This window comes from Haematobia irritans, chromosome 3 (assembly GCF_050003625.1).
Source record: "Haematobia irritans isolate KBUSLIRL chromosome 3, ASM5000362v1, whole genome shotgun sequence".
NCBI lineage: Eukaryota > Metazoa > Arthropoda > Insecta > Diptera > Muscidae > Haematobia > Haematobia irritans.
Window position 1 is genome coordinate 166209936 of NC_134399.1, and position 60948 is coordinate 166270883.

General features: G+C 33.0%; 2 protein-coding genes across 7 annotated transcripts in view; both read right to left on the reverse strand.

Annotated features, from left to right (window-relative positions):
- The window catches only part of LOC142230296 (5,10-methylenetetrahydrofolate reductase), a 13905-nt gene extending 2542 nt beyond the window's left edge, over nt 1-11363 (reverse strand). The window contains exons 1-2 of the mRNA XM_075300948.1: nt 10629-11363; nt 3977-4065 (exon numbers count right to left, since the gene is read on the reverse strand). Coding sequence (XP_075157063.1) covers nt 3977-4065; nt 10629-11328 — 789 coding nt within the window. The 5' untranslated portion in view covers nt 11329-11363. The remainder of the gene's footprint in view (nt 1-3976; nt 4066-10628) is intronic.
- Nucleotides 11364-19567: 8204 nt separating this feature from the next.
- Nucleotides 19568-60582, reverse strand: Arl5 (ADP-ribosylation factor-like 5). Of its 6 annotated transcripts, none has more exons than XM_075298885.1 (6): nt 60452-60582; nt 58789-59020; nt 25112-25320; nt 24921-25046; nt 24555-24664; nt 19568-20288 (listed from the first exon to the last, which is right to left on the reverse strand). In XM_075298885.1, exons 2-6 carry the CDS (start codon nt 58832-58834, stop codon nt 20240-20242), a joined length of 540 nt encoding a protein of 179 aa, XP_075155000.1. In that variant the 5' UTR covers nt 58835-59020; nt 60452-60582; the 3' UTR covers nt 19568-20239. The 6 variants fall into 6 exon arrangements, with proteins under 6 accessions (XP_075155000.1, XP_075155001.1, XP_075154999.1 ...); XM_075298886.1 differs by lacking the exon at nt 60452-60582 and adding an exon at nt 60418-60434; XM_075298884.1 differs by lacking the exon at nt 60452-60582 and adding an exon at nt 59355-59595.
- Between the last annotated feature and the right edge of the window lie 366 nt (nt 60583-60948).

Below are 60948 nucleotides of genomic sequence, written 5' to 3' on the forward strand. Positions count from 1 at the left end.
TGATATCCATTTTTAAATCAAATCACTTAATTATAAGGACAATACGACTTCATTGAAAAGTTTATCGACCTTTGATCAAGGAAAAAAACTTTATACTAGAGAAATGCGTCTTCTATGCTAAGCAAAATTTGTATTCGTATTTTAAAGACATGAAATCTTTGACCTCACGACAATATTTTTTTCAGTGTAGGCATGGTTGTTAACGGCCATATACTAGCACAATGTACCAAATTTCAACTGACTCGGATGAAATTTGCTCCTCCCAGTCGCTCCAAAACCAAATCTCGGGATCGGTTTATATGGGGGCTATACATGATTATGGACTGATATGGACCACTTTTGACATGGTTATTAAATATCATGTACTACCATCGCGTACCAAATTTCAACCAGATCGGATGAATTTTGCTTCTCCAAAAGGCACCCGAGATCAAATCTGGGGATCGGTTTATATGGAGGCTATATAACATATGATTATGGACTGATATGAACCAGTTCCTGCATGGTTGTTGGATACCATATACTAATATCACGTACCAAATTTCAACCGAATCGGTTGAATTTTGCTCTTCCAAGGGGCTCCGGAGGTCAAAATCTGGGAATTGGTTTATATAGGGGCTATATATATTTATGGACCGATTTCGACCAATTTTTGCATGGGTGTTTGAGGCCATATATTAACACCACGTTCCAAATTTCAACTGAATCAGATGAATTTTGGTCGTCCAAGAGGCTCCGAAGATCAAATCTGGTGATCGGTTTATATGGGGGCTATATATAATTATGGACCGATGTGGACCATTTTTTTGCTTCTCCTAGAGGCTCCGCAAGCCAAATCGGGGGATCGGTTTATATGGGGGCTATATATAATTATGGACCGATGTGGACCAATTTTTGCATAGTTTTTAGAGACCATATACTTACACCATGTACCAAATTTCAGCCCTATCGGATGAAATTTGCTTCTCTTATAGGCTCCGCAAGTCATATCGGGGGATCGGTTTATATGGCGGATATATATAATTATGGACCGATGTGAACCAATTTTTGCATGGTTGTTAGAGACCATATACTAACACCATGTGCCAGATTTCAGCCGGATCGGATGAAATTTGCTTCTCTTAGAGGATCCCCAAGCCCAATTTTGGGGTCCGTTTATATGGGAGCTATACGTAAAAGTGGACCGATATGGCCCATTTGCAATACCATCCGACCTACATCAATAATAACTACTTGTGCCAAGTTTCAAGTCGATAGCTTGTTTCGTTCGGAAGTTAGCGTGATTTCAACAGACGGACGGAAAATTGACTCAAATGAACTTCCTGTGCAGTTAAAATAAAGAACATCTTTGGGAGGGCATTTTGAGATGGGATATTAAATATATTTATTAAGAATCAACAACATTGACTGGCCTTGAAATATTAGTTAATTATTCCACTATTTCCAATTTCCATGTAATGTTATCAACTGTGAAACGTATTTTTGTCTTCTTCTTGTACCTTCAATTTCAATACCTACCCAGCAAAAAATTGGAAGTGCTTCTAAAGGCACAACTTTAAAAGCACTTCCAAAAATGTTCTCCCAAAGATGTTCTTTATTTTAACTACTAGGAAGTTCTTTTTATTCAATTTTTGTAACTCGCTATTTTCATAGTTTTGAAAGGAAATTTTAACTGTTTTGTTTCAAATAGGTTAAAAACGGAATAAGGATTAATAAAATGGTAGAAGTGAAGTCAGTCTATATGGAGGCATTACCAAATGGACCGATAAAAACTTAATCCGATACGCGTTTTTGTGAGCCTAAAATACCAGAATATTTACAATTTCAGGCAAATCAGATAAAAACTACGGTTTCTAGAAACCCAAGGAGTTAAATCGGGAGAACGTTCTTATGGGGGCTATACTAAAATACGGACCGATACGCACCGTTTTTGGCAAACCTCTTTATGGCCCGAAAATACCTCTAGATTTCCAATTTCAGGCAAATAGGATAAAAACTTCGGATTCTAGAAGCCCAAGAAGTAAAATCGGGAAATCGGTCTATATGGGGGCTGTACCAAAACATGGACCGATACTCACCATTTTTGGCACACCTCTTTATGGTCATAAAATACCTCTAGATTTCAAATTTCAGGCAAATTGGATAAAAACTACGATTTCTATAAGCCCAAGACCCCAAATCGGGAGGTCGGTTGCTTCATTATTGAAGACTGTAGCGTGATTACAACAGACAGACAGACAGACGGACATCGTTATATCGTCTTAGAATTTCTCCCTGATCAAGAATATATATATACTTTATATAGTCGGAAATCGATATTTCGATGTGTTACAAACGGAATGACAAACTTATTATACCCCCGTCACCATTCTATGGTGGTGGGTATAAAAATATCGAAAAAAAATGCTAAAACCATTCTAGAAAAATTGTAAATTTTTTAAAAATATTTTATGTTAAATGTTTCAGATAAGCGGTACATGCTTTAAAAATCATAAAAAAATATTTATTTGGCAAATTATTGCAAAATTTGTTAATTTACATCCAAAACACTGAATTTGGATCACACCTTAAGACGTGCTGCAAATTCAGTGCAACGGCATTTAAAAAGGTGGACATCCACCCATGACAAGCCCATATTAAATTTATCGCTTCTGCGCCAATTTTGCACCACTTCCGCATCCAAAAAGAACATTTTCACTACTTTTTTGGCGACGCTTCTTATGCAGGGTATAAATATAAAAATGCATAAACCAATTTTTTTACAAAAAGTTAGCGTCACTGAATGTTACCTCATAATTGAAGATTCCAAAATGAAGGCGTTGTTATTCTGTTGGTGTTGTTCAATAATTTTCACAAAAAAAAAAACGAAAAATGTTCTCACTAATTTAAAATAACATATATTTTATATATTATATATGTTGTTTATTATACTATTTAACAATATTATTTTTTAACAATCTCTCCGTATATCATAACAACAAGATTCCAACTAAAAAGACAACCCACGCGCAATCCTGTCGATTACATCGATGATAGGTATCAATTACATGCAGATATATATGTTACATGCAGATATATATGTTAGAATATAGGAAAATTTCCTATATTCTAACAAGTGTGTTTCCTTAACTTTTGAAAGGATTGAATACTTTTTAGTACGAATGAACTAAAATATTTTTTATGCCAAGTGTTATACGTATGTATGATAAGCTTTCTACTTTCTTTGTTATCAGTGAATAAAATTTTCTTGTTCAGTAGTAAATTCTTATACCCAGCGAAGAAAACAGTATTAGTAAAATTCCATGCCTTATTCTAGTTAATGAACTATTCCTAACTGCTTTCAGTTTTGGATTTTTTTTTTACTGAAACAAGTAAATTTTATTATTTCACACAAAAATTTTACTTAATGGAAATAAAATGGCTAAACTAAATTGATAAACATTTTTTCCTTTAGTTTCGAAGACACTTTTTTCTGTATGTAATAAACTGTAGAAGTAATCTAAATATGTCCACATTTTGCCTTGACTATTGCTCTGAGTAGGTTAAAAACACGAGTTTGCTACTCGCAAATTTAGTTTATTACCATGGACTGAATTTTTTCAGCGCATCCGTACTAGTATATTTTGTAGACCTGTCCTTGCTACATTGAATTGTCGTCTGGTATTTTAGAAGTTTACAAAGTGGATAATTTGGATTCTTGGACTTGGCTGAAATTGGGTCTTCATTCGTCGAACCAATTGAAGTATGGACATACCCCCATATTCATAAAAGTTAACGTAAACTTTAAATCTATTACCATACAAATTCCTTACTATCAGTAAATTTTTATGAATATAAGAAGCAGTTTTTTCACCATTATTCTACTTATTCTTAAATGATTTTAAAACATGCATGTTTGTTACTTTATCCTAGGTGGTAGTAATTCTCGAGACATGTCATAAAACGCATAAAACTTATAGTGAATTTTTGTACAAACCTTTTTAACCATGTTGTCCATATCCTCATCCAACGATTTGCTTTCTGGATGTCCCTCTGGATAGCCTGCTACAGCTATGGTTATTGAATCTAAATCAAAAAAAAATAATAATAATAATAAAATTATTTATAACAAATAATGTTTGGCAGAGTCGAAGCTGATAATCCATCTACTAGGGTCTTAGGCTCTTCTCTAATAATCTTAATTAATCTAAATATCATATCAAACGTTAAATCCTATAACATTTCAGTTTAGTACACCCTAAACTTACGAACATTCAATGGGGAGTCCAAAAACATTGCAACAAAAAATCAGACCCATTCGTTATAACATAAAAGTATGGCAAACTTTTTATTGCTACCTATCCTAATTTAGGAGGTGGAGGGTGGGGGAGGTGAAAAAATGAATTAGGTTATCTGATACAAAATATTCACTGAATATGAAATCATCTAATAATCATTATAATTTTCATTTTAAAATTCTTATCAGATGCGTTTAAACGTTAAAACAATAGACTATAATGATGTGAATCGTCATAAGCAGTGAGGCAAATGGTGTTCTTAACAGCATTCATACACTGAAACAAGTATTTTCTCTTCTGAATAACGATATTTTATACAAACGATGTTTCCATTAATTTATTTCTTTGATTTTATTTCCTTGTTCTTATTGGAGTCCTCTATCCCTTTTTGCTGTATGAATTAAGTCAACCTGATTTATTTCGATTTTCTTCAACGTTTCGTTGGTTTTTCCAATTTCATCAAATAAAAGGTTTAGATGATCCTAAAGAAAATGCCTTTTGAACATCTGACCATCGTAATTTTTATCTGATTTGTCAGAAATTGGAAATCTGGAAGCATTGTAGGTGTGTCGAATATGGTGTGTATCGGTACATACTTTGGTATAGCCACCATATAGACCGATCTCCTCATTTGATTTGTTGGCTACACTCAAAAAAAGTTTATACAGAAAAAAATTTCCGTAGTTAAACTTGCGCTAAATTTAACTTATTTTTATTGGAAAGAATTTATATGCTTGTAGTTAAATGTTATTATTTTCATCGAAATTTTCCACAGCTTAATGAAATCTTACTTTTTTAAGTATGTCTCAAAAATTTTATGAACTAAACATGAGTTCAATGACCGTACACATAAGTTCAATAAGAACTAAAGCAAAAGAAGATTTTCGTACGATTCCCAAAAATAGTAGAAATGAACTACTGTATGGTTAAAATGGTCATGATTTGGCGCCAATGATTTTCTGCTTTACTTTTAGTTAATTTTTTCTTCTGAGATGCTGTAATTTCGTGAACTGCAGTTAAAAAGTACAACAGGGCATTAAAATTTCCTGGTTTTAACAACGCTTTGTGGAAATCTCAAAATGTGGAGTAAAATTTAGTTAAATTTTCGTGCGAGGTAGTTTATTCTTCCTATAAAACAATTCACATTTTTTCGGTGTATCCAAAGATTTTGACCGTCCTTTAAGGATTTTGGTATTGATTCCGAGCGGGTTCTTTAAAATAAGGAATTTTTTTTGCGACCTATCTAGCTTAAAATCTAGGATACAATTAAAATTAGGATACAGGTCTCATTTATTGAATTTTCACTCCATTTATCATTCTCTTTTTCCTATTTTCAAATACCAAAAATAAAATCCAAATTATGACGGATACTTCGAAGTAAAAAATATTTTCTTAATTCCAAAAAAAACTTTAAACCAAAGTGCTAAATCCTCAAAATAAGTCATAGCCTATATTTGAAGCGTTTTTATACCCTTCATCATAGGATGGGGGTATATTAACTTTGTCATTCCGTTTGTAACACATCGAAATATTGCTCTAAGACCCCATAAAGTATATATATTCTGGGTCGTGGTGAAATTCTGAGTCGATCTAAGCATGTCCGTCCGTCCGTCCGTCCGTCCGTCCGTCTGTTGAAATCACGCTAACTTCCGAACGAAACAAGCTATCGACTTGAAACTTGGCACAAGTAGTTGTTATCGATGTAGGTCGGATGGTATTGAAAATGGGCCATATCGGTCCACTTTTACGTATAGCCCCCATATAAAGGGACCCTCAGATTTGGCTTGTGGAGCCTCTAACAGAAGCATATTTCATCCGATCCGGCTGAAATTTGGTACATGGTGTTGGTATATGGTCTCTAACAACCATGCACAAATTGGTTCACATCGGTCCATAATTATATATAGCCCCTATATAAACCGATCCCCAGATTTGGCTTGCGGAGCCTCAAAGAAAAGAAAATTTCATACGATCCGGCTGAAATTTGGTACATGATGTTGGTATATGGTCTCTAACAACCATGCAAAAATTGGTCCATATAGGTCCTTAATTATATTTAGCCCCCATATAAACCGATCCCCAGATTTGGCTTGTGGAGCCTCTAAGAGAAGCATATTTCATCCGATCCAGCTGAAATTTGGTACATGGTATTGGTATATGGTCTCTAACAACCGTGCAAAAATTGGTCCAAATCGGTCCATAATTATATATAGCGCCCATATAAACCGATCCCCAGATTTGGCTTGCGAAGCCTCAAAGAGGAGCAAATTGCATCCGATCCGGCTGAAATTTGGTACATGGTATTGGTATATGGTCTCTAACAACCGTCCAAAAATTGGTCCACATCGGTCCATAATTATATATAGCGCCCATATAAACCGATCCCCAGATTTGGGTTGCGGAGTCTCAAAGAGAAGCAAATTTCATCCGATCCCCCTGAAATTTGGTACATGATATCGGTATATGGTCTCTAACAACCAATCAAAAATTGGTCCACATCGGTTCATAATTATATATAGCCCCCATATAAACCGATCCCCAGATTTGGCTTGCGAAGTCTCCAAGAGAAGCAAATTTCATCCAATCCGGTTGTAATTAGGAACATGGTGTTAGTATATGATCTGTAACAACCGTGCCAGAATTGGTCCATATCGGTCCATAATTATATATAGCCCTCATATAAAACATTCTGCAGATTTGACCTCCGGAGACTCTTGGAGGAGCAAAATTCATCCGATCCGGTTCAAATTAGGAACGTGGTGTTAGTATATGGTCGCTAACAACCATACCAAAATTGGTCCAATCACACAAAAATTGGTCCATATCTGTTAATAATCACTGTTGCCACTAGAGCCAAAAATAATTTACCAAAATTTTATTTCTATAGAAAATTTGGTCAAAATATTATTTCTATAGAAAGTTTTGTCAAAATTTTAGTTCTAGAGAAAATTTTGTTAAAATTTTATTCGGTTCATAATAAAATTTTCATCATTGTCAAAATTTTATTTCTATAGAAAATTTTGTCAAAAGTTTATTTCTATAGAAAATTTTGTTAAAATTTTATTTCTGTAGAAATTTTTGTCAAAATTTTCTTTCTATAGAAAATTTTGTAAAAATTTTTATTTCTATAGAAAATTTTGTGAAAATTTTATTTCTATAGAAAATTTTGTTAAAATTTTATTTCTGTAGAAAATTTTGTCAAAATTTTATGTCTACTTTGTCAAACTGAATTATATACGTATTGGATCGATCTTTCTTGATTTAATATATACCACGTATGGACTTACATACAATTCAGAAGATGGTGTTAGGATGTTTTAGGATACCTTGCCAAGCGTTACCGTAACTTAAGTAATTCGATTGTGGATGGCAGTGTTTAGATGAAGTTTCTAGGCAATCCATGATGGAGGGTACATAAGCTTCGGCCTGGCCGAACTTACGGCCGTATATACTTGTTTTATCTTAAATCTAAAGATTCAATATTTCAGTTAATTTAAGGACGATTTCTTTAAATCAAAAATGTGTTTCATTACTTTAAGGACAATTTGCCTTAGTTTAAAGAAGGGCTGTGGAGTTGCATTGTCATTAGAGACCATATATTAACACTATGTACCAAATTTCAGCCGGATCGGATGAAATTTGCTTCTCCTAGATGCTCCGCAAGCCATATCGGCCGAAGCCGATTATTTTCCTCAAATTTATAATTGAAGAAATTTGGTGTGTTTTAGTTCAATATTAGAATATTTTTTCAACAAACGCATAAATACAACAATAAAAGTTAATTCAGTCCAGTAGTTTGATATTATAATGACGAAAAAGGATTTTTATATTTTTTACGTTGTATTTGTACTGTGTGTTTTGACTGAGACAAATTCAACATTTGAACAATTCAATATCAAATAATTTATTCAAAAAAGGCCGAAGACCGATTCGTGGCCGATTATCGATTTTTGGCCGAATGCCGAAGCCGATGCTTCGTTCAAGCTCTAATGGATATATCGACTCAGGGACCCACCCTGAGCATTATTGCCAAAGACACCCTATGTCTATCTCGTCTCCTTCTGGGTGCTACAAACATATACACTAACTTATAACACCCTGTTCCAGTGTGGCACACGGTGTACAAATAGTAAAGAAAACAACTGGGATTTCATCATGATAACAAACCACCTCACACCTGTAACCAACTCTGAAAAAATATTGACCTAATATGAAAGATTATGCAAATTAATTTTTAGGACACGACATTTGCAGAATATTAAGGGCAAATTTCTTTCAAATAATGAAATTTTAATAAAAAGAAAGTTTATAATCTTTGCTTCAAAAATTTTGTTCATTAAATTAATTTTAATTTAGAACACGAATTTTGGACATTTGTGTCCCTCTGTTAAAGTCGTATGTCTTTGAACTAAGGAACTTTGTCCTTAAAGTAACAAAAAACATTTTTGATTTAAAATAACTGAGATACTTAATCTTCTACTATAGACTAAGACTTTTTTGAGGATGTTTGTATCTTTGGTTTAAAGTTTATTTGATATAAAGATTTTTTTTACTTTGAGATATCTGTTATAAACTGGCAGTTGTTTGTACGTGAATAACAGGTTGGCTGATAAATCCCCGGTCTAACAAAGAAAAACACATTTTTTTTTTCAAAATTCGTTTTTATTATTCAACATAGTGACCTTCAAGAGCGATACAACGATTATAACGACCTTCCAATTTTTTGATACCATTTTGGTAGTACTCCTTCGGTTTTGCCTCAAACTAGGCCTCAGTTTCGGCGATCACCTTTTCATTGCAGCTAAATTTTTTCCCTGCGAGCATCCTTTTGAGGTATGAGAACAAGCAAAAGTCGCTGGGGGCCAGATCTGGAGAATAGGGGTAGGGAAGCAATTCGAAGCCCAATTCATGAATTTTTGCCATCGTTCTCAATGACTTGTGGCACGGTGCGTTGTCTTGGTGGAACAACACTTTTTTCTTCTTCATATGGGGCCGTTTTGCCGCGATTTCGACCTTCAAACGCTCCAATAACGCCATATAATAGTCACTGTTGATGGTTTTTCCCTTCTCAAGATAATCGATAAAAATTATTCCATGCGCATCCCAAAAACACAGAGGCCATTACTTTGCCAGCGGACTTTTGAGTCTTTCGACGCTTCGGAGACAGTTCGCCGGTCGCTGTCCACTCAGCCGACTGTTGATTGGACTCAGGAGTGTAGTGATGGAGCCATAGTTCATCCATTGTCACATATTGACGGAAAAACTTGGGTGTATTACGAGTTAACAGCTGCAAACACCGCTCAGAATCATCAACACGTTGTTGTTTATGGGCAAATGTGAGCTCGCGCGGCACCTATTTGGCACAGAGCTTCCGCATATCCAAAAATTGATGAATGATATGACCAACACGTTCCTTTGATATCTTTAAGACCTCTGCTATCTCGATCAACTTAATATTACGGTCATTCAAAATCATTTTGTGGATTTTTTTGATGTTTTCGTGTGTAACCACCTCATTCGGGCGTCCACTACGTTCACCGTCCTCCGTGCTCATTTCATCACGCTTGAATTGTGCATACCGATCAATTATTGTTGATTTTCCTGGGGCAGAGTCCGGAAACTTCCTCCGTATTTTTTCGCATCAGAAACAGTATTTTATCAAAACACGAAATTCCTTTTTTTTCCATTTTTTTCGCAATAACAAAAGTTGCTTCACAAAAACGCTCTATCTCACAAACTAATTGGCTTACAGACGTCAAATTTAGACACGAATCATTTGAAGGTTGGTACTATATAAAAATAATATGCATTTAATACTAGCGACGCCATCTATGTGTCAGACCGGGGACTTATCAGCCAACCTGTTATATGTTAATATATCGCAAAAAGAAATGAGATCTGCATTCTAATTTTAATTTTATTGATCCTATATTTAAAGCCAGATAGAAAATAAATGTCTTTATTCTAATGAAGCTGCATCTCTGTCTCGGAATCAATGTCAAAATCTTTAATGGAAGGTCAAAATCTTTGAATCCTAATAAACTTTTTTTTGAGAAAAATTAAAAATGAAAACCAAATAATTTTCATGAACTAATATAAAGTTAAGTCGGCTATCAAAAAAGTTTGTTAACATTTATTTGGTTATTTAAAACATTTATTGCTCATAAGAGGCTTCATAGATTACATCTTATTATGATGGTTTCTAATCTTTAATTTGTCTTCAAACTAAAAACTAAATTTCTTTGAAAATAAAATAAAGACCAAAACATTATATGCCCGACGAAAATTATGTGCTCTCAAAGAAAATATAAAATAATAATGTTGCCAGGATAAAACATACTAAACACATACCTCCTCTGATACTCCGTATAGTAGCTACCAACTCTGAAGAATGTTTATAGGTTTGATCTGCGTCATAGTAATCGCCTCTTATACTGAGAACATTAGAAAAATTTAAATTCAGGAAATCTCGAAGTCTATCCTCAGTCAAGCGATAACAGGAAAAATGTGGCATTATCCTCATATGAGGATCCAATTTTCGAGCAACATTTATAGCACCAATATCTTCAAGATTCTCTACATTCCAATAATCAAGACCAAGCCATACAATAGAGGTAAACAATGGAAGAAAAGCATCCAGATTTTTATAATCTAAAACAACATTAGGTTGATATGTTCGGGCCATTATTTCAAGGCCATAGAAAAATTGCTTATTTTTCACTTTATCATTAATCACATTCCTAAGTTGTCCCCATCCGGCTGTAGATTCGGCATCTGTTGTTTGCTGTACTCTCTCGGGAAGATGAATATTTAATTGATATTGCTCCCTGGGTTTATTTGGTATTGTTTGTGTTGGCGGGGGCAAAACATGTGCTCCCAAAGCACCTGTTGTTGTCGTTAACGATGATGATGATGCTAAAATGAGATTATCACCCATTCTATATGTGTAAGAAAATAGTTTCTTAAAACCGAAATTCTCTGTGATATTAAAAGATCTTGCGACAAGCGGTTTATATGAAGTACAATGAGCCCACTTCCACTTCACTTGCATGCTCCGTACTCACTAAATACAAAAGGTGATATTACCAGCATTCATATACACATGAATATCTGACGACGCATAACACACATGCTAACATTTAGCTTCGCCGTTGCGTTGCAATTTTAAGAAAAGCTTTTATGCATTGATAAGAATGTTTGAGAATTTGAGGGGCTTTTTTCGATTGGACAAGTAGTCTGTTACAAAAAATGTTATTGTCTGGACCTGTTAGGAACAACAAAATGCTGAATCATTTATTTACATTTTTCAAAAACAAAAAAAATTAATATAAATATTCATTAAATAAATCTGACCAATTATATTGAATAGATTAAATATAATTGCTGATTAATGCTTTTAATTGATTTTTTCTTCCAGTTTGTTGTCGAAACTTCCTTGTAAGTGAGATTTCCTCATACAAATTAAAAAAAAAATTAAACATCATACGGCAAAAATTCTAGAAATTATATAGTAAAAATATTTAATTTTTATAGTATATTATTTTATGGTAAAAGGCTTTTACAGGATCTTAAAAATAAAATATATACTACCTCAACAAAAGACTTTCTTTTAATTTTCCGGCCAATTTTATACTTACTTTCTCAAAATGTATTTATCATCACTTTCTCCTCTGTAATGTAGAAGCATATATCATGATTTCATAAAATATTATTAAATTTTAATTTTTTTCTCGAACGGAGAATCGAACCACAAACCATTCGTTCTGTAAGCCAATACACCATCAACTGGACCATGTACAGTATCGGACAAAACATTTGCAACTATCATAAACATTTCAATATCACTGAAAAACAAGTATATACGGCCATAAGTTCGGCCAGGCCGAAGCTTATGTACCCTCCACCATGGATTGCTTAGAAACTTCTTCTAAACACTGCCATCCACAATTTCTACAGAAATAAAATTTTAACAAAATTTTCTGTAGAAATAAATTTTTTACAAAATTTTCTATAGAAATAAAATTTTGACAATGATAAAAATTTGATTATGAACCGAATAAAATTTTAACAAAATTTTCTATGGAAAAATTTTCTATAGAAATAAAATTTTGGTAATTATTTTTGGCTCGAGTGGCAACCATGATTATGAACCGATATGGACCAATTTTTGTGTGATTGGAGATCGGCTATATATAACTATAGACCGATATGGACCAATTTTGGTATGGTTGTTAGCACCACGTTCCAAATTTGAACCGGATCGGATGAATTTTGCTCCTCCAAGAGCAAAATTAGAAATGTTTAGAAGAAGTTTCTACGGAGGTCAAATCTGGAGAACGTTTTATATGGGGACTATATATAATTATGGACCGACATGGACCAATTCTGGCACGGTTGTTAAGGATCATATACTAACACGATGTTCCAAATTACAACCGGATTGGATGAAATTTGCTTCTCTTGGAGACTTCGCAAGCCAAATCTGGGGATCGGTTTATATGGGGGCTATATATAATTATGAACCGATGTGGACCAATTTTTGCATGGTTGTTAGAGACCATATACCAACATCATGTACCAAATTTCAGGCGGATCTGCTGAAATTTGCTTCTCTTGGAGGCTCCGCAACCGCAAATCTGGGGATCGGTTTATATAGGAGCTATATATAATTAAGGACCGATGTGGACCAATTTTTGCATGGTTGTTAGAAACCATATACCAACATCATGTACCAAATTTCAGCCGGATCGGATGATATATGCTTCTCTTTGAGGCTCCGCAAGCCAAATCTGGGGATCGGTTTGAATGGGGGCTATATATAATTAAGGACCGATGTGGACCAATTTTTGCATGGTTGTTAGAGACCATATACCAACGCCATGTACCAAATTTCAGTTAGATCGGATGAAATATGCTTCTGTTAGAGGCTCCACAAGCCAAATCTGAGGGTCCCTTTATATGGGGGCTATACGAAAAAGTGGACCGATATGGCCCATTTTCAATACCATCCGACCTACATCAATAACAACTACTTGTGCCAAGTTTCAAGTCGATAGCTTGTTTCGTTCGGAAGTTAGCGTGATTTCAACAGACGGACGGACGGACATGCTTAGATCGACTCAGAATTTCACCACGACCCAGAATATATATACTTTATGGGGTCTTGGAGCAATATTTCGATGTGTTACAAACGGAATGACAAAGTTAATATATCCCCATCTTATGTATGTATGTATTGATTCCGAGCCAAAGAAGCGGAGAATACAAGTAAGGATACTTTTAAGACACAATTCTATTTTAAATTTGGGGTTTGTGTACTTGCTTCTAGCTAACAAATATTAATTTTCGCTTTTTCAGCTTTGTTTTTTCATATGCTATCAAAGTCCTTTAGAAACGAGTTAACGACAACTTTCCTGGAAATTGCTATTTTTTCGCTCCCGCTTTCCCGGGAATGAAGAGCGAGAATTCCCGAGAAATTATCTTTACAATATTTTATGTATAAATAATAGAAGGGTTTATATGGCAAATGACAGTTGAAATCTAGTTAAAGTGGTTTTTTGGAAGTGTAATGTGAATAACTATAGTACCAAGACGTAGTAGTTGCCTTGTGGAACATACATAGTCGTGGCTTCTAATCCAGATTCCAACGGGTTCCCAATTGTTAAAAAGAAGTTTGCACTTCCTTATTTATGATTGTCATATTTCTGTAACCCGACATTCCGATAGACTGGTAGACTGACTAAATCCACGTTCGCAATTGCATAATTTCATAATTATTGCAAGGATGTTTTTTATGAAATAAGAAAAGTTACTTTAATTTCAAATATATACCTTATACACATTAGGCCGCTTTCCCGGAAATGCAAAAAGTCCGGGAAAAAGAAAACCCTAGTCAAGATGCAAAAAGACAAAAAATTTAAAATCAGTTTCATTAAATTTAAAGAATTTTATTAATATTAAAGTCAATTTGACCTTAGCCCAAACATTTTTTCTTTCGTGTTATGATACCCATTTTTAAGTGAAATCACTTAATTATAAGGACAATACGACTTCATTGAAAAGTTTATCGACTTTTGGACAAGGAAAAAACTTTATATTAGAGAAATGCGTCTTTTATGCTAAGCAAAATTTGCATTCGTATTTTAAAGACATGAACTCTTTGACCACACGACAATATTTTTTCAGTGATTATACCATAAAAAAGGAGTGTTACAATATTACGATTTTTTAATTTATTTATATTTTGTACACTCTAACTAATATATCAGAAAAAAATAAACTTATTTAGTTAATATTTAACATTTTATGAAACTAAATAGATGCAAAGTACCAAAATGGATAAGTAAAAACAATTACAACTCATAACATCTCGTATTCTAAGGCTCAATATTTTTGAATGTTTTTTTTTTTTAATTCACATCCAAAACACTGAATTCGGATCACATCTTAAGAAGTGATACAAATTCAGTGCAACGGCTGTTGAAATGGAGGACATCCGTCCAAATAAACTATAATATGAACGGCATAATTTCGCGACCTGACTGCAAAGTCGCACACCATTAATTTAACTCTTTCGAAATTCTGCGAACAATTTTGGAATATATTGCAAAATTACATTACATTTCCGATTTTGTTCTATCCAAAAGTTGTCTAGCGAGCTACAGTATCGGACAAAACATTTCAATGGGGATGATTTTTGGGTAATGGGCTAGATCCACTGGATCAAATTATACCAATAATGGATAGTCGTTTGTATGGCTCAAATGTACAGCTATCGAATGCAAAGGTAGAATAACAGGTTGGTTGATAAGTCCCCGGTCTGACACATAGATGTCGTCGCTAGTATTAAATGCATATTATTTTTATATAGTACCAACCTTCAAATGATTCGTGTCAAATTTGACGTTTGTAAGTCAATTAGTTTGTGAGATAGAGCGTCTTTTGTGAAGCAACTTTTGTTATCGTGAAAAAATGGAAAAAAGGAATTTCGTGTTTTGATAAAATACTGTTTTCTGAAGGGAAAAAATACGGTGGAAGCAAAAACTTGGCTTGATAATTAGTTTCCGGACTCTGCCCCAGGCAAATAAACAATAATTGATTGGCATGCAAAATTCAAGCGTGGTGTAATGACCACGGAGGACGGTGAACGCATTGGACGCCCGAAAGAGGTGGTTACCGACGAAAACATCAAAAAAAATTCACAAAATGATTTTGAATGACCGTAAAATGAAGTTGATCGATATAGCAGAGACCTTAAAGATATCAAAGGAACGTGTTGGTCATACCATTCATCAATATTTGGATATGCGGAAGCTCTGTGCAAAATGGGTGCCGCGCGAGCTCACATTTGACCAACAACAACATCGTGTTGATGATTCTGAGCGGTGTTTGCAGCTGTTAACTCGTAATACATCCGAGTTTTTCTGTCAATATGTGACAATGGATGAAACATGGCTCCATCACTACACTCCTGAGTCCAATCGACAGTCGGCTGAGTGGACAGCGACCGGTGAACCGTCTCCGAAGCGTGGAAAGACTCAAAAGTCCGCTGGCAAAGTAATGGCCTCTGTTTTTTGGGATGCGCATGGAATAATTTTTATCGATTATCTTGAGACGGGAAAAACCATCAACAGTAACTATTATATGGCGTTATTGGAGCGTTTGAAGGTCGAAATCGCGGCAAAACGGCCCCATATGAAGAAGAAAAAGTGTTGTTCCACCAAGACAACGCACCGTGCCACAAGTCATTGAGAACGATGGCAAAAATTCATGAATTGGGCTTCGAATTGCTTCCCCCACCCACCGTATTCTCCAGATCTGGCTCCCAGCGACTTTTTCTTGTTCTCAGACCTCAAAAGGATGCTCACAGGGAAAAAATTTGGCTGCAATGAAGAGGTGATCGCCGAAACTGAGGTCGTTGTAATCGTTGTATCGCTTTTGAAGGGAACTATGTTGAATAATAAAAACGAATTTTGACAAAAAAATATTTTTTTCTTTGTTAGACCGGGGACTTATCAGCCAACCTGTTAGGAAATATAACTATAAAAAATATTTTATAGACCCTATTTCTACCCTTTGGGGCTATGAATTGTTTCCTGAGTGGTCTCTTTTGTTAATTCAAGTTATAACTATAAAAAATTTTACAAAACACACAATCACAAAAATGGGCAAATGTAGTGTTGTTGCAATGATAGATTTACCAGATAAACAATTAAGTATACGCAAATTAGGAGGAGTCAAAGGAGAAAATGGTTTCATTTGAAGTGAAAATGCTATAAACATAAAATGTGGTGAAAATGTGCTGCATACTACAATTTCATTCGTACAATAATGTCTCTATCGCTATCTACGAATCCCAAATGTTGCCAACAACATAATTTATGTTCGGCACATTTTCTATGGGATCTTTTTTCAAATTAAACTTCTTAAGATATGTTTCATTTTATAATAATAATTTATTTATAGAATTTAGTTATACATTTACAACTGTGTTATACTCATTTATAGTTTTCACTTTTTTCATCATTTCTGAATTTTGGCAAAACAATTTCGCATCTCAATATAAATCGCTTTTGAAGGGAACTATGTTGAATAATAAAAACGAATTTTGACAAAAAAATATGTTTTTCTTTGTTAGACCGGGGACTTATCAGCCAACCTGTTAGGAAATATAACTATAAAAATTATTTTATAGACCCTATTTCTACCCTTTGGGGCTATGAATTGTTTCCTGAGTGGTCTCTTTTGTTAATTCAAGTTATAACTATAAAAAATTTTACAAAACACACAATCACAAAAATGGGCAAATGTAGTGTTGTTGCAATGATAGATTTAACAGATAAACAATTAAGTATACGCAAATTAGGAGGAGTCAAAGGAGAAAATGGTTTCATTTGAAGTGAAGATGTTATAAACATAAAATGTGGTGAAAATGTGCTGCATACTACAATTTCATTCGTACAATAATGTCTCTATCGCTATCTACGAATCCCAAATGTTGCCAATAACATAATTTATGTTCGGCACATTTTCTATGGGATCTTTTTTTCAAATTAAACTTCTTAAGATATGTTTCATTTTATAATAATAATTTATTTATAGAATTTAGTTATACATTTACAACTGTGTTATACTCATTTATAGTTTTCACTTTTTTCATCATTTCTGAATTTTGGCAAAACAATTTCGCATCTCAATATAATTCTATTGGTTAATATATAAATGTTTCGGTACATTCTTACAAACTGTTTTTTACACATTTAAATCTATATAACTTGTTTTAGTATACATCTAACTAAGCTAGACAAAAACATAATTAAAAAAATAAAACAAAGGAAATATTTTACTTTATTCCTAAATAAAATTTTCGATAAAGTATTACATTGTTATGCAAAAAAAAATTAGGTAAGGGCAATTAAAACTTGTTGAACACAAAACGTGGTTGCGGTTGTCAAAAAATATAAATTCAGTTTTATTTGTCCTTAAAACTAAAATAATTTAATGACTGTGCGTCATTATCCAAAATGAAATTTTATCCAAAATGAAATTAGCTTTTAGAAGAGGAGTTGCCATAGTTAGAAGGGTCGTCATATAGAAAATTACATTCAATTGGGAAGTTTTTTAATCAAAAATGGTAAACGTTTTCACAAATTATAGTAGCCTATTAAAATTTGAAGCTATTCTATAGTACTTTTCTGACAAAAAAAGGAATTTGCAAAATAAAGATTTTTAAACAATAATGTGAGGCGGCAGGCCACATTTTGGGCCTTAATAGAGTAGTGGTGGTTTCGAAAGTTAGAATACCTGGGGTATCAAATTGGAGCTCCGATTTTTGAGACCTATATTTTCCAGTCGCCATTTATAGGATAAGGCTTCCCAATGTGGCACTTATCACTAATTAGGGATGTGATTGATCCATTTTTAAGGCGAAAATAATGGATACCGCCCCTGGATGGTCAACCAGCAGTATCTTGTTTCCCCGACACCCTGTAACAATCTTGATTTTTGGAGCCTTTAGTAATATAACCAGTGGTTATTGCCATGGTGTATATAACATAACTTGGAGGTTACACTACTGGTGGTAGTTAAAAGCTATAGCTCGCATAGTCAGGACCTTTAATTGAAAGATTGGCTACTAGTGTATTCTCATTTTTTGTTGTATCGAATTTTGTAATTCCTCGCATTTAGGCCGTTACTAGAGGTTTTCTAATATAACAAGCAGAAATAACGCTTCAGCAACACATTGAATTTATTAAAACTCAATACAAAACGGTACCTAGAGTGAACATATCTTCTTACACCAATTTCGGTTTTCGTGAAAATTTCATTTTCGGTGGTAGAGCCGAAGTTTTCAAGGACTCAAAAACTGGCTTTCGGTTTTTATATTTCCATTGTTAAATTACCTATTTAAGGTCAAATTTGGGCAAACACGTCTAGGTATTTTAACTAACTGCAATGAAAATACTTCCGAATAGGTACAAAGTACAATTGAGTAAAAAAAAAATTTGTTCAACTTTTAATAAATTATTATTTTTTTCGTTGATTTTTTGTAACAAAAAAATAGATTTTTCGTTCAATGCTTTTATGAAAACTAGTCGAACCGGTTATGCTGGTTATGTGTTTCAAAAAATACCTTTCACCGGTTTTGGAAAAAAGTCCGAGAAAAACCCGAGTTTCAAAACACGCGGTTTTTATCACTCTAGACGTACATCCAGAGCTAGATAGACGCTAGTGTTGATTTTGAATTGATCTTTATATACAATGTAATATGTTTAACCACTAAACACATGTAGTGATACTAGGTATAATAAAATCACAATGGGTAAATATTCCCATTTAACCTATTTTCTTAAAAAAAATTATGAGAAATTAGTTTTAGTCAGATCTTTATTTATTTAAAATATATAGGTGGAAATTCCTATAAATGAATGACAAGGAGGTACTTGCGAATTTTAACCATCACTGCCTTTTACAGTGAGATACCATAATAAAAATGGGCGGAACCAAACTAACTATTAAAAATTTAAAAAAAATAACAAATAGTATTTAAAAAAAATAGAAAAAAAATAAAATTTTTGATAGGGCTCTTTTAAATTTTGGTAAATGCTAAATTTTGAACAAATATATTTTATTTTATAAATTTATAAAATACTAGAAATAAAAATATATTTTTCTAATTTAAAAAAATACTAAGATATTTAAAATTAAAAACAATTATATATATATTTTTATAAGAGCACACAAAAATTGTACCATTCTGCGATTATTATAAATTAAGAAACTACCACATGTTAGAAAAAGTACAATTTAATTTATTTCAAAGTATTGTTAAACAATATTCTTTCTATTAACTTAGAAACACACAGCGAAAGGAGATTTAAAATAATATTTATGTTTATTTGGTAGTGATTGGTGTATGTCTTTAGCTTTTACATGAAAAAAGGTGTACAGTCAAGATTTCTGTGTAGATTATGGGGCCAAATATGTTTAATGCCTATATAAATTATTTTGATTCATTTTAATCAACTGAGTAATTTACATTGGGTATACATATATGTATGGGATACAATTTATTTCTATATATATATTGGTAGACTCCTTTATCTCTGTTTTGTTTTTTAATATATCAATAACGTATAACGTTTTGTTTACAATTACAACATAAAAAACTACCTTATGAGAATATGTATCGGAGTTTTGTTAGATTTTCGGTGTCTCTTTGTTTGATTTACATTGGTTATTTTCCTTTTCTGTTTTTTTTTTTTTTTGTTTTCTTCACTTATAAAATACATTTGTTTATATAAAATTATTAATAATTAAATTATTTGTTTTATTTCTTTTTTAACTATTTTTTCTGTTTTTTTTTTGTTAATTTTTTATTTTATTTAATATAATAATATATAAATAGTAAATTATTGATTTAACTATAAACTACTATCGCAGTCCTTTTGTTGATGAGTATGTCATTTCTTTTTGATACGTTGAACAATCCATTCCAGACCTTGATAGAGACTGCAATAAAACAAAAGAACAATAAATAACAACAAGCAATCACTTCATGTAATTGAGAGAAGATACAAAATCTAATGACAACAAAAGGAGATACAAGGAAAATTAAATAATAACATAAGACTTTGCAATCTTATCTAAATACGGTAGTAGGCTATGACTAGCAAAATAACCAAAAATGACATAGTTCGCTCGCCTGGTATTTTCTTTATTTACATGTAGTTGCTATATAAGATAGCGAGAAAATGCATAAATATTTAATATGATGTCCCTCTAAAATAGACTATGATAAAAAATTAAAAAAACATTGGTAGTTTATAGGAATGTTGCACACCGTACAAATACCACTGCCCATAGTACCAAAGGAACGTGGCCTCCAATGCCAACTTATTAAACCAAACTAAAATAGCCTTATCACTAGGAATACAAAAATTAGAAATAGAATTAATAGACTTTTGAATTTTTTTGAAAACCGAAAACTATATCGACTTTTTATAGTGACCATAACGAAAAATCTAACTTTCACGAAAAATTCGAATTTGAATAAAGCTCTTTTTATGTTGAAATTTAACCAAAACATCAAGAAGTCGAATTTTCAATAATCGGAAAAATCGATTTTTTCCAAATTTCCAAAAGTTGAAGTGGGAAAGTCGAAAGATTGACTTTTGGAAATTTCGTTTTAAGATGACGAATAACCGTGTATAATTGGATCTGTGATAAGTTAAGTGGTTCAAAAAATATTGATGCGAAAAAGCCAAATTTTCAAAAAAATTGACCTTTTCCGCCAGAAAAGTATAACCATTGAAAAAACGTCGGGGTTCTCTTCATGGTCGTATAAATGACGTAGTAATAAGACGTAAGTAATAAGATCAACTAGAAGAAAAACGACCGCAAAATGACAAAGTTATAAGCAATTGAATGATGTCAAATCATGCAAATATGAGCCACTCACCCACACAAAAATGCATTTCTCTGTGGTCGAGAGGCATTTTTGTGCGCGTGATTGGCTCATGGATTTGGTCACTCAATTGCATATAACTTTGACATTTCAATTATTTTATGGTTTACAAATTTTTGGCGGAAAAGGTCCATTGTAAAATACAATTGTTTGGCCTTTTCGCATCGATATATGAACCACTTAACTTATCACAGATCCAAGTATAAACGATTTTAATACCTTTTATTTAAGTACCAACAACGATATAATCGGACATTTCTAACTCGAGATATAATTTATTTAGTGAAAAAAGAGCGAAAAATTAAAAATAACGGGATATCTCAAAAACTGTTCCATAAAAAATTTTTGAATTTTTTTTTTTGAAATCAGCAGATCAAAATACATAAGAAAAGTTGCCTCTTATCAAGTGTACCTCTTTTGTAAACTGGTGTTATCATTACAACATCACAAGATTATTCTGGACATGTTTTCATATAGCCTCAGACTTCCTCAAAGCACACATTCAATCAGGAAATTAATTGATCCAATTAATTTTTTAATTGAAATGTCTTCAATCACAGAAATGATGATCAATTAAAAACTTAACAGATCCAATTAAAAACTTAATTGATCCAATTAAACAATTAATTGATACTATTAATTTTTGTGATCGATTTTTGTTTCAATTAAACAATTTGTTGAATCAATTAAATTTTTAATTGAATAATTTTTAAAACTCAATTAAAATTTTAATTGGAAAAATTTTCGTGAAATTTTTTGATGTGCCTATAGAATACAGGTTAACTGTCTTACAGCTATTTTCATGTAGCTCCGTCAGGCTTTAACTACCAGCTAACAGAAAGTAAATTGCAAATGTCTTATCTCCGGTTAATTTTAATTGAAATTTACACCAGTTTAGTTCCTAACTGACATATGGAATATATAGACAAGATGACAGATATGTCCATAGTGCGGTTCAAAAGTTCGTTAGCTTACACTAAAGAAGCTAAATGAAAATGGCCTTTAACCGTATAAAGACAGTGAATAATAGAAAGTCAGGAAATATTATTTCTAATAAGCAATTACTGTTTATAAACAATTTTTTTTATGGCGTTTTCGTTTCGCATAAAATATGTTGCCTTGGTTTTGCACCACTTTTTCCCTCATTGCATTTTCGCCCAAATTATAGTGTCATTCCAAAGTTATTGTTAATTCATAATATTGGGAGGGATACAGAATCCATAATTTCTAACAGTGTCCTTCATATTGAGCAATCAATTTCGAGAATGTTGCACCTACCTTCCAATTGAAATCGACATTATATTCATACACATGCCACCCCCAGAAAAATGTTAGCATGCCTCAAAATATTTATCGGTAAAATATTTTTAGTAATCATACCTTTGAATTCGAACATTAATATCATGTATATAAGTTTATATATGCGAAAGCCTTTATTTATTTTATTTATATCGTATAAAATCTTATTATTTTTAAGCGATCGAAAAAGTTTAAGTTTTTAGCTTCGCCCATGATACATATGAAAAATATATATGAAATATATAATAAAAATGCAAATATCGCCCTATGTTTTTAAAAATATTGTTATTAAAAATTAAAATTGAATAACTTCATTAAATATAATACGATAAACGAAAAGTAAAATAAACGCCAAAAAATATAAAAATACTAATTTTTGAGAATTAATGTATTCTCATATGTTACAAACGAAACTATCTTTCAACAAGTAAGTAAAGTAGAAAGTCGGGTGGGGCCGACTATATCATACCCTAAATCACCCCTACTGAATTAGTAAACATAAGCATTTGTGGGGTATCATTGGTATAGGTTTTGGGGCATCATTGGTATAGGTTTTGGAGATTTCCATATTTAAGAACATAAAGGGGGGTACATGTTTATGGGAGTCTTGTCACAATCTGAGCAGAAATGTCTAACATTAGGAGCTATAGGTTATTTTGCACCTAAAGAGTTAGTATGCCACTAATATTGAATCCATTATTAAAAAAGAGCAAATCGGTCAATTAGTTGTGGGTAATAAATCCAAATTTGTAAAAATCGGGCAATAAGAGCTACATGTAAGTCTAAATGTGATCAGCTAGTACATCAAAATTTGCAATTTGAATAACATAGGTTAATAAATAAGAGTATTATGGCCAAATATGGCAAAATCGAGCGATGCATATATATGGGACCTATATTTAAATCTGAAACAATTTGTATAATATTTTGCAGGTATGAAGGTTACCTTGTGTAAAATTTGAGTATGATCAATTAAGAAGCCAACTTGGAGTACGATCGGTTGATAAATAAGGGTTTTACGGCCAAATTTGGCAAAATCGGACAATATATATGGGATCTATATCTAAATCTGAACCGATTTCGATTATTTTTAGCACATATTGTCAGTACCAAAATTATAATAAGCAAAGTTTGAGTAAGATCGCTTAATATATAAGGTTTTTATGGCCAAATTTGGGAAAATCGGGCGATACATATATATGGGATCTATATCTAAATCTGAACCGATTTCGATGAAATTTTGCAGACTTAAAGGGTGATGAAAACGTTTACTATGTACAAAATTTGATGACGATCGGTTTGTAAAGAAGCGCAATGTGACTCCATTTATCGAAATAGGGCGATACATATATGTGGGAGCTATATCTAAATTTGATCCGATCTCTTTCAAATTCAATAGCGTTCGTCCTTGTGCCCAAAAACATACTGTACCAAATTTCATCCAAATCGGTTAATAATTGCGACCGGAATCCTGTGAACAACAAATACATGGACAGACGGACGGACGGACGGACGGACACCAAGCGCTAGATCGACTCAGGAGGTGATTCTGAGTCCATCGGTAAATATTTTATGGGGTCTAAAATCAATATTTCTGGTAGGCACATTTTTTGGCCGATCAAAGTTATTATACCCTGTCCACTATGTGGTTTAGGGTATAAAAATAGAAAAACCAAATTGATTTTAATGCGAGTGATTGATTTTCGTTCGAATGTGTTTGCGTACGATTTACAGGAAATTTGCAGAAATAATAAAAAAAATATTTGGTACAAACTACTGCATTTTAAATTAAATTTCTCAAACTTTGTGGCATTCCTATGGGTGGTTATGATGGTTATTTGTCTCTGTCTTAATGTTTAATTTAGGATTCATAAAAAGTTCATTTAATTTCTCATACAATATCCGAGGACCCGTTTCTCATCATATATTTGACTGGACACAACTACAATATTAATTTTGATATTCCTCCTCTTCGAATGCAAAAACATTTTGCTTTACTTTTTAAGACTTACCCTTCACCGGTTAACGCACAACACGCTTGTATATGCCATTGATGTTTCTTTATCGATGTTAAATCCAATTGACGTGATATTTCTGCCGCTGACATTGAGCCTTTTAAATCCTATAAAATTTTAAAACAAACGTAAATATAAACAACAATTTGGGGATTTTCACAATGAAAAACAAATGTTGTAAAATAGAGATCTATTTACGTTTTAGTACATATGCGATATTTTTTTGTCATGGAAAACTTTTCCATGATGAAATGTTTACATAATCATTAATATTAAAAATTATACTACTCGTAATACTATCAGATCTTTAGACAACATTTGTATTTTTACAGTGCCGAAAATCTCTATGAATACAAAACAAACCTGCTTATTTGCATAAACCAATAAACTGGCTTTACTTAAGTCTTCGTGTTGCAGCATTCGATACAGCTCCTCACGTGTCACAGCCAAACGTTCACGATCCGTAGAATCGATAACCATTATAATAAACTATACAAAAATGGAAGAGAAAGATAATTTAGTATCACATATTTAATAGCAATTGTAGATCATACCTCGGTATTTGTATAGTATGTACTCCATGCCGCCCGTAAACTCTGTTGTCCCCCCAAATCCCAAACAAGGAAATGTATATTCCGCCAGACAACTTCTTCGACATTTGATCCGATGGTGGGTGATGTGTGGACGACTTCATTCATAAGAAATTGATATAGTATTGTGGTTTTGCCTGCATTGTCTAAACCAACCATGACTAATTTATGCTCTGGAAGTAAATAAATAAAATAAAATATGTCAATTATTATATTGGAATGAATAAAAGAAGTAGTACTAGTAAAAAAAATCAATGATTAACATGCACTCATGAACCAATGAATTTATTAAGACCCTGACAATTTCTAAAATATTTTTGTGGAGAGGACATACCCGTAACTGTGATGAATTTTTATACCCTTCACCACTACTGTGGTAAAGGGTATAATAAGTTTGTGCATTTGTATGTAACACGAAGAAGGAAATGTCAGAGACCCATCGTTTAGTATACCGATAGCCTTAGAATTAAATTCTGAGTCCATTTAGCGATGTGTCTGTCTGTCTGCCTGTCCGTCTGTCTGTATATGTAATTTTGTGTACAGCTCGCAGTCTAAGTTCGATTGTCCTCAAATTTGGCACAGAGTTTTATATTGGCTCAAAAACAATCGCTATTGATTTTGGAAAAAATCGGTTCAGATTTAGATATAGCTCCCATATATATCTTTCGTCCGATTTCGACTAATATGGCCTCAAAAGCCAGAGTTTTGCCCTGATTTGCTCAAATTTTGCACAAGGAGTACGTTTAAGGGTATCATTCAGTGTGCTAAATTTGTTTAATATCAGTTCAGATTTAGATGTAGCTCCATATATATCTTTCCCCCGATTTAGACTCATATGGTCTTAAAAGCCAGAGTTTTGCCCTGATATGCTCAAATTTTGCACAAGGAGTACGTTTAAGGGTATCATTCAGTGTGCTAAATTTGGTTAATATCAGTTCAGATTTAGATATAGCTCCCATATATATCTTTCCCCCGATTTAGACTCATATGGTCTCAAAAGCCAGAGGTTTGCCTTGATTTGCTTTAAATTTTGCACAAGGAGTATGTGTATGTGATAACACTGGAAGCGATACCAGCGTGATGAGGTCCCGTGGGGCCTACAATAAAAAAAGGATGGTAGAGAGGTTATCCCTACGATATTTTTCGATCATTTACTGTAGGTGGACTCTTCTATAACGCACAAATTGCATATATAAACATTTGGTTGTAAATATACAGTTTTATTTAATTTTGAATAGGATACAGATAATGTTAAAATTTTTGATTAGTATACTAGTGGCCCTGATGTTTGACGCAGGCGTGGTACCTATAAGTATCCTTATACGTACCAAGCAACAATATATTGTTTTTGTAGTTGAATGTTCTTAACAAACTGGATTTTTGAAGGAAAAACAATACGATTTTTTTTAGTGGCGTTCGTTTTGCTCGCAGTATTATGTGCACAGTGGTTGTTTCAAACTTGGTCCAAATTGAGGCACATCTTGCCAAATTCCAGGAGCCGATAGGTCTGGAAAATGTATAGAAATATAAAAACTTATTTCGACCACGATTTTCATGAAGTTCAAATAACTTTTTTTGCACTTTTACTCTCACTATATTGGATATATCAACGGAAGACATAAAATTATGTACTACCAAGCAACGAAACCAATGGAAACTTCAAAAATGACAAATTCTTCCAAATAACGGTATTTTCTGAAAGGATGTTAGTGTTATTAATTGTTCCAAATACGAAAATCGCAATATCTTTACACTGCTTTTTAAACTGTGCTAAAACCACTAATGTAATTAGTAATAGGTCCCATTGGACCCCATCACGCAGAATCGCACTAAACTTTTTGAAATACCTATAAAAACCGATTTCATGATTCAATCACATAAAAATTTAAAGTTTTCAACTTAAAACACTTCAGTACAAGAAGTCATAAACCATCAAGCTGAAATTCATATAAAAGATAAAGTTATGTATGAATAAAAATCAAAAAGGTCCAGCGGGACCTTATCACGCACAGAAGGGTTAATTAGTATCGTTAAGCGTGCCAAATTTGGTTCAAATCGGTTCAGATTTTGATATAGCTCCCATATATAACTTCCCCCGGTTTACACCCATATTACCACGGAGGCCAAAATTCTCCCATTTACGTTTTTTGCTGAGATAGTAGGATTATTACACTAACTATGCATATCAAATTTGGTCAAAATCGGTTCATATCTAGATATAGCTCCCATATACATGTACGCCAGAGTAGGGGAAATATGGTAGAATGGTTCTTATTTTAGACCCATTTACAATGGGAATTTCCTCCAATTGACTCGATAGTTCCCACGGAGAATACATTTGATATGCTAATTAAGTGTGTCAACTTGATCTAATATGGCCAAAATACCCACATTTTACACAAAATTCTGTGATGATTTCCCCATATCGTAGTCATATCATACACACTGTAATGTCAAACTTTCCACAGAATAGTCGATTTTTAAATAAAGCTTCGACTTGTGGAAATATCGCCCGAATTGGCCAAATTATATATCACAACCCACAATTGACCACATATCTTGGCGAGATTTAACCAGTATCCTTGTAAAATCGCCATTGCTGAGTAGCAAAAATTTTAAATATTACTCGAATTGCCCTATATCACGTATACATACGTATCGCCAGATAAATCATAAATGCTCTTTTGTACAATTGCATCAAAATTGCTCTAGCTGTATATTTCCCATACTTTTTTTACTAACATTGTGCTTCAACCCAGGGTGTTAGCCGATTTAATTTTTAATTCTAGCGGTTTTGTAGAAGTACAAAAAATTGTCTCCAAATCGTTTCAGATAGAAATATTTGTATATGGGAATATAAACCTTGATAATAACTCCCAACAAATTTGAAGGAGTTCTAATGGTAACACAAATTTTGGTCTACATAGTGGTGAAGGGTATAATATAGTCGGCCCCGCCCGACTTTAGACTTTCCTTACTTGTTTTTATTATTTAAGTCTTATAAAATTATCTGTTAGTAGTACTTAAATAAAATATATTTTGTGGCTTAATTGACGAATTGACTTATATTTTTAATTGAGATTGCTTTAAATTAATTTGGCGGAAGTAATTGGATTCAAAATATTGGATTCAATATTAATTGAATCCAATATTTTTTTAATTACATTGCGATTATAATTGAAAATATTCAACTACGGTTTCAGTTGAGGGAGATGGCTATTGTTGGTGAGCTCAAACACCTTAAAATGAATAACATGTTTGTGTACAGCACCATAAATATTTATAATGGTTCAGAAAAATTTGCAATGGTTCGGCGAGTGAACTCAGGCCATAGTGTCAATTAAGATCTAAAAACCATCTCATCTTGATTCTTTACAATAATTAATGGAAAAAATAGTAGATCTTTTATGGGAAAAATGAATTACACCTAGACTTCGCTTTGCGTCGCAAATACGTTCCAAAAAAAAAACACGACGGAAACTGAAACGACGCAAAGTGAATTATGAGTTTCTATGGCAAACCATGCAAAGATTGGAGACACATAATAACGCAACTTCGAAAATCCAACGACGCAAAGTGAAAACTAGTACTAATTCAGCAGCGACTCTACTTGGAAACAACGCAAAGCGAGGTCTAGGTGAACTTCGTTTGAAAATTTAACTAAATTGTTCTTAACTTTTTGAGATTTCCACAATACGTTTTTAAAAAAGGAAAATGCAATGACCTACCATGTCATTATGTTTTTAACTCTCTCCTCATAAAAGAAAAAACAACTAAAAGTACAGAGAAAGCTTATTGGTGCCAAATCATCTCCGTATTAATCGTGTAATAGTTCATTCTTACTATTTTTGGGAAACATAAGAAAATTTTCTTCTGTTTTAGTTTACATTAAACGTATTTTAAAGGTGATTCAATTTTTTTTAATTTTAAGACATACATAGGATAAGGAATATTGCATTGAGCTGTGGAAAATTAAAAAAAAAATATTATGCTAAAACCAAATAATTTTTCTTCAATAAAAATAAATTAAATTTAGCATCATTTTAGTGACGAACTTGTTTTCTTTGTATATACACGTCAATAATTTCAAATATAATCTTACTATTTCCCACACTTCAGCAAGAAAAATACTAAATCGCCTACTTATTTATTCCTCTGAATACTTATTTATTCCTCTTGAACTATAAAATCTTAAATCAAATATTGAAAAGGGGAACTAGACTACTTCACAATCTCTAAAAATACAATCAAATCATATTCAAAATATATAGGGAAGTACAACAAAATGCCACATATTTATGGATAGATAAGATAAGAAAAGAAATAACATTGAAATCCGAAAACTCTCAAACTTGTAACTGTTTTAAATGCCTCTGATAATGGCATGCCATCATGATAAAGATAAATTGAAAGATATTTACCTCTGCTCGCGCTATAAGCTGCAATAGTATCTGATGCGCCCCCCAAAATATATTAGGCCATAGACTTCTTAAAAGGGCATAGGCTTCGCCATTACAATAAAATGCAATTTTCAAAATCAATTAACCCGCATTTTAAGACATAGACTGCTAATGGACAAAATTCAATGAATACATGCCGATCTCAATTAGCTTCGAGCGAATGGTATAAAATTGTTACGAAATTATTCGCGCCTGTATTTAAGAAATGTTTGTGTGGGATGATGACATTGTTTATGATGGTAGCGATGGCGTTCATGGTAATGATAGTGGATTAAACTATTAATTGTCGTTGTAGCTTCAGCAACATTGTCGACAACAATGTTTTCACAATCAAATAATAGGGTGTTGGATTATAAGAGTGATTGAATTTAAATAATAATTACGTTCCACAAAAATGTTGACCTTAGAACGAGTATTTTTTAATCACTATTTTAGAAAACAAAATCTACGTTGACAAAAATATAGGACAAATATAAAATATTATACAAACTAAATTTTACAACACACAATTTACACAATATTAAGAAAAAATTATTTTGTGACATCGGCGGTTGTAATACCGTTTAATGCACATTTCTTTTTACGTAAATATTATTCTTTATATGAACAAACAAATATGTTACTGTTTTAAAGGAATACATCTTAAACTAAACTGATCATTAAATAATTGCGTTAAGGGAAAGAAGTTTTACCCCCATTTTCAAGAAGCTCCGTTAGCTAACGAACTTTTAAACTGCACTATGGACATATTTTTCATCTTGCCTATATATTCCATATGTTAAGAACTTAACTGATGAAAGATTTTCAGTTAACTGGCAGTTAAAGCCTAACGAAGCTATATGAAAATGGCCGTTAGAATTTAAATTTTAACTAAAATAGTTTTCTAATTACAACATAACTTTTTATCAAATTGATGAAAATTTATTAAAAATAGTATTTATTTTTTACTTGCATATATTGAAGGAAGAAATTGGATTTAAAAATGGTTAAAATGTCTTTAAATGGTTAATGCCTTAATGAACAATTTAAGCAAACTATTTTATTTTTTAGTAAAATTTATATACAACGTTTTTTTCTTATTTTTAGTTCACGCCATTAAAGTAAGCAAAAAATTATTCAAATAAGGAACGAGCAAATGTTCACGGGGTAAATTTTAACTAAAATCAACAAATTCTCATGAACTAAAATAAAGTTAAGTTGGCATTAAAGTTAAGTTGGCATTTGAGTGTAAATCACTTTTGTAAAGAAAGAAGAAGAAAATTCTTCGTGATCAAAACATTTTTATTTAAATATTTTTGTTGTTATCTTACATATCATTTACCGACGGTTTAGTAATATTGGAACATCGCTGGACCAGGTGTATCGAGTATTAAAAATAAATTTCCACTTTAGTACTTAACGATCCACCCTCCTAATGTGAAACAAGGCACATCAACATCATTTATTTCGGTGCAAACTTCTAAGAATACAAATATTTTCCAAGTAATTCCGCTTGATTATCTGATCCTTGTACGCCCTCAAAAAATCGCTTCTGTACCATATACCCAAACATTTTTCTTCAAGCATATATATTTTCAGGATTGGACCAAACAAAATATTGTTTGTACTGTTCAAACATATTATGTTTCACCTTAGAGCATACACTGGTAGAAAAAAATTTAATGAAATTTTCTTTGTGTGGATATATTTTTAAGGCGCCAATTGGTTACTTCCATTCTTTTACTTGCAGCATACTCTCTAGGTCTGTCTTTCTAAACACATATATGTCCCAAACATTATATGTTCTAACATATTAACATATATGCCCCAAACATGTTATGCTAGTTTATGAACATTATATGCTTGCACTTAAAAATATTATGTTAAAAAATTTGAGTTCCAAACATATAATTTTTACGCCCAAACATATGAAAAACACTCTTTTTCGTTCGTGTATTATGCTTTATACCGAAATTAAATAAATACATTTTACCACGCAAATCGAGATCTACCTGTATTTGCTAACACTCATAATCAGCAATTCACGAATATCAATGGACTATTTCTGTTTTGCTACCATCATCACGCAGATCAATGGAATATTTCATTCTCATAACATGCTGAGGGCAGTTCACTGTCAACATCATCAACACCAAACAAAATTCAGAGCTGTGAAAAATTAAATAAATATTTTTTTGGGGGGCATAATGAAACTGAAAGCGAAGATTATTTAACAAATGTTGTATTCATTATATATGGTAGACAAGAACTTGAATCGTTAATTTTAAATAAAGCCTTAGTTTTTGTTAACAATTAACATAAATAAAAAAATGTGAACATTTTTTGCTAGCAGTTCGCAGAAAATAGAATAAGCAACTTTTTGAATGAAATTTTAGATTGTAATGAGAATCGAAAATTTGACTTTCAAAATTTGGAATATTCGACTTTTACAAAATTTCTTTTATATAATGATGTCTTTTCATGAAGCCCTTTTAGAGTTTCCTAACATGTAATTTAGGAAAAATGGTTCAGTTAAAATTAGTCCTCATCATTCTGCTTCAAGCATAAATATTTTCAAGATTGGTTCAAACGAAATATTGTTCGTATTGTTCAAACATATTATGTTTCAACTTAGGAACTGGTAGAAAAAAATATTTAATGAAATTTTCTTTGTGTACATAGGTTTTTAAGGCACCAATTTGTGACTTCCATTCTTTTACTTGCAGCATACTCACTAGGTCTCTCTTTCAAAGAACATATTTGTTCATATGTTATTTCTAAACTAATATATGTTGATTCCGATGAAAAGAAGCGTAGAATTACACTAAAGATGTATTTAAGATGCAATTCTCTTTTACATTTAAGTTTTGCGCACTTGATACTGGGAAAACATTTTTAATTCGTTCGTACTTTCTGTTTTTTTTTTCATATGTGGTATCAAAGTCCTTTAAAAATATGTTAACACATGCAAAATTTCCTAATTCAGGCTCGACTTCAAGCATAAATTATGCCATGGTTCAAGTAAATAACATGTTTCAAGTAAAGTCTGAAAAATCTCCTCATATTCTTGTATGTTTTTTGCTTTAACATAGAGTCAAACACGAAGAAAAAACATTAAATTTAAGAGCGATTTCAATAATAATTGTCCTTAGTTCAATAGATTTTTTTTTATGTAAATATACCCAATTTGAAGTCGAATCTACTAACGAAAAAAACGACTTTTAGTAAAGGAGAAAAAGTTTGGGCAAGAGAAATGCGTCTTCTATACACAGAAAAAAATTTCCGTAGTTAAAGTAACCCTAAATTTAACTTACTTTTATTGGAAAAAATTTATTTGCTAGTAGTTCAATTTTATTATTTTTATCAAAATTTTCCACAGCTTAATGAAATCTTACTTTTTTAAGTATGTCTCAAAAATTTTATGAACTAAACGTGAGTATAAAGTTCAATGACCGTATAGAAGATTTTCGTACGATTCCCAAAAATAACATAGTAAGAATGAACTACTGTTAAAATGGTCATGATTTGGCGCCAATGATTTTTTTCTTTACTTTTAGTTAATTTTTTCTTCTATGAGAGGATGTAATTTTGTGTACTGCAGTTAAAAAGTACAACAGGGCATTAAAATTCCCTGGAGCAAAATTTAAAATTCTGTGGAGCAAAATTTAGTTAAATTTTCGTGCGAGGTAGTTCATTCTTCCTATTAAACAGTTCACTTTTTTTCGGTGTACTGAGCAAAACAAGACAATGAAAGACAATGACTGTAATGAAAGTACCCGAAATTCCCCAAGCGTCAAAGATGGACGAAGTTTTCCTTTATTCTTAAAGTTGTTTCCTTCAGGCTATACACTATTCGTTGGGGACAAACGTGGCCACTATATCAATAAAAGAAAACGTCTATATAGGATTTCGTTTCGAAGGAAAGAATTTTTTTAATGTAATGAAAAATATAGGCTTTGTGTTTCACACATATTTATCAAAGATACTATAATGGCTTTTTTTCAACTCTTTATATATAAATTACAACATATCATCTGTTGCGTTAAATCGATCTACAATCCAAAAAATTATAATTCTATTATTTCATTATTTTTTATATACTATCGGAAAAGAAACAACGAGCACTTATCACAGTTTGTCATAGAGGCTAACGAACTTATTTATAGCTTGTGTAAAGGTTATCAACAAGGTAGGCGGCAGGTGGTGGCCAATGTAATCTAATACTCTACATTCAATTTAAGTATCATCCATCTTAAAATTGCCGGATGAGACAACTAAAGCCCACACACGCAATAGTTTTAGTAGCTTTACAAAATATTGGTGTACCTGTAATTATTTTTATTTTATATCGTTTACCATACATGGAAAAAAGTGAACCGTTTTAGGGGAAGAGTGAACTACCTCATACGAAAATTGAATTAACGTATATGCCATTTTCTGAGATTCCCTCATAAAAAGAAGAGTTTTTTTTTGCACTGAAAAAAAAACATGCCCGGTTCCAAAGGTTTTGTATTTACTCTAATGATTTTGGTATTGATTCCGAACCAAAGAAACGGAGAAAATTTGTTTCCTTGATTAATTTTCCGTTTTTTAAGTTGTTTTCTTTATATGCTATCAAAGTCCTTCACAAACATGTTAACAACAACATATATTTTCAAATTCAGGCTCGTTTTCCAGTAAAAAAATGAATTTTTTCATGTAAAAAACGTCCTTAAAATAAAGTGTTGAAAAACATGTCCTTTTTATACCCTCCACCATAGGATGGGGTGTATATTAACTTTGTCATTCCGTTTGTAACACATCGAAATATTGCTCTAAAACCCCATAAAGTATATATATTCTGGGCCGTGGTGAAATTCTAAGTCGATCTGAGCATGCCCGTCCGCCCGTCTGTTGAAATCGCGCTAACTCCCGAACGAAACAAGCTAACGACTTGAAACTTGGCACAAGTAGTTGTTATTGATGTAGGTCGGATGGTATTGCAAATGGGCCATATCGGTCCACTTTTACGTATAGCCCCCATATAAACGGACCCCCAAATTTGGCTTGCGATTGCTCTAAGCAAATTTCATCCGATCTGGCTGAAATTTTGTACATGGTGTTAGAATATGGCTTCTAACAACCTCGCAAAAATTGGTCCATATCGGTCCATAATTACATATAGACCCCATATAAACCGATCCCCCGATTTGCCTTGCGGAGCCTCTAAGAGAAGCGAATTTCATCCGATCCGGCTGAAATTTGGTACATGGTGTTAGTATATGGTCTCTAACAAGCATGCAAAAATTGGTCCACATCGGTCCATAATTATATATAGCCCCCATATAAATCGATCCCCCGATTTGGCTTGCGGAGCCTGTAAGAGAAACAAATTTGATCCGATCCGGCTGAAATTTGGTATATGGTGTAAGTATATTGTCTCTAACAAGCATGTAAAAATTGGTCCACAGCGGTCCATAATTATATATAGCCCCCATATAAACCGATCACCAGATTTGACCTCCGGAGCCCCTTGGAAGACCAAAAGTCATCTGATTCAGTTGAAATTTGGTACGTGATGTTAGTATATGGTATCCAACAACCATGCAGGAATTGGTTCATATCAGTCCATAATTATATATAGCTCCCATATAAACCGGTCCCCAGATTTGATCTCCGATGTCTTTTGGAGAAGCAAAATTCATCCGATCTGGTTGAAATTTGGTACGTGGTGGTAGTATATGATATTTAACAACCATGCCAAAAGTTGTCAATATCAGTCCATAATCATATATAGCCCCCATATAAACCGATCCCGAAATTTGATTTTGGAGCCTCTTGGAGGAGCAAATTTCATACGAGTAAGTTGAAATTTGGTACATTGTGCTAGTATATGGCCGTTAACAACCATACATAACTAGGTCCATATCGGTCTATAGTTATATATAGCCCTCAGATAAATAGATCCCCAATCACACAAAAATTGGTCCATATCAAGTTCATAATTCTATATAGCCCCCATATAAGCGACCCCCATATTTCAATTCGATTCGTAATTATTTGTAGACTTACCTATACATAACTTTTTTGTCTAATATATACCACGTGGACCATGGACTAACTCACAATTTAGAAAACGATGTTAAGAAGTTTTAAGATACCACAACCCAATTAATTCGATTGTGGATGACAGTCTTTCGTAGAAGTTTCTACGCAATCCATGGTGGAGGGTACTAAGATTCGGCCTGGCCGAACTTACGGCCGTATATACTTGTTTAACACTTCTTTGCTCTGCAGTCAAGACAATTTAATTAATTTTAAATTTTTATATTTAATTTTTTTAAAGTATTTTTCTGATTTATTAAAGCCAAGTTGACCAAAAAAAATTCTTTCATGTAATGATATCCATTTTGAAGTCGAATCACTTAATTATAAGGACAAAACGACTTCATTGAAAAGTTTCTTGACTTTTGAACAAGGAAAAATAAACTTTATATCAGATATGCGTCTTCTTTGCTAAGCAAAATTAGCATTCGTATTTTAAGGACAATGGAATCTTTGACTTCACGACAATATTTTTTTCAGTGTGAGGAACGGAATTTTAGACAAAGTTTTCTTTTGTCTCTAAAAAATTTTATTAAAAGAAAATAAAAAAGTATTGAGACAATCATGGAGTCGCTTATTGTAAATTTGGGTTTAATTGCTCTAGAAGAGAGTACTGTATAATAAAAGGGCAATTTCATTTGCCTAAAACTTCGTTCCGGAGAAAAGCACAAAGTGACAATTTGTTGACATATTTGAATTTTTAACAATTTACAAAATTCTTCCTTTTCATGAAAGCATAAATTAATTAAAAGTAAAGAAGAAAATTATTGACGCCAAATCATTACTATATTAACAACGCTGTAGTTCATTCTTAAATAATAAAAGTTTTGAGACAGAAAATTTCATTGGGTTAGGGAAAATTTCTTTAAAAATTTTAAAAATTAACTAAGACATAGTTAATTTTGGCAATAATTTAACAACTGACTAGTTTTCTGCATATGATAACGAAAGTATTTTATATCGTGGTGAGTATGATAAGTTTGACATTTCATTGGATACACCTCGACCATATGAAAAAAATCTTGAACAGAATGATGACAATTTAGCAATGACCGTGAAGGTCAAAACATTTTTTTTTAAATTGGTGCAGGAAAATCCAACGGTTATTAAAAATGTCCATTATTAAACAAATGACAAATTTAACTTAATTTTATTGCAAAACAGCAAGATATTGAGAAACCGACCCATAGTCATAATTTGAGTTGGTATAGAAAAGACGTTGCATCTTACAATTGCATTTCTTTTCACTATAATTTTAGAATTGTTATTCAAGTATGAGATGTACTAAATTGATTTTTCATTGAAGTTACAATCAAGAATGCAATAAGTGAATGTGTAATTTTTATTGATGGAATTGGAAGCGAGCGATGGCAATTTGGTATGCATAACATGTAAATGGGTAAACTTTTGTTTAGGTTGGCGCACTGCATATATTTATACCCCAAAAAACTATCTTATTGGGGGTATCAGATTTATAATTTCGTGCAAAGAATAAATAATGTAAATACTTAATCTTAGGAAAATTTTCAATTAAGCAGTGTCTATCTGTCTGTCCTATATTCTTGTGATATTACTCTGTAACATATACCCCAAACACACTTTTCTTCAAGAATATATATTTTCCGGATTGGTCCAAACAAAATATTGTTTGTATTGTTCAAACGTATTATATTTCACCGTAGGGATACACTGGTAGAACAAAATTTTAATGAAATTTTCTTTGTATATATTTTTTTAAGGCGCCAATTGGTTACTTCCATTCCAGCATACTCTCTAAATGTATCTTTCTAAACACATATATGTTTATAGGCTATTTCTAAATTAATATATGTTTGCATCCAAGAATATTATATTTGCAAACATTTTATATCCCAAACATAATATGTTCTAACATATCAACGTATATATCCCAAACATGTTATGCTGATTTATGAACATTGTACACTAATAGAAAAAATTACGTTCCATAGTCGTGAACGGACGGTGACAAAATGAAACGGAAACGTTCACAAAAAATCAAAACGGAATGTTCACAATTTCGTCCACGGGCGTTCACGATTTCATGAACGGCATTCGTTTTTCTTTGGCCATGAAAAGTCTTAAAATAATCGTTAGACGTTATTATGGCAACTCTCTCGGTGGTGCAATGTGCTAAGGCGACTGTTAACGCGTATGGTGCAGGAACACAGGTTCGAGTCACGCAAGCGGAAGTTTTTTTTAATTTTGTTTATAAAGTCGTAACCATAACGTTGTCAGATCATGAACGCTGATTGTTGTTTTGACAACGCATGGTGTGATTTTATCGTTGTCAGATTGACACCGCCTGTTCACAGTTTGACACCACATGTGTGTTGATTCACTTTCATGAACGAATCGTTTTGAAATAAGCACGCCGTGCATGATTTTTTCTATGAGTGTATGCTTGCACTTAAAAAATATTATGTTAAAAAATTTGAGTTCCAAACATATAATTTTTACACCTAAACATATGAAAAACAGTCTTTTTGGACCGTGCACCAACTCAGATTACACTTAAAAAAAACGTCAAAATCTGCTGGGAAATGGTCTCATGTGCGTAATAATTCACTAATTAGGATACAACTTGGAAAACTAATAAACAAAAACTTAATAAAGTGAAAGATTTAAATAAATATCGATTTCATTCGCTATGCAAAGTGTGCTGAAATATGAGACATATATTTCACCCAGTCTTCAAAAAAAGTATCAGCAAATTTTTCAAACGATTTTTTGAAATTCACTGCATTTTCTTTGTCCTTACTATTCTTCATTCCCATTAACATTTAGAACATTTTAATTTATTGTTTAAGTAGCATAAAACAAATGTTTTCATATATCATCTCCAAAGAATTTCTAATAACGGAAAAATAAACTCATCTCTAGAAGAGCATTCTTTGGTATCAATTAAAAGTAGTGACTTTGTAAGAGCTTTTAATTTTTTGCTGGACTCTTTTTTCATGCTTCAACCCATACGTTAAAGTCATATATCTTTCATATATGAGGGAAATAATATAAAGAAAAATATTTTTGAAAAGGGAATTTCGTTTGTATAAAATTTCGTTCTGGAGGAAAGTATTTGTTTCTTTGAGTGTAGACATAAAGTTTTGAATTATGTTAAGTTTTCTTCGACATTATACTTAATCTCAACTTGTAAGTGAATCACCCACATCTAAAACTTTAACCATACGCAAAATAATATTTTTTTTATTAATTTTAGGGACACTAAGAGCGAATAAAACTTGGCGATATCAAAACACATGTTTGCCATATGTTTGACAAATTGATATTCACAATCGAAAGGTAGAGAGCCACACATAAAACATATGAAGCAATATCGTAGAAGGGGTCATAAAAATATAATCAAAAGCTTATGTCAGCCAAACTGCTGTTGGATAAAACCAGTCACAATCACACCAATCCACAGATGGTTATTTTGAATATACGACGTATTTTCGTTTTACCATAGGTCAGTTTACGATGAATTTAATCACTATGCCATGAAGTCGGCAGATCAACCATAGACCCGAGAAAAACCGAAAATAAATATTTAATCGTAGTCTTCTTCATCATAATTATGTGTCAAGAGTATGGTATGAAATGATTGGAAATTTAAAAAAATAAACAAATAATATATCGATCACTTCATAAACGAGTATTAATTAAAAGTCCAAGCTTCTTTACTCATGCATCATCATCATAATAATACCCATTGATTGCAATAAAATGAATATAAGACGTGATAAACTTTGACTTGTACACCATGGATGCGTAAGTAGGACAATACAGAGCTCTATAGTAAGCAAGTGAACACAGCGATAAGTTCGGCCAGACAAAAGTTCCTATACCCTCCAACAAGAATTTTAATCGTTACACTCCAAAAAAGTTTACTAGTATTTGGAGTTTTTCAAATAAAGATTTTGTTTTTAGAAAACTATGTTGCCTTAAAGCTACGTTGAAAAAAAAGAAAATAATAATATAAGGCCTTAAGTTCGACTCGGCCGAATATTAAATACTCACCACCATGAATCAAATATAATAGCCACTGTGGTTCAATGGTTAGCATGACCGCCTTACATACACAAGGTCGTGGCTTCGATTCCTGCTTCGACCTAACACCAAAAAGTTTTTCAGAGGTGGATTATCCCACCTCAGTAATGCTGGTGACATTTCTGAGGCTTTCAAAGCTTCTCTAAGTGGTTTCACTGGAATGTGGAACGCCGTTCGGACTCGGCTATAAAAAGGAGGTCCCTTGTCATTGAGCTTAACATGGAATCGGGCAGCACTCAGTGATAAGAGAGAAGTTCACCAATGTGGTATCACAAAGGACTGACTAGTTAAGTGAGCCTGATACATCGGGCTGCCACCTAACCTAATCTAAATATAATAACATAGTTTCCATTTTGGTTACTTAAAACTATATAGAATTTCAGGTGGATTTGATGACAAATATCGATTTAATACATATGGAGACTGCATCAGATTTTAGATTTAAAAAACCCATATTTGTTTAAGTTTAGAGGAATCTTTACCATCTAAGCGTGCAAGAAAACTCTATGAAATAACTTCGATATACCAAAATTTACATATCTCTTTACTATTTTAACACACCATTAGATTTGGAATTCAGTCAAATCGGATAAAAATTGCTGTGTCTAGAAGCCCAAAAAGTTAAATCGGGTGATCGGTCTACACTGAAACAAATATTTACGTGATATTAAAGATTAAGCAACCTCAATTTTAGGATGCGCAGTTTACACACAATTAAGGACAATTTTTTTTAAAATAATGAAAATTTACATAAAAGAAATTTCATTGCTTCAAACATTTTTTTCATTAAATTTAGGACACACATTTTGAAAATGTTCATCCCTTCGATAAAGTTACATGTCTTTAAATTAAGACAAATTTTCCTTAAAGTAAAGAAACACATTCTTGATTTAAAGAAATCGTGCTTAAATTAACTGAACTATTGAATCTTTAGATTTAAGATAAAAACGCTTCAAGACTTATTTTGAAGATTTAGCATCATTGTTTTAAAGTTTTTTTGGAATTAAGAAAATATTCTTTTACTTCGAAGTATCCGTCATAATTTGGATTTTTATCGATACATATGAGGGCTATACCCAAAAAAAATGGACCGGTTGATGCCATATTCGACACACCGACTTATTGACATAAAATACCTCTAGTTTTTTAATTTCCTTCAATTGCATAAAAATTGGATCAATTTCGCCCATTTTCGAGCTTGACCTACTTGCAGACAAAAATGCATCTGTGCGATTGCATTATTATGTTATTGAATGCTTTTGCGTCTTTGCAACAGACAAACGGATATGGTTATAACCTCTTAGAATTTCTCCCTGATCATGAATATGGTATATACTTTATATAGTCGGAAATCGATATTTCGATTAGAGGTGTGCACGTTAGTAATAGTTTACACACGCTCACGCACACTCACGACTGAAAAATCATACTCACGCACGATATTTTTTGCTAGGACTCACGCACACTCACGAAAAGAAAATTTGTACTCACACACGAACCGTCGTGACTCACGAAAAATATGGTGACTCACGAATAATTTTATGATTAATTTACCTTACCAAAGTGTCTGAAAACATGAGCATTATTAATCTTATAAAAAAACAGTTTTAATATTGATTAAATGTTGTCACCTGTTTTTCTTTTTCAAAACTTAAGCATTTCAGCAAAAAAAAATGTATACGTCATTTTTTTTTCTTTCTAGCTTGTATGGTAAATTGTTGCTGGCTTGTGTATCGATGCCTGATCGTTTAATTAAATTCGTGGGAAATATGCTTGCAGACCTCACAAAGAACGCTTGAGAAGGATTTTGTTTCACTACTGGAGTGGAATATGATATTTAATCTTTGCTGTTCACATATATGAACATATAGACACTGAGTGGCTGCTTTAGATAGGTTAATAAACTCTAGTGCAGTTGCAACGCAAGTGGTATTTTGTTTTAACAAAGTTCCAAAGCTTTGGATCTTTAATACCTTACATTGTACTGAAATTAGTCTGAGCAAAATCAAAAACAGACAAAAAAAACAATTTTTTATTCACAAATCATTAAATTAATTCCGTACTTTGATGAAAATATTGGAGTTAGAATTTTTAAAAATCTCTTTGGCGTCACGGTAGACATTTTATGTGGAGTTAGCCACTGCACCCAATTAAGATACGACCCAGTTCTGAATTAAGGTTTCTATGCAGTGACATTTTTAAATATTGCCATGTTACCTAAATTTAAAGAAAAAAACATGTTCTCTAGATTAACCCCATTTTTAAATCGTGATATGGACATATATTGTCATCTCTCAATTTGTAATTTACTTTCCTCAAATTCGCAGTTAAAACCTAACGGTCCTACATGTGAATGGCCGTTACACTTTAAAATTTTTGCAAGACTTCTATTGGATATTCTATTATTCGACCTAGCTTATATTAAAATTTGTACTATCAATGTTAAAAATTTTGAAAGATGACGTTTAAGTATGGATTTATTTTCAATTTTGGCAAGTCTGATTTTGGCTAATACCATTATAGATATTTTTACGGTTCACGACTTTTCCATCTGTTGGTAAGTGTTTTGAATTGTAGCCCGTAAGGTAATTGAAAAGCCAAGAAGTTAGAAATGTAATAAAACTATAAAGTCTTGGAAATTGCAAAAGCATTTTTAAAATGTTGGTTACCAAGTCGGTTAGGTTAGGTGGCAGCCCGTTATATCCGGCTCACTTAGACTATTCAGTCCATTGTGATACCACATTGGTGAACTTCTCTCTTATCACTGAGTGCTGCCCGATTCCATGTTAAGCTCAATGACAAGGGACCTCCTTTTCATAGCCGAGTCCGAACGGCGTTCCACATTGCAGTAAAATCACTTAGAGAAGCTTTAAAACCCTCAGAAATGTCACCAGCATTACTTAGGTGGGATAATCCACCAATGAAAAAACTTTTTGGGTTTCGGAATCGAACCCACGACCTTGTATATGCAAGGCGGGCATGTTAACCATTGTACCACGGTGGCTTCCATTTGGATAACATGAAAATTCAATTCGCCAAATTTTAATATTGCAAAAAGTATAATTATGGCTTTGTCGATTCTAATAAAAAGTGCTACACTAGTACAATTTTTTTGGAAAATATTAACGACTTTGACAATTGGTTTGTATTTAAAATTGTTAAAATTCCGAAAATCTCGTTATAGGCTCAGTTTTTGAAAAATTTTTGCATCTTTACTATGGCGACGCCATGTATTGATCTTTACACAATGTTTTCTTATAGTACAACCTATTTGCACAGGTGAAAGAACCATATATCCGCAAGTAGAATTTGATATTTAATTAGACAGTTTTTTTATTTGAAACTTGTTTTAGAATTTATTGTTAAAATGTATTCCCAACAACAGCAATTCCAAAGCATTAGCTCACGATCGTATTATTGTGGCAAATGACAATGGGTAAATATTGTTTCCATATTGAGAGACTTGCTGCCTAATACCATTTGTTTTGGGTTATGACGTACAACGATAGAAACTGCTGAAACGAAAACGAATAAACTTCATTATTATTTAAAAATGGATGACATAAAAAATCTTAATTTTTCTTAAACTTTGTCAATTATTCAACATAATTTTTGCAAAAAAATATTTTTAAGAGGCTATTACTTTAAAGGTGTCATGCATATTGCGCATTTTATGGAATTGTTACACAAGTTTCTCTAAAATAATGTCCGTTCTTGTTTTTAAAATATAAACAAGTATCAATTGTTTTCGATAGACTGATTGAAAAATTAATTATAAAATAAAATATAATGGAATTTCTTCATTAAATAAAAGTCTGGAAATCTAGTCTTTCTTTCTAATATATAACAAGTAAGGAAAGTCTAAAGTCGGGCGGGGCCGACTATATTATACGCTGCACCACTGTGTAGATCTAAATTTTCGATACCATATCACATCAGTCAAATGTGTTGGGGCTATATATAAAGATTTGTCCCAAATACATACATTTAAATATCACTCGATTTGGACAGAATTTGATAGACTTTTACAAAATCTGTAGACTCAAAATTTAAGTTGGCTAATGCACTAGGGTGGAACACAATTTTAGTAAAAAAAATATGGGAAACATTTAAATCTGAAGCAATTTTAAGGAAACTTCGCAAAAGTTTATTTATGATTTATCGCTCGATATATATGTATTAGAAGTTGAGGAAAATTGGAGTCATTTTTACAACTTTTCGACTAAGCAGTGGCGATTTAACAAGGAAAATGTTGGTATTTTGACCATTTTTGTCGAAATCAGAAAAACATATATATAGGAGCTATATCTAAATCTGAACCGATTTCAATCAAATTTGGCACACATGACTATATTACTAATTGTACTCCTAGTGCAAAATTTCAACCAAATTGGGCCAAAACTCTGGCTTCTGGGGCCATATAAGTCCATATCGGGCGAAAAATATTTATGGAAGCTATATCTAAATCTGAACCGACTTCAATCAAATTTGGCACACATGACTATACTACCAATTGTACTCCTTGTGCAAAATTTCAAGCTAATCGGAATAAAACTCTGGCTTCTGGGTCCATATTAGTTCATATCGGGAGATAGATATATACGGGAGCTATATCTAAATCTGAATCGATTTCAACCAAATTTGGCACGCATAGCTACAATGCTAAGTATACTCCCTGTGCAAAATTTCAACCAAATTGGGCCAAAACTCTGGCTTTTAGGACCATATTAGTCCATATCGGGCGAAAGATATATATGGGAGCTATATCTAAATCTGAACCGATTTCAATCAAATTTTGCACACTTGACTATACTACTAATTGTACTCCTACTGCAAAATTTCACCCAAATTCGGCCAAAACTGTGGCTTCTGGGCCCATATAAGTCCATATCGGGCGAAAGATATATATGGGAGCTATATCTAAATGTGAACCGATTTCAATCAAATTTTGCACACTTGACTATACGACTAAGTGTTATGTTTGTACAAAATTTGAAGCAAATCGGTATAAAACTCTGGCTGCTGGGTCCATATTATATCATATCGGGCGAAAGATATATATGGGAGCTATATCTAAATCTGAACCGATTTCTTCCAAAATCAATAGGGTTCTATTCTGACCCAAATTAGGAACATGTGCCAAATTTGAAGGCGATTGGAATTAAATTGCGACCTAGACTTTGATCACAAAAATGTGTTCACAGACAGACGGACGGACGGACAGACGGACATGGTTATATCGACTCAGGGACCCACCCTGAGCATTATTGCCAAAGACACCATGTGTCTATCTTGTCTCCACCTGTTCCACAGTGTGGCGCAGGGTATAAAAATAAGTCGGGTTTTCCTTCCTGACGCAATATCTCCAGAACGCACTAACCTATTTCCACGGTTTTGCATTCGTTGTAAAGATATCGGGCTACGTAAGGTTTATAGCAAAGAAAATTCAAGAAAAGTTTCAACGGAAAGGCGGGAAATATTTTTTTATAACAGCGCCATCTCTGATGCAACTCCAGAACGCATGAACCGATTTTCACGGGTTTGCATTCGTTGGAAAGGTCTCGGGCTCTGTGAAGTTTATATCAAAGAATGTTCAAGAAAAGTTTCAACGGAAAATCTTTTTTTTTGCATACAGCGCATTTTATATTTTGAATTCTTCACAGTTGCTATTGAAGGGGTCCTCCTCTCCCTTGCCCGACTTTTTGAAAATTGGAACAATATTATCCGATTTGCTTGAAAATTTCAGGGAAGGTTGTAGGGGCGTCTAGGCAAACAACAGCTACTTTATTTTTCGATATTTGGAGGGGGCCTCCCCCCTCGTTGAAATTTTACGGACATACCGTGAAACAAATACACTTTTCCAATTTACTTGAAATGTACAGAGGATGTGGGGTAGGTTATATTGTTGTAATGGATATCTGATTTTGTTATATTCGGAAGAGAAGAGGGGCCTCCCCTTGCCTGCTGTTTAAAAATTTGGCTTATAATTTGCTTGAGATTTTCTGGGACGTCTATAAAATATACGCTATATCACTTTTCGATATTTGGACGGGGAGGAAGACCTCCTCTAAAACTGAAAACTAGAATTCTCAAGTTGACTTGAAATTTACGAAGGCCGTAGGGGTTGGTTATGAAATCAATATGGTGTACTTCAGTTTTGGGTATATGGAGGAAAGTTTTTCTTAGTAGATTTTCTTTAAAATAAATAGAGCAAAATTTAACCTTCTACGATTTACTTGTAATTGGGAGATGATTAAATTTATACTTATTTTTCGATGCCTGGTTGGGGAAGAGGAATAGTGAAGTTTGGTAGTTTGAGAAATGAATATAGGGTATGTGAATTTACGAGGAGGAATTCAAATTCATTAAAACGTCAATTAAAAAGTCGATTAATTCGATATGATTCTCAAAAAAAAAAATCAAATGTCAAAGTTGAAGATTATATGTCGACTTTCAACATTTATCACAAAAATTCGATTACGAACTTTTGTATATTGCATCAATTGGTACTTCTCAAAACCTCACACATTTTTTACTATAAACTATGGTAGGTAATATGGGAGAATTAACCTTTTCTGCGTTCCTCTTTTTTTCATATAAATTAAACTGGCAACTTTTTAATACTTTTTAGTTGCGTAGTGTATTTTATCTCAAAATGTCGTATTTTTTCTCAATATTGGAAAATCCGAAATTTGTTGGGAAACCTTGATTAAATCGTCTTGTTAAGATAAAGAAAACAAACATTTGAAAATAATACGAACTGGTAATGTCAATAAATGTAGACTACAGAATAAATATTTCAATCCCTAACATTTTCAAGCGAAAAAATTGAAGCCAGCTTTTTTCACATATGTCAAATAGCATAAACATTTTACAAATCAATTTGCCGTAACAATTATCACATTTTTTACGATATTCAATTGTAATGAATGGAAACAATACTCGTATACCGTTTTAACGTTGGTGACGTACGCTCGTTGAAGATTGTTAATGCTATAGAGCTTGCTATAATAATAAAAAAAAAATCTAACAACAGGTCTGGCCTGGTCTCTAACATTCCAACGTTTAAACAACTAACGTATTGTTTTATTTGTGTTGTAGTTAGTTGCTGAGTGTGCCTTAGTTTTGCCACAATTTTTTGGTCTGATTTTATATGAATGGCAGTTTCCCTTTGTTATGACCTTGTTATTATTATATCATGGTATTGTTGTTAACAGAGAATTGTCAGCAGTGCAAAATTGAGTGACTTAATAGTCATAAAAGTTAACGTTTTTTTATTAATTGGATTGGATATAGAAGATATAGAAAATAATGCGATTTGATTGAGGATTATTATGTTAAATAAAAATTAACTTTGACAAGTTTTCTAGAAAAAAGAAAAATATTAATTAAAACAATATATAAGATGTAATAATTAACTTATATATTTGAGCTTCCTTTTTACAGACCACTTTAAGCGTAATACAGAATTTTGTATCAGATTTAAGATTTCGAGGAAATTTAATAGGGTTAAGATCCATTGAACTTCTAATCTAATTAATTCCATGGATTGGGATCCGCAAACTGTCCGTTTACCAGTCTACCTGTCTGAAACGAAAACAATTTCTGCTTCTCTCACGAAATTAATTGGAAGTAAACATATAAAAAAGGGTTGTTCACAAACAATACGATCGCGGTTCTTCAAAACACGTCTATGACATCGTAACAGGTGATGCATCGCGGATTTGCGGGTATCAGTGGATTTACGCTCGAAAGTAAACGGCGGTCGTCTTTTTAGGTGTTTCAAGATGAGCCAAATCCAACAAAAGTTCAACACAAGTTGTACCACTAGAACCATGCAGAACAGTCAACTCTGAGTGGAACACAACGATTTGTTTGCCAGCTGTCTTCCAAGAAATCAAAAACAACAACCGCCGAAGACGGATGACTCTTTAACAACACAATGCAAAGTCTCACACATTGGCTCAAACAACTGCATTTTTGAGCTCTCAAAACATCGTTTTGATGGGTCATCCACCGCATAGACCTGAATTGGAATCAAATGACTTCTTTTTATTTTCGTACGTAAAAAATGAGAGATCAACGTTTTTCGACACCTGAAGCGATTGATGCGTCCAGAATGCCTGTTTAAGGGTGTGAAGATAAATTCGCGAATTAAATTCGTGGTTTGTGTCTCGGCTAAGCAAAATTCAAATTTGTGGAACGAGATATCTCAATCAGAGTGGCAAAAGTGCAACGACAATTGGTTCAAATGGATGCAAAAATGTATAGGTCTCAATGGGGAATATTTTGATATACCTTTAGATGAAATAATCGTCTTGTAAGTTTATATGTATTCATAAGATATATTATAGTTGTGGTTTGCTATGGATTTGACTTAAAATTTGATGATATTATTTCCGAGTAAAATTTTAAATTATATTTTTAAATGGAAATATTTTTTAGTTTATTTAAAATTTTAGTTTGGATAATAACCCTTGGGGAAATGAATCAAACCCAGGACCAGTTTAGGAATAGTCCCTAGTGTCCCAATTCTGATCAAAACGTATGAAATAGTCCAGTCACTTTAAAAAATGCAATAGACTGTAGCATCGGTAACAGTCTTGTGATAGGTCCCCGTCAGAGGCAATTTTGCACCAAATTTCCGTAGGGAAGTAATTTAATTAAAAACGTAAAAATGTTCAATCATTTTCTTAAATGACTTTGAAATGTAATTTCGCTAAAAATATAATTGTATCAGTTAATTTTTTAATTGATGCGTTTTTAACTTCCCAGCAAAAAAGCGTCGCCAGCGAGGTGCAAATTTGGCGCAGAAGCGATGAATTTAATATGGGCTTGTCATAGGACGGATATCCACCATTTCAACAGCCGTTGCATTGAATTTGCATCACTTCTTAAAGTGTAATTCGAATTCCGTGTTTTGGATGTTAATCAAAAAATTTTGTGATATTTTGCCAAATAAATAATTTTTTATAAATTTTTATAATTTTTAATGCATTCTAACGCTTGTTTGAAACGTTTGTTCTCAAATAATTTCAAAAATTCACAATTTTTCTAGAATGGATTTAGAACTTTTATCGACAAAATTTTAATAATTTGTCCCATTTTATTAATTCTTACTCTGTTTTTAATATATTTGAAAAAGTTAAAATTACCCATTAGAAATATGAAAAAAGCGAGTTATAAAAAATTTAATTAAAAGAACTTCCTTTGTAGTTAAAATAAACAACATCTTTGGGAGGACATTTTTGGAAGTGCTTTTAAAGTTATGCCTTTAGAAGAACTTCCAAATTTTTTTGCTGGGTTCAATTAACTTTTTAATTGAAAATATTTTGGTGATATGTTTTTGTGTGAGCATTATAAACTCGCATATGGGGACACCGTATATTGGATGGGTAGGATCGGTAATAGGCAAGGGAGAATATGAATCCCAGCAAAAACTCTCATTACCCGGTAATCTTGTAGGTAAGCCTCTTTAAAAATTAATAACCACTTATTAATTGGCATCGCTTCGGATTACATTTACATACGCATGTCCTAGGAGGAAAGTACTTCTCCCCATGCATACTTTCGGCCATAAAATAAGTAGTGCATTTAAAGCATATAATCACCTAATATGTAATGACTTATTCGTAGATACACCAAAGCTTGCAAAATAGCCACTTATTGTCTCAGGCAACCAAATCTCGAAAATATTGATTTCTATCGCCAATTACAATGGATCAAAATATGGCGAGTGATACTGTAATAGGAGAACTACTTGAATAGAAACGAATATTGTATAAATAAACAAAAACTCTAATAAATAATCTAAATAAGATTACACGCAAATTAATTTCACACTTAAAATAGAAATAAATGTAGGTTGTTTAAGGGAGTTGGATTGGTGAATTACATTCCCCCATGTTCCGAAATTCGGAATCGCAAATGGCAAAATTTTAGTTTGGCCATAATTTCTTAACCCTGAAACTTAAAAACTTAAATCTTGTTAATAAAGTTCTCTTTAATGAGAAGTTCAAACTAAAATTGTATTGGAGTTCGATAGTATATCCATTTTTGCGTTACAAGAAAACTAAATTCTTGCGATTTGCGATTCCGAATATCGGAACACGGGGGATTATAATATATCCAATAGCCAATTCACATAAGGTTCGAAAGTGGATTTTAAGTCTCTTTTTATAAGGCAAATGGCATTTGAAATTTAGTTTAAGCGCATTTTGGAAGTGTAATGTCAATGAGGTATAAGAAAGCATTTATTTAAAACATAATATGATAATGTCATTAAACAAAGTTATTATGAAATATTTGTGATAAAAAATTCTTAACGGAAAAATCTTCAGAATTACCGTTACTTACATATTCTTTTTAATTTTTTATGTAAGTGCTCGATTATATGAATAATTATATTAACTACAACTGCCAAAAATTTTGAGAATAACAATTCGAAAATTACCGAGAAGTATTTTTTTTTTGTCATTATAAGTTAGTCATTATAACTCGCCGCAATGTAATGCAACGTGTAATGACAGCTTTACTCCTGGTAATGTCAATTGTAATGAGATGTGGTTACCTAGTTTTTGCTGGGAATGAAGTTTCAATATTAAAAATGATCCGTTGAAATTGTTTCAAAAGAATTTGTATTTAACTTTAATATTTTAAAAATAATGAAACAATTCGGTTAATTTATAGTGAAAAAATACTGCTAGACTAATGGAAATGTTTTAACAATCTTTAAGACCCTCGGCAATGAGTAAATTTAAGCTTCGAAGCATACAAATTGTTTATGTTCACCAGAGAAGTTCAATAAACGTTGAAACTTTTCCATTGACCTTTGTTTTGTTGTCTGCGGCTACAATTGTATTTTTTTTTCTTCTTATGGCGCATCCATCATAAATAAAATTTTCACTGGAAAATATTTACCGTAGCTAAATCGGTGAATGACATTAGAATGGTCTTTACGTATCCGCATTAATAATTCAATATGCACATCAATGAACCCTTATATTCATGGTCTAGGTCTCATTATGAAAAATTTATTTAAACATTCACTGAAGGATATTCAATTATTCCATATTGTAATATCCAAACTCGTCCCATACAATTTTAATCAAGTGACTCATGTATTATTTATTGTTCTGAAAAAAAAGACGACAGCGAAATGAGCATATCATTCTATTTTTATACCCACCACCATAGAATGGTGACGGGGGTATAATAAGTTTGTCATTCCGTTTGTAACGCATCGAAATATCGATTTCCGACTATATAAAGTATATATATTCTTGATCAGGGAGAAATTCTAAGACGATATAACGATGTCCGTCTGTCCGTCTGTCTGTCTGTCTGTCTGTTGTAATCACGCTACAGACTTCAATAATGAAGCAATCGTGCTGAAATTTTGCACAAGCTCGTCTTTTGTCTGCAGGCAGGTCAAGTTCGAAGATGGGCTATATCGGTCCAGGTTTTGATATAGTCCCCATATAAACCGACCTCCCGATTTGGGGTCTTGGGCTTATAGAAATCGTAGTTTTTATCCAATTTGCCTGAAATTTGAAATCTGGAGGAATTTTATGACCATAAAGAGATGTGCCAAAAATGGTGAGTATCGGTCCACGTTTTGGTATAGCCCCCATATAGACCGATCTCCCGATTTTATTTCTTGGGCTTATAGAAAACGAAGTTTTTATTCAATTTACCTGAAATTGGAAATCTAGAGGTATTGTAGGACCACAAATACGTGTGCCAAAAATTGTGAGTATCGGTCCATATTTTGGTATAGCCCCCATATAGACCGATCTCCCGATTTTACTTCTTGGGCTTATAGAAACCGCAGTTTTTATTCAATTTATCTGAAATTGGAAATCTAGAGGTATTGTAGGACCACAAATATGTGTGCCAAAAATTGTGAGTATCGGTCCATATTTTGGTATAGCCCCCATATAGACCGATCTCCCGATTTTTCTTCTTGGGCTTATAGAAACCGCAGTTTTTATTCAATTTACCTGAAATTGGAAATCTAGAGGTATTGTAGGACCACAAATACGTGTGCCAAAAATTGTAAGTATCGGTCCATATTTTGGGATAGCCCCCATATAGACCGATCTCCCGATTTGGGGTCTTGGGCTTATAGAAACCGTAGTTTTTATCCAATTTGTCTGAAATTGGAAATCTAGAGGTATTTTAGGACCATAAAGAGGTGTGCCGAAAATGGTGAGTATCGATCCATATTTTCGTATAGCCCCCATATAGACCGATTTCCCAATTTTACTTCTTGGGCTTCTAGAATCCGAAGTTTTTATCCTATTTGCCTGAAATTGGAAATCTAGAGGTATTTTCGGGTCACAAAGAGGTGTGCCGAAAATGGTGCGTATCGGTCCATATTTTAGTATAGCCCCCATAAGAACGATCTCCCGATTTAACTCCTTGGGTTTCTAGGAACCGTAGTTTTTATCTGATATGCCTGAAATTGTAAATATTCTGGTATTTTAGGCTCACAAAAACGTGTATCGGATTAAGTTTTTATCGGTCCATTTGGTAATGCCTCCATATAGACCGACTTCACTTCTTGAGGGTGTAGAAGGCCCACTGATCATGAAAATTGTTTGAAACTCAATGTAAAATTTCCAGATTTTACTTCTACAGATTTAAGATTTCAAATCAAGACGTTATTTTATAATTTTCTTGCACACTTACAAGAGATGTTAATGATTCCTCTAAACCTCAAACAAAAATGGTTCTTATAAATCCAGAATCTGATATAGTCCTCATAGGTGAAATCTTTAAATTTATCTTCGGGTTGTGTCCTCAAGTCCTCAAGCCCTCCTGAAATTTCAAAGGAAACCCTAATATTTGGTTCATGGTGGTGGGTATTTAAGATTCGGCCCGGCCGAACTTACTGCTGTATATACTTGTTTTTTTTTTTTCAATTTGTGACACATTAACAGCGATAAACATAAGGCATAGATGAGACTATAATTTACTTGTTGTAGTAACTCAAATTATAATATAGAGATGATAGAAAATGAATAGATTGTGTGAAATGTAATTACAGTTGCCTTTTGTTGTCTTGAGGATTGTAAAAAAACAGATCCAAAATAAAGGGTGCACAAAGTAAATAATTAATTAATTTAAATATGATATAAAAGATTTTACAATATTTTACAAAGAATGAACACCTACAATATTTAATTATGATTATCATAATAGGAAATATATTTTTAACATGTACGTGACTTGTTTAACTGACAAAAATTTTATAACCCAATCGTCAATAGTTAATATACAATAACAAACGTTATAGAAAAATGAGTATTCCATTGTAGTTTATTGATTAAGACATGTTTTACGAATGTAGTGTACAATATATCCCAATTATAGGCAATTATTTAGAAAATTTCAGAGTTTGATGGACATGCCTTAATAACCCTCTCAGATACAATGAATTTGCAAATTGATAGAAACATCAACATCAAACAACATCAAAAGATTCTGTTGTATAGTTGACTTGTCCCTGCGTGGTAAACTTTGACCCAAATGTGATGAATATTGAATTGCTCGGTTATTTGAGAGATTTGTCTCTTTTTACAGTTAAAATATACCGAGTCCAAGGAATTGATTATATCTTTAGGACAACACTTGATGAATTTGTCAACATTTGTGCCATGTTTATGTCCAAGCGTATGATATAGTATGAGTATAGTATACATAGACATTTTTACAAAAATCAATGGTTTTTTATTTATTTTTCCGAATTGTGTTTTTAAAAGGCTTAAAAATTCACCAGTTTCAACATTAATCCATTAGATTATGTAAAATTTAGTAAAAAAAATAACGAAAAATAATTATCACGTCTTCGGTATGCTAAAATTTTTCACCTTGTGAGTTAAAGGTTAAGTTAATCACAGGTCAGTGTTTCAACCCTCAAATATTTGGTCTTCAATCTTTCCTGATTTCTTGGAAAAAAGTGACCAACAAATAGTTGTGTACTCGTAGCACTCAGAACTGACAGTTCGGCGTTCTAGTTCTAGTGGTACAATTGCGACATGTCCAGTTTTTACTATTGCAAACAACACAAATAGCACTCGTATGTCAACATTTTCTGAGTACTTATAACCTCAAAGGAGACAAGCTTTACGATGGAGCTGCCAGTTGGCAGATTGTAAAACTAGGATTGTCCCGAAATATAGAAGGAAACCCTTATATGTTAGAAAGAGTGACAGCCCATTATTTTTGGCCCACTTTGACTATTCAGTCTATTATGATGGGTGGTACCAGTATCGGGGATTTTTTCAAATATTGGGGACTTGGAGATTTGATGGGGATTTTATAGGAATTTGGAGATCAGAATCTTTAGTTCGAATGAGTTTTGTCTTTTTGCGAAATATTCCTATGGCACTCTATATAGACCCAGCCGTAACTTCTTTTCTCCTCTTGCAGATTGGCACAAAAACTTTACAGTACCGAACATTCATACCATACATTCATACTATCGCACGAAGATATTGATTTTTTTTTATTTCCATTTATTTAAGCAATTCAAAGCCTTTACTGGGCCAATTTAACGAATTACAATGTACTACTCTAACGGACATTACAATATTATATAAAAATGGTATCGGGGCCGATATTGGATATCTGACGACGCTATATCTCAAATACTGTGCATTACTTTAGGATATACTGACTGATTTATACAGCTGTAGAGTTATCTCTTATAGCTCAATTTTTCTACGATATAAAACTACGAATGCATAGGTTAGATTAGGTGGTAGCCCGATGTTTCAGGCTCACTTAGACTATTCAGTCCATTGTGATACCATAGTGGTGAACTTCTCTCTTATCACTGAGTGCTGCCCGATTCCATGTTAACCTCAATGACAAGCTATAAAAAGGAGGTCCTCCTTTTTATAGCCGAGTCCGAACGACGTTCCACATTGCAGTGAAACCACTTAGAGAAGCTTTGAAACCCTCAGAAATGTCACCAGCAATATTGAGGTGGGATAATCCACCGCTGAAAAACTTTTTGGTGTTCGGTCGAAGCAGGAATCGAACCCACGACCTTGTGTATGCAAGGCGGGCATGCTAACCATTGCACCACGGTGGCTCCCTACGAATGCCTGGTATTCTTACATATTAAATAATTGACGGTGTTTTGACCACAAAATCGCCTCTTTTTAGTGCGCTTTACAGACTATCAGTTATTCCGGACGACAGTGGTCGTGTCGAACATATCCCATATATTATAAGTTAAGTCGGAAGGCATAATCGATACTGCTGCATGTTTATGGGATCGACAACACATTTATCGATTATTTAGTCATCGCCGACAAGTCGTATCGATCCGACACACTGTAAGATTCTTTACAAACACCGACATTCCGTCCGGAATAACTGATAGTCTGTAAAGCGCATAAGAAACAAGTATATACAGCGGTAAGTTCGGCCGGGCCGAATCTTAAATACCCACCACCATGAACCAAATATTAGGGTTTCCTTTGAAATTTCAGGAGGGCTTGAGGACTTGAGGACACTTCTCGAAGATAATTTTAAAGATTTCAACTATGAGGACTATATCAAATTCTGGATTTATAAGAACCATTTTTGTTTGAGTTTTAGAGGAATCATTAACATCTCTTGTAAGTGTGCAAGAAAATTATAAAATAACGTCTTGATTTGAAATCTTAAATCTGTAGAAGTAAAATCTGGAAATTTTACATTGAGTTTCAAGCAATTTTCATGATCAGTGCGCCTTCTACACCCTCAAGAAGTGAAGTCGGTCTATATGGAGGCATTACCAAATGGACCGATAAAAACTTAATCCGATGCACGTTTTTGTGAGCCTAAAATACCAGAATATTTACAATTTCAGGCAAATCAGATAAAAACTACGGTTTCTAGCAGCCCAAGAAGTAAAATCGGGAAATCGGTCTATATGGGGGATATACCAAAATATGGGCCGATACTCACCATTTTCATCACACCTCTTTATGGTCCTAAAATACCTCTAGATTTCCAATTTCAGACAAATTGGATAAAAACTACGGTTTCTATAAACCCAAGACCCAAATCGGGAGGTCGTTTTATATGAGGACCATACCAAAACATGAACCGACACTCACAATTTTTGGCACACGTATTTGTGGTCCTACAATACCTCTAGATTCCCAATTTCAGGTAAATTGAATAAATACTGCGGTTTCTATAAGCCCAAGAAGTAAAATCGGGAGATCGGTCTATATGGGGGCTATACCGGTCTATATGGGTCTATATGGGGGCTATACCGATACACACAATTTTTAGCACACGTATTTGTGGTCCTATAATACCTCTAGATTTACAATTTCAGATAAATTGAATAAAAACTGCTGGTTCTATAAGCCCAAGAAGTAAAATCGGGAGATCGGTCTATAAGGGGGCTATACCAAAATATGGACCGATACTCACAGTTTTCGGCACACGTATTTGTGGTCCTACAATACCTCTAGATTTCCAATTTCAGGTAAATTGAATAAAAACTTCGGATTCTAGAAGCCCAAGAAGTAAACTCGGGAAATCGGTCTATATGGGGGCTATACCAAAATATGGACCGATACTCACCATTTTCGGCACACCTCTTTATGGCCCTAAAATACCTCTAGGTTTCCAATTTCAGACAAATTTGATAAAAACTACGGTTCCTATAAGCCCAAGACCCCAAATCGGGAGGTCGTTTTATATGGGGACCATACCAAAACATGGACCGATACCCACAATTTTTGGCACACGTATTTGTGGTCCTACAATACCTCTTGATTTCCAATTTCAGGTAAATTGAATAAAAACTGCGGTTTCTATAAGCCCAAGAATTAAAATCGGGAGATCGGTCTATATGGGGGCTATACCAAAACATGGACCGATACTCACCATTTTTGGCACACCTCTTTACGGGCATAAAATACCTCTAGATTTCAAATTGCATGCAAATTGGATAAAAACTACTATTTCTATAAGCCCAAGACCCCAAATCGGGAGGTCGGTTTATATGGGGACTATATCAAAACCTGGACCGATATAGCCCATCTTCGAACTTGACCTGCCTGCAGACAAAAGACGAGTTTGTGCAAAATTTCAGCACGATTGCTTCATTATTGAAGACTGTAGCGTGATTACAACAGACAGACAGACAGACAGACAGACGGACAGACGGACATCGTTATATCGTCTTAGAATTTCTCCCTGATCAAGAATATATATACTTTATATAGTCGGAAATCGATATTTCGATGCGTTACAAACGGAATGACAAACTTATTATACCCCCGTCACCATTCTATGGTGGTGGGTATAAAAATGCGAATTTATCTTCACACCCTTGAAAGTCAACTTATTTTTATACCCTTCGCCACTACTGTGCATTTGTATGTAACGCCAAGAAATAGTGGTCATAGACCCATCTTTTAGTGTACCGATCGGCTTAGAATTAAATTCTGAGTCGATTTAGCGATGTCCGTCTGTCTGTCTGTCTGTCTGTCCGTCTGTCTGTATATGTAATTTTGTGCACAAATTACAGCTTGCAATTTAAGTCCGATCGTTCTCAAATTTGGCATAGGGCCGTTTCTTGGGGCAGAGACAATCGCTATTGGTTTTGGAAAAAATCGGTTCAAATTTAGATATAGCTGCCATATATATTTATCCCCGATTTGGTCATAGTTAGCGTGTTTATCAACTGATTTTCTTGAAATACCATACATCCAAATATTTTATGAATCTCGAAAATCTTGCAAAATATCAGCCAAATAGGTTAAAGATTTAGATATAGACGCATATGAACACAGAGACCAAAGTTTTCTACCGATCTTCGTGAAATTTTGCACAGAGGGTAGAATTGACATTCTACCAATGCTTTACCAAATTCAGATATAGCTCCCATATATATCTTTCGTCCGATTTGAACTTATATGGCCTCAAAATCCAGGGTTTTGCCGTGATTTGCTTCAAATTTCGCACAAGGAGTACGTTTAGTAGTATCGGTAATTGTGCCAAATTTGGTTGAAATCGGTTCAGATTTAGATATGGCTCCCATATATATCTTCCGTCCGATTTGCACTCATATGACCAGGGGGGCCAAAGTTATACTCCCATTTACGTGAAATTTCGCATAGATAGCAGAATTATTATTCTAACTATACATGTCAAATTTAGTCAAAATCGGTTCAGATTATATATAGCTCTCATATATACGTACACCAGAGTTGGGGAAATATGGTAGACTGTTACACATTTTAGACCCATTTTCAGTGGAAGTTTCCTCCAATTAACTGGATAGTGTTAGCCAATTTAAATTTTAATTCTAGAGATTTTGTAGAAGTAAAAAAATTGTCTCCTTTATATAGCTTCCAGCAAATGTGAAGTAGTTGAGATGGTAACACAAATTTTGGCCTACATAGGGGTGAAGGGTATAATATAGTCGGCCCCGCCCGAATTTAGACTTTACTTACTTGTTTTACACTAACGTCGTCCTTCGTTCCTTTTTCCGGATAAGAATCCTTGGGTCGAAGTCATCCTTTTATATTATATTACAATTTTATTACGAGCTTTTATAATACTGTTTTTTTTTTTTTTCATAAAAAGAACTAAAAAAGTAAAAAACTTATTGGTAATTCTAATGGGGAATTTAGGTTTAAATTGGAGATTTTTGGGAATGATAGTGGCCTTATTTGGGGTCAATACCTAGAAAAATATTCTGGCAAAACTGATTGTGGCACTATAGGCGATTGACTTCCTCTTATTAATAAATGCTGACCGATGCTATGTTAAATTTCCTAAAAAAGGGTTCTCGTTTTTTATCAAGATCATACAACAAATGCGAAACTACTCAGAGAAACTTATACATATGTCACCAGCATTGCTAAGAGAAGATATAAACCACCACGGGAAAAACGGTTTGGCGTTTTGTCTAAACCGGGATTGAATCCACGACCCTATATACAATGCAATGGGAGCCAAACAGCTACAAAACCAAGTACACCTTATATGACTAGAAATGTGTACTAATTGCAGTGAATGTAGACTTACCTTCGTTTCCAAACATACTCCATATTTTTGAGATCAATAAACCCATGATGGTGGAATTGTCTCAATTGATTGCTGCTCGTTGTATATGGTTTGTTATGTGCTTTAAAAAAATTGTGGCGCCAATACGATTTTGTTCCGTTTGCCGTAATTGTTGATGTGGGGGCTTTTTCTATTACGGTTTCTTAATAAGTTTCCATGCACTTGATATTTTCGCGTAAAACGTGGGAAATCACTGTAATTTTCTATAAATTTAATATTTGTTGTTGTTGTTGTCTCATAAATTGCGATTGTGTTTAGATGGGGGGCTTCCGTTCACTGGAGCGCCGCCAATACCAATAAAAACAACAAAGATCACCACTCACTCACTGATTGTATTTTGTGCGATTGTTGAAGCACCTTTCGGTAACAATCAAAAACAAAAAACAACAAAGAAATAAACGATAGCAGGACAGAGACTAAACCTGCGTTGTAGATATGTTTATAAGAAATTACGTAAATTAACTTGATATTGTTGTAATCTCAATTAGGAAAAAAAAAACAAAAACAAAGCAAACGCACACACTCACACTCACTGGCTTATACACTAAGGAAAAAAATAGGTAAATGATGACGAAGAGATATGGATAAATTTTATTACTGTTGCTTTTATTACAATGGCTATTTGTTATTGTTGCTTGTATGAATGTGCTTAGTGGAGCAAAACTAGAAACAACACGACAAAATCAAAAAATATGGTTACCATCACCACCTAGCAATAAATTACTGTTTTTTTTTGTTTCTTTCCTTTTGCACAAAACTTTCACTTGTTTATTTCTACATTACAATTACTTTGGAGTCTATTGGCTCTTTCGAGTTAGAGAATTTGATGGCATTTGTCAAAAAAAAACAGGAAAGTGAAACAATAATCAGTCCTTATCGGTGATAAACAGGGGTAAAGCAAATTGATGTATTAAGGCATTTAACTTAATGATTGTTGTAATTTCTTTCTTTATTTCCACTTCCTATATATGCACCAACAAGTATATCGTTATTATTATTCGATATTGTTTTTTCAATTGCAGCAATTTGTTCAATTTTTTTGCAATGATTTTTTTTTTGCTTCACATACATATATGTTTGGTTTTGATGTTTTGATGTTGTAATTTGTATGATGTTGTATTTTGTATGAATTAATTTATTAATTTGTGGGAATTGTTAATTGGTTGATGATATGATGATGGTTGATGATATGATGATTGGTTAAAAATGCAATTTTAACGCCTTCACAAAAAAATGCAGTTCATCAAAAGCCGGACTACAAAACTCTTAACGCCTTCACAAAAAAATGCAGTTCATCAAAAGCCGGACTACAAAACTCTTAACGCCTTCACAAAAAAATGCAGTTCATCAAAAGCCGGACTACAAAACTCTTAACGCCTTCACAAAAAAATGTAGTTCATCAAAAGCCTGCCATCTATGTGTCCGATTGAGAACTTTTTAATGTCCTTCGTGTCCTAAGGTTCTTGGAGTATTTTTATTGTCCTGAATGAAACATTGGGCTTGTTTTTGGTGTCACACTGCCTAAATATTTTTTTAATTTAATTAAGTATCTCTGGGCAGAATATTTTATTACAAAATACACACTGAAACCCGTCATCCATGCACACTCTCAGACTGAACTCACACAATGCGAAGTGTATTCACTGAGGTTATTTAGTTTTGCTTTTTTGGTCCTGTTTAATTGCATCTGGTCCAAAAAAAAATTAAATATTTTTTTAATTTAATTAAGTATCTCTGGGCAGAATATTTTATTACAAAATACACACTGAAACTACAATAAACTCATACATAATGTGCACGCACCTCCGATATAAATACAAATAAAATTGTCAAACATGACACAAAGAAAATCGCAATTAGTTGGAGAGAGAAACACTCATTTGACAGTCGGACTACAGAGAATAATTTCGAACAGTTTCATTATTGTGAATGACAATTTATGCCACTGTTATCAGAGAGAATGAAAATACAAGAGGTCGAAAATTTCTCTTCTACAAAAACAACAAATGTCAACCGTATAGATGTCGCATAATGCCTGCAGCTTTGGTATTACCGACGTTGCGGTCAGTACGCTGGTTTGATAAATTGTTTATAAAGGCATCGGCAGATATAATTTCAAAT

What these genes read in the sequence shown, in the direction of transcription:
- Arl5 (XM_075298885.1), bottom strand. Translation starts at nt 58,834, where the DNA reads ATGGGTTTATTGATCTCAAAAATATGGAGTATGTTTGGAAACGAAG. An exon ending in TGGTTTATGCAAATAAGCAG is followed by an intron (nt 24,665 to 24,920) that starts GTTTGTTTTGTA and finishes AAAATTTTATAG; the next exon opens with GATTTAAAAGGCTCAATGTC. An exon ending in TGTGCGTTAACCGGTGAAGG is followed by an intron (nt 20,289 to 24,554) that starts GTAAGTCTTAAA and finishes GTTTTATTGCAG; the next exon opens with TCTCTATCAAGGTCTGGAAT.